We start from the raw sequence: 70733 nt of genomic DNA on the forward strand, positions 1-70733 counted from the left end.
ATACTAACCTAAATTACAAAATTCATAAACTATCATATTTTTTTTAACGGAAAACTTACAAATACTCGTACATATTCTTCTCAAATTAATTAATATGCGTGCACATTATTAAAATTTTTTTCTTTCTTTATAACATAAAACGTTAGTTATGTAATGTTATAATCAACTTTTCTCTATGAAATTTCTCTATACAATAATTATTTTCAATGAATTGAATATTTTTAATATTCTTCTATTCATTTTGAATATACGAAAATATTTAAAATTTCCAATGCAATTTGAAATATTACATATATACTCGTATACAAAATTTCATATTTACATATATTTTACAATTTTTCCTATTAGTCTGACAAAAAAATTTATATTTTTTCTATATAATTTAAAGTGAAAAGAGAAATATTATTACTTATACAACTTTTGATAAGTTGGAAAAAAATCTTTTCAATTAGAATGTACAAGTATAACAGGAAATAAAAATATATTCTTTTATACCTTGATACAAAATAGTATTGCCAACGATTATTATAAATATTGATTTCTAACTTTTGAAAAAATTCTGCATGTATAACAATATGGTCACTCGATATTAAAAGTTCCCAGTAGAAAATCGGAGTAGCGTCAAATTAATTACAAAACTAATTTCTGAACAACTGATATAGTAGATTAGATTACGCTTAGCTGTAAAAATTTGCTTTAAATTTTAAAGACTCGATATATCTGTATATAAGAACTCAACATGTCGATACCATTTAATATTACTCCCAAGAAGAAAAATAAGTGCTATTGTGAACAATGTGATATATTTTATATTTAAAAATTTTTTCTGGCAACGTTGGTTTTTGTCTCATTTTATTATTTATATGATTTCATTTTTAATATGATTAACATATTTTATAAAATTATTCTAAAAATCATATTTGAATTCGAGATATTCTGTTTAAAGTACTGAAAAATACACGCAAGAGTCAACGCTTTTCATCAATTTTCAGATGGTGACACTTCGAAGGTTTTTTATAAAGTTCGCTAGACACATTTGACATTTACATATGTATATACAATAAAAAAAATGCAATAAACATTTTTATTTATAATTTATATCACAATTTTATACATAGTAAAACATTCACAACATCATTGTATAAAAGTATTTAGCCCATATTTATTTTGAAATAGATATAATAAAATATATATTTTACATAGTGGTACCTATCTGAGACGCATACTAGTTGAGAAACATTGCGCTAGACTATCACTAGCATAGCACATAATTCTGAATATCTTTTATTATTATATGTATATACACGAGAATTTAATGTTGCATAATAAGAATTTAATGTTGTAACTCAAAGAATAAAAGTATTTTCATAATAGTGCAATAATTGAAGCAAGTAACAGGTAGATACGTTTAGAATTTTCTATTGAATAAATCAATAAAATAATAATTTAAAACTAGTTAGTAATTAGCTTGAGTATCCTATAGAAATGAGAGCTATAAAACAGATTATAGCTATTCATTTGTATATGCTTAGTTCAAATACATAATGTATTTGAATTATGAATACCATACAAAAAGAAGATATGGTCACTATATTTTTCCTCAAAAATTTACAAATAAGTATAACATATTATGTTACTTTTAATCTTCATTAAAAATTTAAAATAAAACAAAATTAAATTTTTCAACGAAAATCGCAATAATATATCATTCAAAATTATTTATAAAAGCCGACCTCATAAGCTTAATAACTTTTATAAGAAAATTGAACAAAATTTCTTGCAACTAAAAGATGCTCTAACACTAAATAAAAGTTAATATACTATGAATACATAATATATAAAAAAAACTATAAAACAATTACAATAACATTAATACTAATTGGTGAAGTAGATTGAAAACTCAACTTCTTTTAAGCATGTCTCGCAAATTTTTTGAAACATTTTCTACTAAATTTAAGTTTAATGATACGAATTACTGAAACATATAGGGCTATTATGCACTAGCATCATAGATAGCATTCTCCAGTTTCCCGTTTCCACGTCGTAGAGTATTTTAACTAGGTAGGTGACTAACCTGCCGTATTTTTTTTTCTTTATACTAAATATTTAAAGTTATTAATATTTATTGTTTATTTTTCTTAATTTTTTAATACAGAATATATTATGAAAGTTACTTGTATACTAATTTATTTTTATTTTATAAGTATTACATATAAAGTTATAATATTGAATATAATTTTTATAGTGACCTGTCCGGGGTTTGGGGTTCGAACCCGAAACCCTTTGGTTAAAGGGCTGGTGCTATAACCACTACACCAATGGTAAGGTCTGAAATATAAATAAGCCTAATTATTTCAGTATAATTATTCATGCATATAAAATCTCTTTAAATAATTGTTGAAAAATTTTTTAAGTTTATTTGTGTACTAAACTCTGGATTTAATCTCTTTATTAAGGATTCAATGCAATTCATATACCTCGGCTAAATTGAAACTTCAAATTATTCTGAATGGCACACCAAATTCATAATAGGTTACAAACATTGTGAGGACAATAGGAAAAATGTGATTTATGTCACTATAGCTTCAAAACTCTAAATTTTTAACTTTTTTTCTTCTTCAGCGAATTAAAGTTTTATTAGGAAAAATCAAAATCAAAAGTATACTAAAAAGTAGAAATTCAGGCAAAAAAAAAATTACGAATAAAATAGAAAAACGCGAAAAAAATTTTAATAAAATTGTTGAAAAAGTTTTTGACATGGAATCTAAAATAACGAAAATAAAATATGTAGAGAGATCCTCACATTGAAGTCCGAAATAACGAAAAAAATTAAGAGTAAATGAAAAAAAAAAAGAAAAACGGGCGAAAAAAATTCAACAGAAAACTTTTCCAATTTATTCTCTTTTATAGTACTGAAAAAAATGTAAACTTAACACTTTATTTTTTATTTCTATTCGAGAACCATTTTAGAATCAGTCAGTCTATACTCTATAACATTCTACTATATACAAGAATTTTGTTTTATTTTATCCGGCTAACAAAGACTATTTCCTCTTATTCTTCGAATTCTTTCTTTTTTTGTGTTTAAATTATTTCATATACATACGTACATTACGGAGTCCTTTTTTTTTAAACGAAAATATTAAGTTTACAATTAAAATACACTTATATAAAAGATCAAATAAAACATTTAATAAACGCGTGTCATACAAAGTATAAAAAGTCAAAAATTATGAAAATTACTTGTTAACAACAAAAAAAATCGGAAATAAGTAAAACTACCTAAATTATGCAAAGTAGAAATTAGTAGGATTTAAAGATAAATACACAACATAGTTTAATAACACGATTTTCCGCCCCTTAAAATACAAAATAAAATTGTGAAATTATGTACGTAGTACGTCTAGATCCATATTAGGTTTTCGAGACGTGGGATCCAGCAGGTTCAACTTCTGAAAATGTATTAAGAAATAACCGTGGAACTTATTGAGATCTGTATTTTGGCAAGCCATATGACTTTATATTTCTGTGAACTACAGAGTTTGTTCGCAACCCAATATGGCTTCTACGTAGATTTCTCTTCTAAAATTTTTGTTAAAAATTTTTTCTCTATTAATATTTCTTTTATCACTTTGTAAAAAAAATTCCACAACAAATATAACTCCTAAAAAAGTGCTCGAACAAAAGCTGTGGCAATCTTTGGTAGCTACTTAGTTCAATCAAAAGTGAAATAGAGGAAGATTACTATAATTTACTAACAATTATGTAAATAATTTATGTGTAAGTGTGTTATATATTTAAGTAAAGAATTTCACTTATTTGTAAATTTACGTTATTTTATAATTTATAGGAAACTTAAACATATTACACTCAATTCTCGCTTTACGGAACTGATATGTTCCGGAAATGTTGTCTGTAAATCGAAATTCCGTAAATCGAATCTTTTTACCTAAAAAAAAATATAGTAGGATTTTATTATTTTTGCAACATTATACAACAAGAACCAACAAGAAATTTTTAGATCCTTGGAAAAAAACAACTACGTACATAAATACTTTGCAATATTTTGCTCTGATCTCTGTTTCATTAAAAGCATTTGAAAACTTATACATACATAATCACAATGGTTTTTATATATCTACATAATATTTAACATATATGTATATTTAAACAGAAAAATAATAGAAATAAGTTTTTTTATAAAAATTGTAATTTTTGAACCATAAAGGTAGACTGGTTTAATTTTTGAATTTCGTAAAACCAAAATTCCGTATAACAAGCTTCCGTTTATTAAATGCTAATTGTTATTAATCTATCGAAATCACATACATATTCCTTAAATAATAATTTTCAAAGTATAATGTGTACATACTAGCAGAATGCCTGCAAGCATGTTAGAAAAAATTAATAAAAATTATTAGAGGATATTTTAAATCAAGGATCTCCCCCTAAAAGTATGCAAAATTAAAAATCTTAAAGTAATTTCAGCAAATCTTTACCCGCACGCTAAAAAATTAAAAAAACTAATAAAGAAAACAAAACATAGCTACACGCATACGTAACTATTTTGTATGATAATCCCAATGTGGCAATATTGAACAATTTTTCCCATATTTATAGGAATTTGAACGAAAATTTTTGAAAATGGAAAAGGGGATTTAACAAAACTAGGTATATGCGATTTTTTTATAAGTCATAATAATTTCACTGTTCCCATAACTATCTGACCAGACATCTAATTTTTGTAATCAAACAAATTACAAAACAAATTTTGGGAGAACTATTCTATTTGAAATTTGTTTCGGAATTTTTCTACCCTTATACTATTCTACTATGTAATTCAAATAATGTCTGTCAAATTTTGCTAAATTTTTTGAAGTTTCGAGAATATGAGAATATTTGTGGGAATTTTGAGATTGTTTTTTGGAAAAATCTAGATTAAATATGTATTGTATCTTGTGGAAAATTCCGAAATCTAAATATCGCAACACAATCCTTATAAATAAAATTATTAATATTGAATGTGGAATATTTATTGCACATTATCATTGTGTACATACTTTATAATGATAAACAAAATATAATTTTTGTAATTAAACAATAGAACTCATTTTTTTGGTGACGGTGTTTTAAATTAAAAAACTTAATAACCACTACCTAGCAGCCTTTAAAAAATAGTAATTGGTTCTGTAATTATCCCCTGACAAAATTGTCTTTTGTGTTGTGTTTTGTATTAGCATAAACTATGTACCTTATATACAGTGATATTAGTTAAGACTATCTTATTTGATTTAATGAAACACACAAACAATTTTATTTATATTTTACCTCATTTTATTTTAGGAAATATAAAATATCTAAATAAACAAATGTATATATAACTATCATATTATTATTTAATATTAAAAGAAATATTATACAATTAATATTATTAGTTTAGTTACAAGTTGTAGTAAACATGTGAGAAGTTTTAACAGAATCCAAAATTTCAGCAGCTCTTTCTGTACCAATTATGTTTGCTACTTGTACAATATCATATTTTGTATATAGTACGGTAATACTCATGGAAGATTCTAAACCATCTCTGGGATTTTGATACCCATCTTGCATTAAATTAATAATTTCCGAATACAAATTTGGCCAATAAGGAGGCTGATAAAAAATTAAATGACGTATGCCCTTGATTCGAGTTCTTCTGAAATAGTGTGCACGTTCAGAATACATCAAAAAATGTGCTGAACTATGAAAAAACATATCACGAGCTCTTGCTATTTTATTTTCCTTAGTGTATTCGCAAATTTGGGTAAAATTTATATTTTCAATTTTCATATAATTTCGTAAACGAACAAAATCAAAATAGCTGGGAACATATATCATACAATGAGCCATTGATGGTGCTTTAAACTGTGGTAAGATTTTGGTTGTAAAATATGAAAACCTGCTATTAAAAGAAGTTTGTATTGAAGACACATCAATCCTATAAAATATTTGGGGAACTTGAACAGCGACATTTCTAATACTTCCAATTTCTATAGGATTTACAATTATCACTTTTCCTCGATAATTTAAACATTTATGATTAAACAAAGCTCTAAATTCTGGTAATTCATGCGAAGTAAACAGTATTGTTTGCCTATAGAATTTTGACAAGCCATTCAAACACCAATGCCGTACTCTTGAGAAATCCGTATTTTTTACAGATTGCGGTTGCAAGTGTAAATGTTCTAAAACATGTATTACATGATCCCAATTTTGTGCCAAAAATATTTCTGTTTGATCAAAGATTAAAATCTCTATTGAATTAAGGAAATCAAATTCGCGTTCGAGATCACCTGGAGCTCCCACAATCATTCGAAGACCCAAAGGTGAAGCTAAAATAATATCTGAAGAGTAAAAATCTTGATATAACTTCATACACTTTTTAGTTAATGAAATTCCTAATCGAAAAGAATCATCTGAATTTCCTGCAAAAGTCATTTCATAATCTATAGGTTTTGGTTTAGTTTTAGGAAATTTTATCGTTTCGCCTGTAAATTCTTCTAAAAAGCGTTTGTAATTTCTAACACTACCATCTTTCTTAGCTGTTTCTAAAAAATAAATAAATTACATATTGTAAATTAAGCACTATAAATATTGTACGTGAATGTTTAACCTGCTTTATTGCCAAATAATATTTGTATTAAGACTTCTAAAGTTTTGAATGCAGAACTTTTAAACGGTAATATTATTAAAATTTTAGGTCTTATTAGACCCTGATCTCTATATGAATCTGGTAAAATGGTTTTCAACTTTTCAGAGGCTATCTTAGCGTTATGATGAATAATTCTAGATCTTGTCTTTAACATATGATTTAAAACATGGAGGCAATATACAAATCTAATTTCTTCAGCGTTATCAAAATTTCTTTGGGGAAAGTACAAATCTTGATAATTATTGAGAATAGAAAACAATTCACATTGAAATTCTGACAAAACTGGTTGATCTAATTTAGATTCAATGATGTTTGAAACTAACTGATTCTTTACATGGTAATCACATATATCCAAGGTAGAAAATTTAATTAACGTCGGAACTGTTCCTTCACTGGCAAAATCTTCTTCATCACACAATAGTTTTACTTTTTTAGATTTATTGTGTGACATTTTTTTACTTTGAAGTCTACCAGAATCTGAGATCTCTATTTTTAAATTTCCTAATATATTCCAAGTTCTATTATAAACTTTAACTTTGGGCGGTTTTTGTAATAAATTTTCAATATGATTTTGTGACAATTCTCTGTCTAAATGAATGCCAAAGGGATCTTGCTCATATTCATTAGAGTCGCCATCAAACGAAGATCCACTTTCTGAATCACTTTCATCGTCGCCCTTTGCTTCGTTTTCTCTTTTTTCTTCAGACCTACTTCTCACATATTGACCAATTTCTGTGATTTTGTCATAAGGAATATCACACTGCAAAATCTTATCTCCAGCTTCGTCTTCATCTACATTTTCATCTTCATCTCTATGTCCATATTCATGTATATTTTCACCTTCACTTACATCTTCATCTGTATTTTCATCGACATCTTTTTCATCTTCGTTTCCTTTTTCACTTCCATCTTCATTTTCTCCATTATATTCATCTTCCTCTTCATCTTGACTTTCCGACATGCTCTGCTGGTCCTCTATGATAGCACTCCCCGAAATTTCTTGATCACTGTCGGTTTCATCTTCCGACGAACTTTCAATTGCTTTTTCGCTAGCCTTTTCTGAAAATTTTAAAAATAAAATCCAAACTTTATGTTTGAAACAAATAGGTACTACTTACCTTTACTGTTTTGTGGAAGTACTGACAATAGTTTTTCATATGGATTTTCTTCTTCCTGCTGAAAATCATTATCGATTTCAGTAAGAAAATTGTTAGACATATTTCGTCTATATTTATCTTCCACAAGTTTTTGTCGTCTTTGTGTTTCTTCAGATTCTTTACTTCTTTGGATAAATTTAAATTTTTTCCTTTTCTCGTCAAAAGCATCTTTTTCTAGTTTTTTCTGCTTCTTACTTTTCTTACTTAAGGAACTTTTTCCTCTCCTTTTATAATTCTTTTTTTTTAAAAACTTCATATTTACAAATATTTAAACTGAATATTTTTTTATTTGAATAAATAATAAACTATGTATAAGTCCTAGCAGCTACCACATGTTATTTTTATCAACAAATAAATGAACAAAAACAAAAGTTAAGCTGAATTGTCATTATTTTTGTTTAAAAAAAAGATCTGTTCAATAGCTAGCAATGATTTTGCTGTTTATTGTTTGTTATGAAGTTTAGTTACTTTCAATTTTGAAAGATTATGTATATTTTCCGTGACTTCAATAATGCGCTTACGACTTAAACTTTACGAAATATCAAATGCCAAAAAGTTTAGTAAAAGCTCTTGACATTGTACACTTTTCCAAAATACGTTCTATACGTAGTGGATACGTAAAATAAAAGTAAATCGGGTATCGAAAAAATTCAGTACGCTTTTCTAATAAATGTCATATAAACGTTGCCAGAACTAACCAATTAAATAAACCAGCATATATTTTCAGCAATGGAGTGCTAGTTATTGAGTTTTTTTCTAAAATACAGTAAAAAGTGCCATGTTTTTAACGATGTGGTAACGTTTGTTAAAAATTAGCATTTGCACAGAATTTTCAAACAAACAAACGTCAAAATATGTATTAATATTGTAAAAATTGTATTCCAAAATGTATCAAAAGCTTTAGCACTTTTTTTTTTAAATATAAAGATATTGAAAGCTCTGAGACGGTACTACAACCGTATTAATATCGTACTTAAACTTTTTATGAGGCATTACTGAAGTTACGGTTTGTTTGTAAAATTATTTGACTCATGGATCTAAGAATACAAAAATTTTAAAAAGAGAACCAATAAAAAGAGACGTAATTTTTCGCAAAAAGAAAAAAATTCTCATTTTAAAATAAATAAACCAGATAAAAAGTTTAAAAAAAGTACACATAAAAAGTTTTGATATATTTCTTGGTTATACCAAAAACCGAAAATATTGATTTTGGATTGAAAAGTATGAAACTTAAAAAAACCATTTGCGAATCCATTTTGTTTATTTTATTTTCTTTTTAACTGTTCTTTGTTTTGAAAAAAAATTACTGGATGATGAAAATGTTGAATTTTTTTTTAAAATAAAACTTTTTGACATAAGTTTCGACAGCTGTAAGATTTTAAGTTTTTAAAATAATAAATATTTCTTTACAAAACTTAAAAAAAACTGTAAGCATTGAGAAAATGAAAACATGCAAAAATTTTATAAAGTTTTGAAACAGACCTTTTATATTTTTGAACATACAAAGTGTTGCTAAAAACGGTTTGCAAATATGGTTAAGAAATATTTTAAACAAATAAATTTACATAAATTTCTAACATAAAGTTAGAACTCTTATCATTTTTTATATTTGTTTCTCATTTTATATTCTCAATATCTAACTTTTTCAAGTTTTTTGTAGTTACAATGTTATAATGTTCAAATTTCGTCTTTTCAAAATTTTTCTTGTTTGTTTTTAATGAAGAAGCCAAATTAACTTAATGTTAAGAAATTAATCAAAATTTTAACTCGAACGGCAGCACTTGTTTTTCAAACTTGCCAGAAACGTCAAATTCAGCTTGACCACCAAATTTTTGGATTGTCAAAAAGGAATAAAATTTTTAACTACGAGAGGAAAAACCTTTATTGATAATAATTTTCTTTCGAAATTGTTGCAACTTAATATATTTTTTTTTAGCCAAAATAAATTTTTGTAGTTGATTGAAGGTAAATGTACAAATTATTGCAGTTTGCACAAGAAAATAAAAGTGTGTGAAAAGTTTTACTTTAAAGATTTTGTAACCCATCAATTTCCGTGTGATCTTAAGAAAATTGCTTGTGCAGCTATGATCCTATAATATATTGTGTAAGTAACTTAGAAATATTAAAAACGATTAATTATATCTCATTTCGAAATATTTAGACTTTATTTTTTCATTGAAAAATATCTATACCCACCTTTAATACACAAAATTTTACATGGTAAAGATGTAGGATAGAGATATAAATCACATACATATGTATGTAAATACGCATGCATATAACTATATGCCTAAAAAATTTATATGGTTATATTTGTTGTACAAATATGCATATATTTATATATGTATATATATTTGCATAAAATCTTCTTTAAAAAGTGGTTGCTTATCATATCTAAATAAACTGTGTCAACGCTTATTTTCAATCTGAGAATCTTTAAAGGAAGGTTTTTTAAGTTCTCAAGAACAATGTTTCTATGTTTTTATGTGGCTTAATTTTTCTTTAATTTCATCGAATAATTAATTGCATCAATAAAATGTCAAAATGCAAAATAAAACATTACATCATTACTTAATTATGAGCATATCCGTGATTTTGTAAACTCAGATTTGTTCAATATTAATCATGTAAGACTTTTAATTTGCGTTTTATTAATTCACTAAATAAAACCAAATGGTCAAATAAAATGAACTCTGATTTTAAGTATTAACAAACATCACCTTATTGGGTAAGATTTATTTTAGCCTTCTTTCAAAAAGTTAATGAAATTTTTGTAAGTTGATTCACAAGTAAAAATTATTAACTATTGACAAAAAAAATAAATTTGAAATTTTTTGGGTTAAATCTTAGAAAATGATTGTTTTTTTTTTTTAAACGAACTGAAAAATAATTACTCAGTTTTTAAACAGGTATTTAATATTTTCAGTAAGATTTCCCTATATTTATTTGTAAAGTGTTTAATGAGTTACATTTCCTTCAATTTTAAAGCATTGAAATTTTTTGTTTGTGTGAAAATTAGATTGCTCATCTAATAAAATAAAAGAAAATATAAAGTTAAATTTGTTGTTTTGTGCTTGAAATATAACCCATCTAAATGTAGCTGTGAAAAGGGCGTTTTGTGTCCAAAACTGCGGTTTTATAAAATAGGATTAATAAATTTGTAATTTTAATACAATATACTGCTAAAAATAATATTTAATGAAAAAATTATATTTTCACATTTGTTTAAAAACAGGTTAGCTGCTGATTATAATAAAAAAATCTGTAATCAGAGTAAAAATTTTGTATTTACCTCATTAATAATATTTACATATATAACTGCAAATATAAAAGAAACCAAAAATCAGAGTGACATAACCCTAAATTTAAATATTTCAAATTTATGAATTGATTTAATAAAAAATTATGAATAAAAAATATGGGTGGATTTCTGGATAAACCGAAAATAGATAAATATAATGAACATGGGGAAGGTAATGGGCTAACCTACGGTGTAGCTTCAATGCAAGGATGGCGTTGTGAAATGGAAGATGCTCATTATGCTAAAACAGGTTTAAGCGAAAGTTTAGATGAATGGAGTTTCTTTGCAGTTTTCGATGGTCACGCTGGATGCAAAGTTTCCGAGCATTGGTAAGTTTTAAAAAAAAAGCACCGATTAATAATAAATTTTCAATAATTGCGTATTTTGTACGATTTTTAGTGCGAAACATTTACTAGAATGTATAATAAATACAGAAGAATTTAAAACTGGAGAATATGTCAAAGGTATACGGACAGGATTTTTACATTTGGATGAAACAATGCGTATTCTACCAGAATTAACATCAGATACAGAGAAATGTGGTGGAACTACTGCTGTGTGCACATTTATATCGCGCGATCATCTCTACATTGCAAACTGTGGTGATTCTCGGGCTGTTCTTTGCCGAAATGGCGAGCCAGTTCTTGCAACACAAGATCATAAGCCAGTTTTACCAGAGGAAAAGGAACGAATCCATAACGCTGGAGGTAGCGTTATGATTCAACGTATAAATGGTAGTTTAGCTGTATCAAGGGCTTTGGGGGATTATGATTTCAAAAATGTCAAAGAAAAAGGGCAATGTGAGCAATTAGTTTCCCCTGAACCAGAAATATTTTGTCAAAGTCGACAAACTACGGATGAGTTTCTAGTTTTAGCCTGTGACGGCATATGGGACGTTATGAGTAATGAGGCTGTTTGCAGTTTTATACATTCGAGGCTAAGAATTACGCAAGATTTGGAAAATATTTCAAATCAAGTAATTGACACATGTTTGAATAAGGTAAAGAAAAAAAAAAATAAATTGCAAAAATCGACCCCAAAAGATTTTTTTTTTTTTAAATACAAAAATTTATATTTATACATTTATGTAAGTAACATACATACATATTTGGATTATTTAAGCAAAAAATATTTATATATACATAATGAAGGCATATACATACATATAAGGGCTACTTAAAGATTTTAGAATTTGAACAATTTTGGAAATCCGATAATTCAATCGGTAATTTTTATATTCTGTATTAAAATTACCCATTGAATCATATATGTATGTGTATATGTATGTAGGTAACATTTAATTATATTTACATTCAATATTCTCATTTCATGTGTATTTTAATTCCAATGCCTATTTTATGTGTATGTTTCATTATTTCCACATATTTATTTCCTAAGCCTAAATTTACTGTAGTATAAATTAGAATACTTTTATAAAGTTGCAAAAAAAAATACATAAAACAACTTGTTTTGTTTGTTTTGAAATAACACATTTCGATTTCTTTTTTTCAATATACTTACAGGGTAGCCGAGATAATATGAGTATAATTATCATAGCTTTTCCCGGAGCACCAAAACCTACTCCTGAAGCAATTGAGGAGGACAAACGACTGGAACAACATATTGAAAATATTATAAGAGGTTGCTTTAAACGTATATGTCTATAAAAACAAATTTATATTTTATTTACGATTAAGTTTAATATTGATGTAAGAATTAATAATTGATACGAAAATAACTATCCCTATTATCAAACTTAAAAAAAATGTTCACATCTTGGGGTTGCTTACAACTTTAAGAAAAACAAAGTCTCATTTAACCGAAATGTAATAAAATATTGAAATATTTTTATACATTATTGTTGTAAAACACATACATTAATGTGACCTGGCAGTTAAATTTGAATAAAAAATTGACAATTATTAAAATCGCATTGAAAAAAAATTAAGTATCGAAAAAATATTAATATATATGTACATATGTATATAGATAAACAGTTTTCAACAAATTTAAATTAAATTATTATTAAAAATATTTCGACATCAATTGTTGATAATCAATTCATTTTAGTTTTATGGTTGGAACTTTATGTATTTACCAAGCTATTGAGGCCAAAAATTATTAAGATTAGAAAGCAAATTTTGTGTTGCCTTAGATGATCCAAAATTGAATTAAAGATTACATGTTAATTCATTACGTTGAAGGAATTTCATTGTATAAAAGTAAACAATTATTTGAAATTGGTTCAAAATTTATCAATGATATTACTAGCTTAGGTGTCAATTTTACAATTTGTGAGAGTTTCATACATTTTTTAAAAAGTAATTCTAATTTGCCAAATATTTTTAATGGAAGACTTCTCTTAAAAGTAGAAAATAAATACATGTGCAATTTTTTAGAAATAATTATAAAAGTATGTATTACAACAAAAAAAATTTTGCATTAATTAAAGCTGATTGCTTTATCAGCTTGCGGTAGTTATTGCAATATTGCCAAATAAAATGAAAGAAATACATAATATTGAAAAGAAATATATTTATATAAAAAGTAATAATGAGAATATACTTACATATATGTATGTATATCAGTATGTATTAAAATTGATTCTAGCAAGACAAAAATATATATTTGTTTTTTGAGGGAAATATTTGCGTTTTTTTTGAAAAAACATATGAGATAAACAAAAACTATCTCAATCTTAATTTAATTAAAACACATCAGCTCTTAACAATTATTTTTGTTCCCAAAATTATTAGTTTAATTTTTTTTTATTGACTTCAGCTGAACTGTTGTGTGAGCTGACCCAAACATTCTCTTTATCTAAGAAAAATCTAAGAAAATTTGTATATGTTTTGTTTTTTAATTTCAACACATTGAAAGTAAATTTTCGAATTTTTTTAATAAAATAAAGCTGAAGCTGAAGTAATTTTCTTTGATTCACGCCTAGTATACGTTTTATATGTGTATTTCTCTTTGTAATATTTGAATTGTATAGCAAATCAAGTCAAAAAACCTTTCACGCTAATTTGCCTAGCTTGAAAAATGTCCAGTAAATAAAGAATTCTAAATTAAAAGCAAAATGCCCGGCAATAAAAAAAGCAAAATATTAGTTTTTATTTTTATAACATGTTTTTATAATTTTTTTTAAATATTAAAGATAATTTTATTAAAATTGGAAAAAAAATTTTACAAATTAATTTTAAATTTATTTTGAAAATTGAGAAAAGCGTATATGTATTTAAAAAAAACCTTATGCTCACACTTTGAGGAAATATAATGAATGTCTAATTTTTGACAAAATATTATTTTTATTTATTTTATAAAAAAATATATGATTGAAAATTGAACTAAATATATTTTTTAATTATAAACTTATTGAAAATTTTATTAATTAGCAAGGTATTTTAATAAGTACGATTCTTATTATTAATTATTTATAATAAAATAGATTGAATATTGCAAGAATTAAATTCGTCAACGGTGAGCATAAGGTACGTTCAAACAAAAATATTGAAATTAAGCCAATTTTTTTTAGAATTTCCATTGATATATGTATGTCCATATCTTTACTCACAAGAAAATATAAATCATGCACATTTAGGAATTTAAATTGAAGTGAAAATTAAATTAAATTGTTTAGTTTTATGTTTTTAAATGGAACTAACTTGTTGTTAGAGTTTTTTTAATAAATATGCAAAATTACTTTTTCCAACTCATATTCGTTTGATCTTTAATGTTTCTTTGTAACATTTTAGTATATTAATAGTATATTCGTGGTCTCAAAATATAATTTGGATGTAAACTAATAAAATAAAATTCGTTACTTTATCTAATTCTATGTTTATTTAGAATAATTTTATTGCAATTTTTATGCAAAATTTTACTGAATTTAAAAACAATTTCGCATTACAAAAAACAGAATAGAAAAGTTTTAGAATTTTCTTTCCCTGTTATTGCATGCAAAATTAAAATAGATAACTTTTTTGTTTTATATAATATTTTTTATTTGTAATTAAATTTTTTTTTTTAAGTTTGAACTACAAAAATTTTTAATATTTTGATTCATTTTCATATTCATATTGCAGAAGAATATAGATCAAGTGATATAAAAGAGTTTCACGATTTATTGGGAGCTTTGCAATTAAAAGATATTCCTGGCTTACCTCCTGGTGGTGGATTACAATCAAAGTAATAAAGTCACTTTTTTGTTTTTGATTTTCTTATACAAAATTTTATTTTTAGATATGGCATTATTGAAAAAACATTTAAGGAGCTTTGGCCGGATTTGGAAGAACAGGTTGAAGTACGAAACATTTTTTTTAATTGCACATTATAATAAAAACATTTGCTTACTTATGTAAAATATTCATTAATATACAAATGCGTATATTAGGATTTGATTAGAATTTTTGCCTAATAGGGGAAATTTATTTATCCTTTTTTTTCTTTTTATTATTAAAATATTAAACTTTTCTTTCTAATAAAAATATGATTTTATTTAATATTGATACCGAAAGTGACTATTGTATTTTTGTTGATTAATAATTATAAAAACAGGTTTGAATTCTTAATTTACGAATTCTTTTTGATTAAAAAAAAAAATTTAAATTTAAATTCACTAGGAATCAAGTATCATTTTTTCTTTTATAAAATTCGATAATAAACATATTGTTAATAATAGCGTTTTGTTATGTTTCCCACATAATTAAACTATTGACTATATCGTCTTATTACTATAGTCATGGATCCTTAAAATTTTAAAATAAATAAAAAAAAAACTATTTAAGGTAACTTAACAAAGTGAGAATTCTAAAATATAATATAGTTTTTAACTCTTTAAAATCACCCCTATGCCAACTTTGAAAAAATTTCTAAATTGCAAAATATTATTTTTCGAATTAGATAAATAGTATAACCAACTCGTCCTTACGCAGTTTTATTTAAGCTTTAAAATAATTTAACTCGAAAACTTTATATTTAAACCATAAATTTTTAAAGTTCTCTGAAATTGAACTTGATTTTTAGAATAGGTCTATGTTAAGCTGTTGAAAATGTGAATTAAAATCAAGTTCATGTTTATAATAAAGAAGTTCCGGCTAAACGAAATTAGTCTAATTCACTATTTAATAAATAAAATTAACAATTGCTAAAAACTTTTTTACATATATTCATATTACATTTTTTTGATGTTTTTTTTTTTTAAATATTTAATACAGAAGATTTTTTATTAAACATTTTTTCTTTTGCTTTTGTGATTTTAAAACAATACTAACAAAGCAAATGTTTAATGTTTTGTCCGTTTTCTCACCTCATTTTTTGTATTTTCTACTAAAATTAAATTATGTTTTCTTTTATTTTCAGTATTCAGAGCAATGATTTGTTGTGTCTGTGTAAATTTAAATAAAAAATTAACTAAAATAAACTTAAAAAAAATTGTTTGAAATTTAAAAATCAAGAAACAAAAACATACATATATAATAAAAAAAAATATTCAACCACAATATTATATTATATATTATATAAATGCATCTGTGACATCCAAATTGCAAGTAAAACACAAACTTTACAAAATTTTATGATCCAAATTGTAAACTGAAAAATTTTTACAATGTCAACTGACCCAAAATGTTTAATAAACGCCAAATAAAAGTAAGAATAAAACAAACTGCATCTAAAAATAAAATTTCAGTATACTTCACTTAAACTTTCAAAAGATTATAGTATGCATTGAAAATTTAAATCTAACAGCTGAACATTTTTATACATATGAAATTTAAATTTTTTTTTGTAAATTTTTCATAAATTTCAAATATAAAATTTTTTTTATAAAATAGTGATCCAAAACATAAAAGTAAACTTTGAATATTTTTTACAATGTATTGTTTACATAAATTTGTAATATAAATTTGTATTAGAGCGGTCTATAAACTGTAATAAAACTTTGTTTTGAGATGATTTGGATGTCAGCATATATGCATATGTATTAATATATGTATCAATATAGTATTAAAATGTTGTTTCTCAAATAAAACCAAGCAAAAAATCTAGTTGTTTAAAAACAAACAAAAAAACATGTTAAATTATTTAAAACACACACCAGAAATAATACAAAAATAAATAAATAAATAAATAAAAATTGTTTAATAATGTTGATTTTTGTTTACATTTTTTCAATAATTTCAATATAATAACAATAATATTGCAAAACAAAAAAGAATATGCGAATTACATAACAAAAAAAAAATCCAATCAGAAACTGTAAGCTACGCTGACTCCGGAAACGCAATAATACGGTATTACTACCCAATTGAGCAATTCACAAATTTCATCAAATAAGCCGAATTGTGTATTAATACCATATTACTGTATTTCGGAAGTCAAGCAGTCTTTTGTATATATATAAGTAGTCGTACAAAATATATATTACCTAACGTACATTTACATACTATATGTATATATATAAAAAATATATATATATATACATATATATTATATATATGATAATATATTATATGAATATATATATATATATATATATATATATATATGTTTTAAATTTGTGTTTATATGTATGTATGCATATAGATATATGTATAAAATATATAAAATAACCTATTTGATAATATATATTGGTTTTATGATTTTTTGTCTCCATTTTAAATTTATACATATATGTATATTACATATGTACATAGTATATATATATATATGTATATATAAAATAGAAAAAATATAAAAATATTAACTTAAAATTATATAAGATTAATTATTATTTTATCATATAAATTCAGTCATGACAGTTGTATTCTTGTGTTTGTAATTACGTGTGTAATGTATATTATATATAATGTATAATTTTACGTTATATATTATTATCTATATAACCAAGAAATAAAAACTAAAAAATAATACAAAATATATAATTATATAAAAATATAAATAAAATAGGTAAAAAAAAAAATAAAATAACAAAAAAAAAACATTTTTAATACTAAATTAAAATTAATAGAAAACAATTTAAAGATTAAAAAAAAAAGAGCTCGATGTAAACAATTTTAAACTAAAAAGAACAAAAGTATGAAGATAATAATATATTTAAAAAGAAAAAAATACAAAAATTAATAAAATATCTTTAATTAAAAAGAGTAGATGTTAAACATTTGCTAAATCATTATATAAAATAATTAATTTTGATGTATGTATGTATATGCATATATTCTATATATCTATATATAGTATTCATCCCTTATGAATGTGTATACATATATAAATATATATATTTGTATATATATATACATATACATAAATATACCTATATAATTATTTCGCGTCAACAAAAAATATTTTGAAAAAAAAAAAAAACCAATTAAAACAATAAATGAAAAAAAAATTAAAAAAAAAAATAATTAAAAAATTAGTGAAATATATAAAATAATCCAAATACCTTTAAAAATAATAATATTAGTTATTTTAATTTTTTTGGTTTAAAATTACTAAATTTTAGTAACTTTTTTCTGTAATTTCACTTATTTGATATCGTCGTTTTTTACAAAAATAGAAACTGAAAAATTTCAAAAATAATTTAAAATTAGAAATAAATAATTTTATCTGAGATCAAATGATATTTTTCTTAATTGTAATTATTGTTTACCTAAAAATTTAAAAAAATTTACAAAAACCCGGTAGTGAGATACTTTGTTTAATTAAAACAAAACCAGTTTAATTCATTTAATTGTTTTTAAAAGTTGTTTTGGGTAAAAAAGTATTACAAAGATACAAAACCAACAGTTTCAAGGTGTAATCAATAATCGCAAATGCCTGTTGACAACACTTGTATCTGACGGTTACCAAACGGCATCAACAATTTACAATTTTGTTTTCAGTCTGCAAACTGCCTGACGTATAAAACTTCTACGGACAGAAATGTAGTAAACTTTTTACCCGTAATTGACTTTGAATTTTGATCATCCGTAAACGTCAAAACAAAAAAAAATTTTTTTTAGATTTAAAATAATTTTATACTTACATATTAAAAATTAACAAAAAAAATATTTTTTATATTATTTTTAACGTAATGATAGTCACTCAATACATCAAATTTATTTACTGAATTAATACGTCAGACTGTCTGCATGTAAAAAAAAAATCTACAATTTTGACGCTTAATTGACTTTCTTTAAACGTTTAAGAACTTAAACTTTGACTGAAAGTAAAAACGCAGTAGAGTCGTAAACTCAGACAACTCAGATTTTGTAAAATTTGACGTTTAAGAATTTACCATTTCGTATACAACTTTTGCATGCAACCGATTCGCAACTACTTCAGCAAAAATTAATTTTTGATAATTTGAATTTAATATTTTACCTAAATTTTAATTTATTAAATAAAAATTAACTTATTCTTTTTAATATTTCCCTTTTTGTGCAAAAAACAAAACCAGCAGTTTAAATTTTTTGGTTACAAAAATGCTAAAAATTTTTATAAATAGTTTGTAATTTTATAAAAATTTAAAATTTTTTGAAGTTTTATAAATTGTGACAAGCAATTAACATTATTATTTACGCGACATTTGTTTTTTGTATTATCAATTACAATGTTACTAAATGTAACATAAATATATCTGTAGACAATATTAAATGTTACTGCTTTTATTACCTGCAATATCGACTAAGATATACATTATAAAGAAAAAATTTACAAAACCTATTTGTATTTAATTTGAAATTACAAATCAATAATTTGTTGAAAAAAGTAAATGTTTATTTTTGTAAGTAATTTGAAATATAAATTAATTGTAAGCCAAATTTCATATACCCAAAACACTTTTATAAACTTGATCTAATTTTATATAATATCTGTTTTTTAACTCTTTGTTTAATTTAAATTATTTAAAAATTTTATTGTAAAACTAGGTAATTACATACAAATTATAACTCATTGTATCTACATAATTTAAAATATTTTTTAATCCTGTCACATAACGAAAGAATGTTCCTACTTAATGCAATTTCAATATTTCGGATTCGCGCACAAGAAGTATAATAATATATTAGTTTAATTTTTCTAAAATGCATTAAGTAGGGTGATTTTTTTCTTAATTCGTTATATTGTATATGAATGTAATCCGTACGATGCGCAAAATTTTTAATCCAATATTTTTTAATTATTTTTTTTTGTTAGTTTTTATAATGTCTACATATTTTTCATGATTTTTGATTATATCCAAAGTAATTTATAAAGAGTTCTTGATATTTACTCTAGTTCATCCATATTCTCTAAGATGTATTACGTGATAAAAAATTTTCTAGTTTTCAGAATAAAATTAGTTCGAAAATTGAAATTCTGTACTAAAAATCTCCATATATATTTTTTTTATAATATTTCGTCACCTTAAATAATAAGTCAAAGAGTATATGGGTGTATTATTAAAAATTAAAAAATAACACACATGTATGTAAGAACGTAACATAACATTCATATAACAATATACGTAATAATTTGTAAAATACGACGGTAAAAAAGAATAAGAATTTTTTTGAACACAAAGATTTATTAAAGAAAATATTTTAAAATATCTAATGGCATTTACCAAAATGCAGATCTAACGTCGATTTGATTTATTCAGCAGCACAATTTCGATTATTGAATAACTCAAATTGACGTTAGATTTGCATTTTGGTAGACAACCTAACATTTTAAATTCCTCTACAATAAATTTTGTTTTCTTTTGTAAGTTTATGGAGTTAGTTACTTTCCACTTATTCTTGTTTATCCTTTATACTTTGTAATAAAAAAAACTCTATTTATTGTTTTTTTTTATTTTAATTTCATTTAAATATATTTTGCTTTTCCTTGTTTCAAATTTAAATTTAAATATAATAAAATAAAAGAAAAAAAAAACAAGAAGAATAAATTTGTAAACAAAAACCATATGTACTTTTGAAATTTTTTGTACTTCATGTTTAATTATATTAGTAAACTAACTTTTTATTTAAAAAAAAAAAAAACAAAAAGAAAAATGAAAAAAAAAGAAATATATAGAAAAAAAATTTTCAAAAACAATTCATTTGTTAAAATTTTTGTACATCATTTAAAATGAAATATCCTTTAGATGCTTTTGAACTTTGTGAAAATGGCACTATCATGTTTTATGGTATATGTACTATGTGTCTTCATTGATGTAAGGATGAATCTTTTAAATACCACATTATTAGGGGGATTTTCGGTGATTCAGATATGCAATTAAAGGTCTAATTTAAGTTTTAATTTTTTTTTTGAATAATTGCAGATCACTTGCAAAACTTAATATATAAATAACTTTTGCAGATTTGTATTATCTCAATATTCGTAGTTTTTCTATATAGATATGGAACCCTATTCTTAATTCCATTTCTAGATTTCTGCCAACTACACTACGTCGTAAGATTTTAACAATTATTCTGAATTTAATGCCCTATACGATATCTATCAAGCCGCAAAGGTGAAACTTTTCCTCAATTCCATTCGTAGGATTACGAACTCCTGCGAATTAGAATTAAGAATATGAAATTCGTAATTGTCTATGAACTTAGTGCTGCGATAGAAATGAGAATAGGAGTAATGTCCCTTTCTCTAACTTTTTAAAAATATTTTTAAAGCATATAGTAAAATATTTTTTCGAATATTCTTGTTTTTATGGGAGAGATTAATATGTAACTTCGGCATTTTATATATCTAGCTGGACTTACCAACTAATTTTACATGTATATCATACAAACCTTTGTGAATCGTTTTCATGTTCGAAAGAGCAACAAAATAAAAAAAATAAATATTAATTTACTCAATTTTATTTTATATTTCGATTGATTACAAAAATATGAAAATTTTTCAGTCTTGCTGAATTAGGAATTTTTAATTCTATTTTATGAGAAAAGAATTTAATCACAAAGTGTGTTTGTTTTTCTTTTATATTTATATTTATAAACTACAAATATAATACGTATTACTTTAATAACACAATAAAATTTTATCATCTCTGTATCCGTATTGATCCTTATGAATTTAAATCACTTTTATTTTTCTTTTTTTTAAATAAATTTCATATGAACAATTATTTGGGATTTATTTCTATGAAAAACTACTTATTAACTTATTTATATTTAAAAATAAAATAATGATATTGAAAAATATATATTTATATACATATACTTTATATGTACGCATGTTCATTTTGTAATTTTTAATGTATTTTGAATTTCTTAATAATATAATAATGTTTTCAAGTAGCAATATTTTTAAGAAAAGTTAAATATTTTTTTGTGATCACATTTTAATAATTTTAGGTTCATATCAAGATTTTTTAATTTTTGTGCTTTTAAATTTTTGCTTTTACTTTCTAAAACATTTTTTTGAACTTAATTCAAAGAAAAATACTTTATTTAAAAAATTTTTTAAAATTTGACTCCGAAAATACAACCTTTAACTCATGTTGATATAATTATAAAATTATCAAATTTTATATACAATATTTATGTACTTTTTTAAATTCTGGAATTTACTTTCCAGGTTTCAAGGTTTTTCGTTATTGAAAAATGTTGGAAAAAACAACTCTTTTTTTTTTTTTAAGGAAATAAATATGTTTTGAAAGAATTATGATAAAGTATTCACATTTTATGCAACAATTGAAGTTATGGTTTTTCTATGGTTGTTTTCTAAAAATATTTTAAAAGCACAAAAGAACTTATGTACCCATATTCATATTATATTTTGTCTTACCTACACAACTTTATCCTTAATACTAAAATTATTTTGCGAGTCAATGAATGTACTTAAACTTCAAAACATATCTTAATAACATAGTTTTGTTAACAAATATTTTAATAATCTTTAACGAGATCAAACTAGTCTAAGTCATGTCTAGGAATTTATATTACTGCAAGGTTATTGAATTTTATAATCAAAATGAAACACTTATTCGCCAAGTTTTATATTCGATTGTGACCTAAACACCTTCTTAACGAATGCATATATTCAAATTTTATTTTTATTTATTACCTCTTTTAATTTAAAAGCAATTTTAAGGAAAAATTAATAAGTATGTATTTAAAAGTACAAAACAATAATTCTGAAATTTTTGAAATTTCAATAAAAACCATAAAATTATCATAAATCGTTACTCTTCAATTTTCCATGACTTCGACTTGCAAAATTTTAAAGATTATTTTTCAATAATATACATAAAATTAAACTTAATCTTTATATAAAAGATCACCGTTGTCTTATTTTTTATACAAAATTAAGTTCATCATCAATAATTACAAGTTATTTATGATAATTACATGTCAGATGATTGTATTTTTTGAAATCCTAAAAAAGCCTCCACCATGGACGGAAGGATTTGGTGGGATATGGCGTTGTTTCCATTTTGTGCTAGATTTGTTGTAATAAAATAATTGTTTGATGATACGGCAGTTATTGGTGGTAATGTTGAAGATTGCGGTAAAATCGGTATCAACAGTGGTTTACAATCCCCAGTCGACGAAGGAGAGGATAACGGGGAATTTTCAGAAGAATATAACGCTTCAAAAAGGCGATTATCTAAAAAAAAAATGATTCATATAGTTATATATCAACATTACAATTGATAGATTTTTACCTGGATCCAGAAAATTTGCCCTCTTTTGCAAGGAGATTTGACTTAATTGTCTGTTGTTATTAAAATAACCAGCTTCCTCCAATTCCAGAGCTTGCTCCATTATTAAATCCTCAGCACTTGTCAATGACAAACTATGTAAATCGTTAATATTAACTTTAATATCATCTTTAACTTCCTCCTTAAAAATTTTCGAAATTTTCTTTTTTTCTGAGAATAATATAGGAACGTTATTTTCAGAGGGTTCTCTTTTAATTTGAATTGCGTTTAACAATTCTTTAGTAGGCTGATCAATCTTTTGAGTTTGTTCTATAGGTTGTTTACTTTTTTTTTGCTTTGAGCAATATGATGGAATTTTTTGTAATACTTCGCCGGTCTTGTGATCTACATTATGACGGCGTCTCGTGTGTTTTAACCAATTAGGAAAATTTGTAAAATCTCTCGAACAATACTTGCATTTGTATGGACGTTCACCTAAAAATAATATTATTAAATAAAATTGTTTGTATTTGCTTGTGTTAGATTTTACCAGTATGGATGTTAGAATGTTGTTTTAGCTTCGAATTTGAAAGAAAACTTTTATTACATACACTGCACACGAATGGTCGTTTATCCAAATGCACTAGGCTATGAACTTTAAGACACCTTTCAGTTTTGTACATTTTGCCACACTTTTCACATTTGTATGGACGTAAATCACTGTGATATTTTTGGTGGCGAATCATATGAGATCGTTCTGGAAAACTAAAAAAAAAATTTCATTTGCAATTTTCTTATAATAACTACATACTTTAAATATCTTACGTTTTCTGACATTCTGGACATTCAAAAGATTTTTCGGCATTATGTAATTTTAAATGGTTAGTTAAGTTAACTTTTTGTACAAACTTTTGGCCACAAATATCACAGTTATATCGTTTACTATTTGTATTATGTATTTTTCTGTGCATCCACATACTTCCTAATTTTAATCTATAAAAGTTTGAACAACAGTTTCATAAAATATACCTATAAACATACAAATTTTCTTTAGATACTCACGATTTTCCACAGTCTGGACAATCCATTAAAATGTTTCGACGCTCTCCTTGTGACTTAGGAGAACTATTTATGTTACTTTTGGTACTTATTTCATTATTGGTCATTTGCATGTGGAAAGATATATTTTCATTATTTTTATTAATGTCTATGTTAGGCTCTGTCTTAATCTTTGTATTGGACAAATTTGTATGCACTGATTCTTTTTTAATAGAAATTTTTTCCATAATTTCATGGGAGCTATCTTTTTTGGTATCTGTTATTTGTACTGGTTCCAACTCATTACTAGATTCGCAACAATTTGCTAAAGTCACTGGTATAGATTCACTAGTTGTAGCTTTAAAATAATCAGCAGTTTCTTCCATATCACTTAACCATAAAGGAATTCCAGCAGTTCCACTATCTGGTATTGCTGCACATACTGACAAATCAATGTCCAAAGATTCATCCTTTATATCAAAATTAGTACGTAGAAGACTATTTATAATATCCGATTTATTATCACGTTCTATATTTTTCATATTGCTAAATCTCTTCAAATATTTAAGTAAATTTTAATAAATGTAGTTTTTGCAACACCAATTTGTTTTTGTTTATGCGCGCTCTTATGAAAGGTTATATTCGGATCTATTTAATTGACGTTATATTTATCACAAACTATTAATGTATCACAAAATTTATACACTGTATCATAAAATTGCTTTAGATTATTAAATTTTCAAGCATGAATTATTAAACACAAAAATTTAGTATATTTTAGACAAAAACATTTTGCTTTAAAAAGCGACGCTTTTATTTTTTTTAAAAATGGCTTCCTCGTTTTTGTTGTTATTATACTGTCGACCGCTTGGGTGTGTTCAAACAAACAAATCTGTCAAAAAATTGGAAGCGTTCCTCAAAATATTTGTAATCGCATGTCAGCAACAGCAATAGATTTATTTACACCTTATGTTATCAATGATTTGAACGCAGAAACTTTTAGAATGTACTTCGCTAGGGTGGATGAAAAATTGCGTTGATAATATTAACAAGAGAAAACCGACCAAGCAAAAAGAGTTCTATATCAAATTTAAGTCCCTCGAAAAACTAAATCTAAGAAATCTAATATAGTTAATACAGTTGGTACAATCAAATAACAAAGAGTTAAAATTGATACACTGCAGCATCATACTGACTTTTTTTCTATCACGATTCGTAACTCTTCTAAAATTCACGATTCCCACTAATCACAACAGCTGAACCAATAATTTCAACAGAGAACAGCAACATGCACATGCTGAAAACTACCAGGAACGGAGCAAAAAACTGAAGCCAGCCGCCTATCCAACGGACAGCACCGCCAAAACGGCCGAAAGGAACCCTTTTGACAAATTCGAAACCTCTACCGATCGAACAGTCGGACCAAGAGAAATAAGCGAGAACAAGGCCATGTGATCAATACCAGTTGAGATCGACGAAACATCAACCACAACACACTCACTTACAAGGAGGAACATAACTCGAATGAAACCTACAAATATTACATAATATATATATTACACTTATGTATTTGTGCTTATGTATCATATTATGTATTCGTGGAATAAGCTATTAAGTTTTGGATATTAATTTAAAGAAACAAGCAGACTCTTGCTGTTGCTCGACTGTTCATATTCAAGATCAAAACGAAAACACTTGTTATAATGTAATTTTTTAAACCTAAATGTCAAAATAAACTAGATAATAAATACACATATAGATATTAATTATTTAGTACATATGTGTACATGAAACATGTAGAAGAATTAGAAAGTTAAGTGTTTTTTGTTCATAATGATAATTTTTCAATAATAATTAAAGAATTTTAGTAAATATGGGAGAAATAATCAATTTAAATGTTGGGGGCCAAAGGTAGGAGGATGTGACAGTTTTGATGTATTTAATTGTATAAAATACGAATTTCAGATTTTCTACATCTCGTCAAACCTTGACATGGATCCCTGACACTTTTTTTACTGGATTACTATATGGGAAAATATCTTCCCTACGAGATGAAACGGGTGCAATTTTTATTGATAGAGACCCAAACTTATTTTCAGGTAGTTAAATTCAATAAAAATTTTTTATAATATACCTATTTTGAAATATAAAATATTATGCTTTTTAAATACAATCACATCCAAATTTGGAGTTGTGCATAAAAATGCATATTTTATAGCTTAGTTTTAACTCATTTCAGTTATATTAAACTATTTACGTACTAAAGAAATAGACATAAGTAAATGTGATCTGAGGGCTTTGCGGCATGAAGCTGAATATTACAGTATTGCACCTTTAATCAAAAGGTTTCAAAATACTGAACATAAATTTGAATATATCATTTTTTATTCTTCATAATTTTAGGTTAATGCTATGTGAAGATCTTGATTATTCTTCATGCGGTGATGTTTTATTTTATGGATATCTTCCAACTCCAAATTCTCCACCTAATGAGCTAAGTAACCAAAATGCAACTCCAACAAATGAAAATTCAAACCCATCGACGTCTTTTTCTTCAAATCAAATTCAACAAAATTCAAATTATAGCATGGTGAGGCCTGGATCTATGATTAGAGTACCAGAATATTCAAGTTCAAACCAGAATATGTCAGGAAGTGGTCACTCACGCAATTCTTCCTGGGACTTAAGATCAACTTCAAGCACAAACAATCGAGAAATACGCCCTCCTTGGACAACCAATGGAAATTCTCATTCACGAACAGCTTCTTTAGATTTACGTCATTCAAGACAATCCTCTGCCGATTTAAATAAATTTGTGAAAAATGATGTTGGCTTAGTATTTAGTTCAAGTGTTTCTTCTAACTGGAGCGAGCCATATCGAGTACAAATTATTAAGGCTCATCACAATTGGATTACTGTCTCTTACAACCATTTTGTAACTTGTTATAAGTTAAAAGATTCTGGTTGGCAACTAGTTTTTACTTCGCCGTATATTGAAGTAAGCATTGAAAGAATAGCGATTAATGCAAAAGTAAATCTTTCAACTTACGTAGAACAAACTCGTTCAGCTTTAGTTGCAATTTCCTATGGTAGTCAAATTAGATTATGGGCTATACAAGAAGCAGGAAACAAAACTGAAATAGGAACTTTTAATTTAAATGTTCGTGTTGAATATTTATTTTTCATTGGAAGTCAATTGGTGGCCTTATCTTCTTTAGGAAAAATTGGGGTTTGGCATGCAATGACACAGCATTGGCAAATACAGGATGTTGTCCCAATATTGTCATTTGATAATGCAGGCTCATTTCTTCTTTTAGGCTGTAACAATGGCTCAATTTATTACATTGGTACTTAAATGTACATAGCAAATTTTCAAAACAAATATCATTTCCATTTATTTTTAGATATGCAAAAATTTCCTCTACGAATGAAGGATAATGATTTGCTTGTTACAGAATTATACAAAGATCCTGCAAATGATCATATCACAGCTATTTCTGTCTACTTAACTCCAAAAACTTTAAGTAAGTATTTTCATTATAATAATAATTAAAAATCTTAATTGTAGTAAAATTACTAAAAAAAAGTGAATATGAGGTGCAAATAATTTGCCTATCCAAATTTTTATTTAAAAAAAAATACTAGCATTATCAGATTTCATGAAATTAATAATTTTACTATTAATTAAAAAAGGCTCAAAAATTTTTTATAAAATCTAGTTTATTTAAGTAAATGTATATAAAAAGTAATACTCATAGGGTTTTTTACATTTTTAAACTGCTAGCACCTGACAGAGGACGCGAAGGTAAAATAAATTTATGTGGTTTGAATTTTTCAAATATGTACTTTACATTCACAGACTATTAAAATTAGTTCGCACAGTTTTCTTTCCCAATAATGACAAATTTGTTGCATTTATTTAAAGATTATGAAAGAAATGTAAAATTTATAACAATATTCTGTAAATGTAAAGTATGTGTTCTTTAATAATTTATAAAATTCTACATTCACCATATTTTTTTTTTGTTTAAGTTTTTTTCTTTCATTTGTTAAAAATGTTAATGCTTTAATATACATACATATATTATATACATATAAAAAAAATTTATTATATTTTGTAAAATAGCTTTGGACATATCGGCATTGAAGCTTTTTGACGAAATGTTTGATGCTTGATTTAAGCAACAGAGAGTTCAAAAATGTTTTGTATAGTAAATTAATCATTTTTCTAGAATCTCCAATTTTTTCTACATTCTAAAACAAAAGAAACTTTCTGTAACACGAAAAAGACACTTTATTTACTACATACCTACGCAATTTCTTAAGGCTCATTTACCTTAAAATTGCTTATTAAATAAAATGAAATTTGCTATTAATACTCCTGCTAAGGTGTGTATTCTTAATAAATTTTTATTTGCAAGACTTAAAAGACTTACAGTTATCCAAAATTTCTAAAAAAAATGCAAAACATTTTTATCGAAGTTCATCAAACTGATTTTATTTACATATGTATATGTAATCTTAAAATTTATAAAATTAGTTTCTGAGGAAACTGTTTTTGTTCGTAATATTTACATATTTTGCTAATCTTTTATTTAAATACAATATGCATACTTTTTAAGCAAATTCTGTGTTAGATCCAGAAAGATTTTCAAGTAAATTCTCTTTTAATAGATTTTTGTTACAGTTAATTTTTACTTTAAAATAAAAATTTAGCGAATTTTTTTGCAATATATTTATGTAAGTATATAAATTACATATTGTTTTGGTTAATTTCATAAATTGTTAAGGACTTGGTGGAAACTGGATTGAAATTGCTTACGGAACAAAATCTGGATCCGTCCGAGTAATAGTCCAACATCCAGAAACTGTGGGACATGGGCCTCAATTGTTCCAAACGTTTACTGTACATCAGAGCCCAGTAACAAAAGTATATAAAATAGCAAGTTGTTTTATAAATATTTTAAAATTGTTTATTTTTTTTTTTAAGGTAACTTTATCTGAAAACTATTTAATATCAGTATGTAGTGAATATAATCACGTCAGAACATGGAAAGTCAAACGATTTCGTGGTATGATTTCCACCCAACCTGGATCAACACCAGAAGCTTCATTTAAAATAGTGTCACTTGAAGCTACTGATATGCAATACAGCTATTCAGCTGGAAATGATTTTGGTCCATTTGGGGAACAAGATGATGAGCAAGTTTTTGTTCAAAAGGTTGTTCCAGAAACTGATAAATTATATGTACGTTTAGCTTCTAATGGTGATCGTGTTTGTATTATTAAGTCAGTTGACAATACTACTATAACATCGTTTTGTGTAGTTTGTTGCGAGCTTTCTTCCCGTATGGGTAGCCGCTTTATTTTAACTGGACATAGTAATGGTGCTATCCAAATGTGGGATCTAACGACAGCATTAGATTTAGTTAGAGGTGAATCAATTCAGCAAAATGCTGGAGGTCCAAACGCAAATGAATTATTGCGACTTTTAGATCAATGTGATATTAGCAGTAGTCATTGTTCAACTCCGTGTATGTCGCCACACATATTTCAAACTTTTATTAGTCAATCTCAACCTAATAACACTGGATTTTCTTTATTTAATAATGGTTCATCGTTTCCCAGAATTAAAGCCAGTAATGTTGCCTTACTAAATCAAAGCCAACAACAGCAAAATAATGAATGAAAAAAACTTAACAAAATTTTTCTTTTTAGTTTAGAGTGTTAAATTATCCAATATCCTATACAGTATACATAACGTGTATTTTATAAGAATCAATTGAAATTAATTAAATGTACATAGGTATTATATAAATTATATTTAAGCAAAGTTAATAATTTTAAATAAAATCAATCTAATGAATCTATAAAAAAATGCGCTAATAGTTTTGTTCTATTTTCTCAAAGTTTATTCTTATTTTTGCTACTTTAAATCGCTTCATGAGCTAATTTTTGTCCCAAGTCTAGAATATCGATTCTCTTCACAAGTATTGATTTATTGAATATTTAATCTAGAATAGGATTAATATTTAGTATAGAATAGTTTTTATGCTTTCTGGTCATGTATATTTCATATTTTCAAAAGTGCAAGAGGTAAATTTTGAAAACCCTTTGAATTCGACAGGTTTAAAAAACCTAACGAGAAAGAAGAAAATAAAAATTATTACATTATTTATTACACTACTTTTTCAAATACAATTTTAATTAAAATATTCAAATCAATGTATTAAACTCTTCTGTAATTCGCGTTTGTTAACGAATTCCAAAAACAAACACAAAATGCTTGAGTTTTCTATCAGAACATATCTACGTTTGCTGACAAATTATTCACTTTTCAAAATCAAGAGTTATTCACTTTTCAAGATCACAAAATTTTCTAAAAAGGCATTGAAATATAGATATGTCACGTTATACGCTTTTGTCCATGTTTGCTATTGTCATATGTTATGTTAGTGAAACGCACGTTTAAAAACATTTAAAACTGGGTAAATGAACTTATTCAGTTCTGATTAATACTAAGTGCTATTGGAAAAAGTGTATATCTTATATGATATAAAAAATATTTCAAAATTTTAATACTATGTAATATTTAGTAGCAACACTTTAAAATGCTAATTTTTTAAACCAACTTCGCTAATTTTTCACTAATCTTTTAGTAAAACAAAAATAACGCAAAAAAAAATTTCAATGGTATTTTATTCGAAATGGCAAAAATTATGATATCATGTTATGACAGAAAAGCCTAGAAAAAGATATTAAAATGCAAATAAATGCAGAATGTGTTATCATGGATCAACTTATTTTTCTTTAATTCTAGAATGAAAAGCACAAATATATAAAAAACAATAAATTTTTATTTAAACCCTTTAAAGAAATTTTTTTCAATATTTCAGAAATTTAAATACAAAAACAAAAATGCAAAATTTCAATCCGAAACAAAATAACTTAGAAGTAAATTAAAAATTTATAAAATATTCAAAAAGTGAGATTTTTATATACATACATACATACATACTTTGTAATTTATATTATTCATAAATATATCAATTTGTATAAGAATTATAAAGGAATGATAATATTCAAATCAATATGGTGAGTTGTGTAACACAGTTTAAATTTCAACGTACTCATGTGTATGTAAACAGTACCAGTGCTATGAGGCAGCAAAGGGATAATAACGACACCTAGTTTAAGCCATTTTAACATGTTGTACATTTAACCAAAGTTTATCTAAAAACATACTGTATAATATAGTTCTATTTATCATTTTTGTTCGGTCAATTAACTAGTAAATATTATGCCACTATATTTTTAATAATATAAAAATTGTCAAACGACAAATAAAATTTATAACTCTCCGTGGACGCCACCTTTTTTTATAACTTTAAGTTTTTCATTTTTGGGTGGTTTTGCGTCCACTGGTATATTTTCAAGTATAGGAGCTGGATCTTCCCGAGCATTTGGATTATTTGTTGTTGGCTTTGCTGTAGTTGGAGAAGCAGATTTGGCACCAGTATCTGAACTTTTCGGATTTGACGGTGTAGATGTTACAGGCTTAGGTGTGGTAGTCACTTTCGGAGTTTTAGTTGAAGGGTTCTTTGTAGTCGTAGTCGTAGGCTTCGCGGTGGTTGTGGTTGTAGAAGGCACTGCTTTTTGGGCTTCGGGAGCTTGTTGTTTCCTTTCAACAACTATTGGTTCCATATCTATCGCTCCTTCGTACCTAACATTACGAATTTTAACTTGGGCAGCACGTGGCAATTTGACCCTTGCTAAAAACTTATTAAATGGTGATCCCAGAAGTAAACTGTCATCTAATTCTAATACATGACTGACAAAACCTACTGATCTGTCAAAGCCATGTAAAGAACCTAGAATATTTCCGTTCCAATCTAAGCGAAGAATTGTAGAACGACTGGGATAAAGAAATGTTACAGATTCAAAATTTCCAATAAGATGCAAAGTTTTTTGAGCCAAAGGTATAGGAATCAAATTGTTAAAGAAGCGAAAAGGTAGTTGGATTAACGCTAAAAACCGAACTACAAACAATCGAACTATTGGATATGGTGACAACAATTGCATTATTTGTGGATGTTCAGAATCAGCAGCAGCCACAAGGGGTACCCATAAACCATCTGAGTCAGGTGTTAAGTTGTCTGGTAAACCAGGTAATCCGTCTAAAAACACTTCATATTGACCTTTTTTTGATCCCTTCAAATGATACTTTAATAAACGTGATGAAACAGTTTCAGCAACAACTACAAAATCTTCATTCGGACTTAGGGCAACGCCATTTGCAAAATGCAACTCATCAATAAGTAAACTGCTTACATTTTTGCTACGATCATAGTGGAAAAGTCTAAAAATACATTAATACTGATTAGGAAATTGAAATAACTTGAAATGAATAAGTTAACCTTCCTGATGGATTTGAAAATGAAGCCAATATACCATCTGATAACGCGAAATCAGATGACGAATCTGTCCAATAAATATCTCCATTTTTTGCAACAGCTACACTGTTAAATACTTTTCCCATACGTTTTTTTCCATCGGTACCATCAAACTCTTGATTAGGTGATACAAGTAATTTTTTCTTTCCATTCGACAAATCAATTTCCCAAATACCATAATATGCATCAGCTGCAATTAAATTGTTTCCTAAAGTATCAAAAGCCAGTCCTAAAGGTCGACCACATTTACTTTCTTCATATACTCCTTCTTAAATGAAAAAGGTTTCAGTAATTTAATTGAAAATAAAACTTTACACCACATTAAAATAAAACGTTTTACCACATGGTGGCCCAAATTTAGCTACATGCCTAATTCGGTCTGCAGTTATTTTGACTATTTCTCCACCTTGAATTCCCGTATATACTTCATCTTTTCTCGCTAAAAGAGCTTCTGGGCCATGAACTCGACCCTCTAAAATAAAATCAAGATAATTTTTTATATATTGTTTCTCTTTCGATTTATTAGGGCGTATTGATTTATTTTTGTAAGTTACGTATAAATTAAGAAATCAAAAATCTAAACATATAAAATGACATGCTGGTTATTTTTCAACAACAATATTGAAACAAGATATTAACAAAATACATATTGTTTCAGTATTGTATTAATTCAGTAAGGCTTACCCAACAATCTTTCTCCGTTGTCCAATAAATTATTTAAGGCTAAAGGTCCCTTTAATTCTCGTTGAGGCTTAAGCCTTAAAAAAAAATCATTAAAATTGGATATTAATCATTTAAAGTTAAACAAAACGAAAAATATAAAAATATATATGTATGTATGTATGTATGTACATAAATTATTCAAAAATAATTGAGTGATAGGTAGTTAGTTCAGTAGATACTAAAAAATTTTTAGACGTACTCAATTGAAGTAAATGGAAAGTAAGTGTTAGGTGGTAACCCAGGAATTAAAACTATAAGTAGAAAAAAAACAGCAAAGTTCACGAGTCGAACAAAAAGATTGTATAACAATCCCATTTTTAATTAAAATTTTTCTAAATCGCAATTAATAAAGTTTCTATATATTAAAAACTTTTTGTTAACTTAAAAAAATAGTTTCAGATAATTTAATATTCAACTTCGTCTTGCCAAATACAACGAAAAAAAGCCGGGAGAAAGTTAAGAGACACGAAGCAAGACTTGCATAATTTGAAAGAAGTTACTGATTAAAAAATCTATTAGGTCTGTTCATTACACATTTTTTGAAATAATATGCAATTTTAATAATTTGTAAAAGGTTCTATTCATCAGCTAAATTATGAAGTTTACAGTCACTTTACGCTCAAATTTTTTTTTTACACAAGGTACATAGGTGCGGTTTACATATACGACAAAATTTCAGATTTAATCTGAGGCAGTCATATATGTAGATTGTAGACTCTTCTTGACATAACATTTTGTATGACGGCAAATAATAGAAACTTCTCATCAGGCTTACTTTAAAGTAAGATTTTTTAAAATGAGATAGCAACAATTAATTTTTTGTGAAAGTTTGAAATATTTTTATTTTGTTTATTTTATTTTCGAAGCAAAATTATTAAATTTTGATGTTAAGTCTGGACGCCATCAGATAATTTCAGTCTGATATGTAAACAGTTATCAGGCTTTATCGTCTATTTAATCTTAGAATTTAAATATTTACAATACCTTACAAAAGACAGAATCCGAAAATTAAAACGAAATGATGCATTTTTCTTTTTGAAATTATTTTTAATTTCGCTATACATTATCCGAATTTTATAATGATTGTACATCAATTTCACCAAAAAAATAATTCCTGTAAAAAGGTTTTACAGGATGAAAAGTAAAAAGGTTTTACTTTTCATTCGAAACATTTATACTTAGTAACGAAATTTACTGTTTAGCTAAAAAGTTAAGGTTTCCACAAAATCATCAAATAAAAGTTGTACGATTTTGTCAAAATCGATTTAATTTCCGATACAATGTTTCATTTTTTTTCAAACATATTGTGTCATTTTATATTTGAAAACTTAAATATTTTGATGCATTGTATTATTTAATTCCATTGCTTACTTTAATGAGAAAATTTTTTACTTCAATTTACAAATAAAAAATATTAAATTAAATTTGAAAATTTTTACTTGCAAGTAAAATAACACATATGCATCGATAAATTTTTGGGTACAGAATTTGACAAATATTTTCGTGTAACAGCAACTAAGATACAACATCAAATAAATTCTAAACACAAGAAATCATCAAATTGTCTGATGCGTTGTATATGCAATTTGGAAGATACTTATACTTTATTGTGAGGCAACCTTCATTGTTGTATGCCATATTCTAAATTGTTTCATTGTGGATACAACAAAATGAGATTCTACTGTACAAAAATATGATTGATGTGAAAATACATGAAATGTCAAAAACAATAAAATAATTTTTTAGTTCCAGCACTGCACACTAAAACTGGTTAGGTTCTTGCGTATTATGTATCATTAAGTACTTAGCAGATACTGTTGGTTTGGGAAAACAGAAACTCACAGCTTTGACTTTGCTTATAGAACTTTATAAAAAGTGCTTATAGAACTTCTGCATTCTAAAATGATGTAAAATCTAAAAATTAGAGCAACTTGTTATCTCAGAATATTCCATTTACTGCTAATAAATTTTTATTTTCGGTTTTTTTGAATGTAGTAACTTAAAAGTTCTACACAGGGCATATATTTTTCAATTGAAGCTTTGCAAAGCTTCAAAAAGTAAAATTTAAATTTTATTGTTTGAATATCTAGTGTTCTAAATTCACTTAATAACACTTAAAAAGAACGCACCTAAAAAAAATTTGACATTGTATCTTCAATAACCCTTAAGTACTGTATTGTAACACCATATCCAATTTTGTAACGCTGGGAGCAGTAATTTTTAAAGCCTATTACGTACTGTACAAATATATTAATCATATTGATTCTATACATAAGGTATTAAAAAATTATATACTATTTACGTTAGATCTGAATGAAATTGGTTTCTGTAGTTCATTAGCCTTTTTATGAAATAAAAAATAGAAATAAAAAAGAAAATAATTTCAGTAATTACGTATTCATAATATTCTTCGAATAAAATTATTTCAGTAATTACGGGTTAATATAAATTTTGTTTAGTGAAGTATGTACATATGTACATTTCAAAAGTTTAATTAAATGTACATAGTTACAACGTAAATCTATATCTACAATGGGGCCTCATTATTATTTTTATCATTCACATTGTTGTGAACTTAACATTCATTTTTAGTGTCATCTTTAAAAAATGAACTGTCAAATATTTATCAACCTCTTATTTTTTCTTTGGTGAAAGTCAATTTTTGACAATGATGATATGGGTGAATGGAATTTGGAGAAATAGGTATATAAATATTTAATTAGATGTACATAAGTATGTACTTAAATTGTAAATATGTATGTATTTGTAATTTTGTAAAATCGACTGAAAAATATAAATAAACTACAAAATCGATTGTTGTTCTCATTAAACATCAATTTTTATTTAATCAATATAATTTCATAAAATGTACTTCAATCAGTCCAAAAAATAAGCATTCTTACAATTTAGGTGCACTGGGCGTTCTACATATAAATTTATAATTCGTATAAATGTTAATTGTACACAATAATTTTAATCGTACATATATAATGTGTATAATAAATAAACAAAGAAAAATATATGAAGAAGATTCATTATAATAATTACATATTTGTCACTTTTTCTGCAAATCTGCATAAAAAAATAGTGTATGGTTTTATAAAATACAGTTTAAATTAAAAATATATTATAAACAAAGTAGAGAAGTTTATAACTTGTTTATAAGTTGATACTAAATTTATGCACTACATTTTTTTTTCAAATTAGCAGAAAAATTTTCAAATACAACTCTCTAGACATCTTTTTTGTTTATTTATGGTTATACCAAAATTAATATAATTATTATTCAATATTATGTACATATATGATAATTTGATTATATATATATATATATACTTACGTAAAATATATACTTATACACTATGTATTTGGATATATATACATTTTTATAAATATGCACGTTTGATGCACGTAAATACAAACATGTTTAATAAATGCTTTTAAATATATTTTAATATTATGTATGCGAAGTGAACTTACTTTTTAAATACATGTTAGATCTTAATATCAAAAATTAAGAAAAAAAAAACTATTAAAAAAAAACAAATGTACAATTGTTTAGCGTATTTAATATTTATATTTTATGCACAATGTTAAATAATAAATTTATGAGCTAATTTGTAATAAATACATAAATGCAATACAATTTACTTTATAAAATATACATATTATATACGTATGCGCATTTATACACACATACATACATTATGTTGTGCTTATTATATTTTAACATAATTATGTAAGTATGTTGTATAACCGGCATATCATATATATAATAAATATTATATAATATGATTTATATTTCGTCGGTTCTGAGATATTTTTGATTATATAAAAATAAAATAAAAAAGCATATTTTTACAAATATATGTATGAATATCGTATATGAATCTACAATACATAATAATTATTATGATGTTGAAATAAGATATTATCTATATGTATGTACATATATGTATTTTATATTATATAATTTTCGATTTACATAATATTTATTGCTAAAACTGTCAATTTCTCTTAGAATTCATTCAACTTAATTTAATTACTACACGTTTCATTTTCTGTTTGTTTGTATGCTTATTAATTATTTGGCGAACGCTACTTTTGGACTTTAAATATGTTTTTTTTTTCTTAAATTTTTCAAATATGTTTTTTGTATGTACTATAATACTTTTGCGCTAACATTTTAAAAAAAAAAATTAATAAAAGAATTTGAGTCAACAAAATTAAATTTTTTTTTTTTACCTAAAACAAAGTATCGGTGTCTACCAAAATGCAGATCTAACGTCAACTTGACTTATTCAGTAATACTGTTTTAATAATTACTGATTAAGTTAATTTGACATTAGATCTGCATTTTGGTAAGTGCATAAATCAAAACTTATAGAAGGTTTAATAGGAAAAAAATAATATTAGAATTAAGCGCTTATTATTTACTTGAATTAATTAATATTTAATAAAATAAAAAAGTGGGGATAATTTCGTCATTGCCACATTTTATTATTATTTTAAATAATTAATAGAAAATTTCTTTTAATATTTATAAAAATTTTTCATAAAATTGGCACGATATTGAGAACTTATTTAAAAAAAAAAAACTTTTTTTTTTTGTAGTATAATGCAATAAATAAAAGAATGTAGTAAATGTATAACAAAAACTCTAATGAAAAGAATTAAAAAAAATAAAATTTTTATTAAGCTTTAGTTCAACAATGCTATTAAGTTTGGTGGACTGTATAGTATTAGACCACAGGTTAACATAATTACTTTATCCTTAACCGTTAATCTTTTATATACATAATATGATTTCTTCGATGAACTTTACTTTATCTTTTTTGTTAAAATTTTAGTGAAAAAATTGGAAATATTAAATATTTTCGCCTAAATTTTTAATGTATGAATAATTAATATGTTTTTTACAATTATATATTATGAATGTAAAAAAAAATTACCAAATAAGAAGCACTCACTTAAAATCTAATCTAAATATCACATCGCACTCTCATACACCAAACTTATACTTAATTTTAAAAAAAAATTATTAAATAAGTTTTTAATATTATTAATTTTTGCAATTTATTACTTCTTTTTAATTTATTCTAAGTTTAGTTTTAACTATAAAATATAAAAAAAAAATCATTGTATACTTTAAATAAATTGAATCTGCGTTTTATTTCATTGCGTTACTATTGCACAACAAAAAGCAATATTTTTATTGTGCACTAATTAATTTCAAAATTTGTTTAATTCCTCAATATTTTTATAACAATATTTTATTCTGTATATGTATTTAGAGGTAAAATAATTTTAGTTATTCTCACCAAATTAGAAAACTCACGTATAATTCTATTTTTCAGAGAGAAAAAGAAGCAATGTTCAAGAAAAATTGTTTTTTAATAAAAAAAAAAAATTGTATTAATTGTTTTTTTTCCAAAACCATAATGTGCATATTTTTCAAAACTTCCAATTACCGACCACATTCTCTTAGTTAGATACATTACTTGAGGTCGTTTGCGTTTTGTTTGATCAAAATTCCAAATTAATCACCCGTATTCTGTTAGTCGCATTACTTGACGTTGAATGGTTTATTATTCAAAAATCTTGTAATTTTCCGAATAAAATCAATTCTGAAAATTGAAATTCTATATATAAAAATAAAATTCTTTTCAATAATAAGCTATCACCTTAAGGTTTGCCACAAACAGAATATAGGTGAATAACTAAATTCTTTTTGCTTGATCAAAACTTACTACATACGATAAACTGGAATTACTGATCTCTAATTAAAATGAAAATAATTAAAAAATGTAATTTTAACTATATATAATATAAAAATTGAGAATATGTATGTATGTAATAACTACATTAACGCAAAATAAATTTCCTTTCAAAAAAATTATATGAAATTGTACAGATAAATTGGAAATAAACGTAATTGAATAATAAATCTAAATCGAATGAAATTTGGATTTTTTTAATATACAATAAAAATAAAATTATAAAAAGACGACAAAAAATAAAAATCAAATAAAAAAATAATTTAAAAGCCCAATTTTTGCTTTCTAATTAGGTAAAGACTTATGAAAATGTTATCCCTTTGTAAAATTTGTTATTAATATTTTAATTTTGTTTAGTGTTTTTTTAAAGAATAAATTATTTTGTATTAAAAAAAATACATGTATATTTAATTAAATTCAGGTATTTATAAATAGTGTATTTATGAAATATTTTTTACATACTTTTTATATTTATAACTCTAAACAAAATATTTATAGTAAGCTTATTTCAACTTTTTTTTTGCAAAATTAAATTGTTTAGGTAATTTCGAAAATATTTATCAATGAAAATTGAACTAATTTTTTATTCCATAATAGAATTTTATTTTTCAAGGCTTGAAAAAAAAAGTGAACAGTCTATCCACCATTTTAAAATTTTAAAAAACAAAATTTATTTGAATAAGAGTAAAAATTATAACCCATCAAGGGTTTGTTATTTATTATAAATAACATAAATACTACGATCCAGTCAACCGCTTTTAAAATTACAATGTTTAATAAAATAACAATTTATAATTAACAAATAAAAACATCAAAACATATTTTAACTCTGTCAAAAATTGATAATTAATATAATGAAATTATGTAAAATTTATATTTAATTCACATTGAAACGGTTGAGATATTTACGAGTAAATTATTTAAGAAGAATTATTTTATTTTCGACTTCAGAGAGGCTAAACATTGCAAACGCAGAATTATACTTATAAAAAAAATTGATTATAAAATTATAGATCTAACTTAGTGTTTATTTTAAATTACATTTTTTTTATATATTTATTTATTTTTTTTTGTTTTTTTTTTTTTTTTTGTAGTGCTAATAGACAGAAACAATTCGAGAAATGTAATTTTATTTAGTTTTTTTTTTTGTATAGTAAAAAATTTTTCCTAAAAACTTAAAAATATAGTTTATTCTTTTTTTAATATTTACTTAAAGTTAATTTTTCAAATACATTTTATACTTTATTTTTGTGAATATTATATATTTTTATTTGTTTATATTTCCATATACGCATGAGAATTTTTGAATAATTTTATGAAAAATAAAAGTTACAATCTAATTGTTTTTTATGTAATATATTGTATTTTTGATTAGTAATTTAATTTTTTGAATTATTTTTTTCGATTAATAGTAATGATAAAAGTAATTCTTTCAACATTCAGAAAAATATATTTTACTTAGTAAGAAAAATTTTCAAAAAACAAAAATTTTTTTATTAGTTAAGTTCCAAAAAGGAAAAGAAAGATATGAATACTTATTGATATATATATACAATATATATATATATATATATAATATAAATATACATTGTGATTTAAGTTAGTCAAATTGTGGAAAATTAGAATCATTAAAATTGTGGTTTGTTCTTTTTTTAGCACACTTGATAATGAACAAATTACAGATGTTAGATTAGCAATTTATTTAAAAAAACTATTGTGTTTTGATCAAATATTTTAAAAATTAAGAATGTAAAACAGTCGTAAGCTTAAATATATTTTTCTGAAATTAATCCTTCAATTATTTGTCGTTCCTTAAAAGTAAACTGTTAATTCAAATATTTTCAAGACAATTGGTCAATTTTACATTTGAGTTCTATAATTTTGTAATTTTTTAATATATTGTTAAGAATTAAAAATTTTTCAATATAATGTTACCATTGTTATTATATACATACATACATACATACGTACATATATTTATATGTATGTGCATGTGTGTATAAGTTTGGTTTTCCTAAGTTTTTGATAAATAGCTTCTGAATAAGAAAAAGGTTTATTTTAAATTTATGTTAATTTCCTTGTTTTTTTTAAATAAATCAATATAATTCTTACTGTATACAAATTTGGAAATCAAATAATTTTGAAAACATTTTAAACATATTTTAAGAGTAAGTTATCTATTTAATGTTTTTAGTTTAGTTAAAAAGCTGCCACACAATGAGAATAAACTAAGTCAAATTTATGTTTTAATTTCTCTATGTAGCTTTAAAATTATTTACTTTAAATCAAAAATTGGTAGAATTTTTCAAATATTTATGTGTACTTGAAATTCCTTCGTAAATTTTGAACTGGATAAAGTTAAAACAATTTAACTTACTTTAATCTCATTAAGATTACAGCTTTTATATTTAAATTTCTATACTATATTTTACATAATTATATTATTGAATGAGAAATACTAAACTTTTATAATTATTTTATTTTTCAATAAATAATAATTTAAAAGGGTTTTATTATTTTTATGTTTAAAAAATATTAATATCTATTAACACAGAATTATAAAAATAACAAGACCCTAGTTTACCATCAGTGTATGAGATTCCATTGGTGCTGCCGAATCATATAAAGTGTCTGTATCTTGAGTAGGTTCCCCCTGTAACTGGCATTGATTTGTTAAGGTGCCAGCACCACAATCGCAGAAAAACCTGAAATATTTTTTTGTTATATTTTTACTATTTTTTCAAAAAATGATTAATAGTATAAATAACCTGTCATGCCGAATAAATTCAACGTCATGGCCAGCGTGACAATTCTTAATACAATTAACACAAATGGCATTACGATCTGTTGTATTGCACGTTTGACATCTATAGAAATCATGCATTGGAAATGATGTATAACTGCTGATTTTATACAAGCACTGTCCTCCAGAGACAGCCTTTTCTACTTCATCCTGATTATTAAAAATTTTATTACCCCTAACTATTGGTTGGACACCACTTGCTAGACACAGACCTCCAAATTTATTACTAAAAATTTGATTATGTTCTAAAGTTGCTGTAGCATTGTTAGTTATTTCTACACCTGCAGCTAAGCCGTCAAATATTCTATTTCTTCTTAAAATTGGATGAGACTGAGTTGATATCAAAACTCCAGCTTGGGTATTTCGAAAAATGTCATTATCTTCAAGAATTCCTTTTCCTCCATTGAAAATACATATTCCTCCATCACGACCATCATAAATTTTATTGCGTTTCAATGTTGGATTTGAATCGGTTTTGATCCAGACACCTGCCATGGCATTATCAAATATCTCATTTTGTTCAAGAAGACCTAATCCACCGTTGTAAACCAAAACTCCTCCATTTTGTCCTCCCCAGATTTTATTACCTCTTATAACTGGGTTGCTTCCGGTACGAATTTGTACTCCAGAGTACAAATGATTAAATATATCGTTATCTTCTAGTTTTCCGTGCCCATTGTCATAAAAATAAACCCCAACCTAAAGATAATTTTACATAAATTTACAATTCCTTTCTGTAATTTCAAAAAAATATTTTACTTGTTTCCCAGAATGTATTCTATTTCTGCGTAACACTGGAGTACTTCCTGTTGTAATCCAAACACCTGCAAGTGTGTTAGAATAAACTTCATTTTCTTCAATTAGACCTTGCCCTTTTTCATGAACATATATTCCACCATGTTGACCATGGTGAATCTTATTATGCCTCACTATAGGATCACTTGTTGTGCGAATTTGAATTCCAGCCAAAGCATTTCCATATATATTATTGTGTTCAATCAATCCCCTTCCTTCCCCAAAAATGTATACGCCCCCTTGATGACCATTATATATTTCATTTTTTCGAATAGTTGGATTGCTATTTGAAGTTATCCAAACTCCTAAAAAATATGATAATATGTGATTACACACATTTATATAATAAAGAATTTATATTATAACGAAAAGAAAGAAATATTATAAAGGATTTATACGAGTATAATATAATATTTAATAAGGATTTAAATAATTTGATTATTACCTGCAAAATTATTAGAATGTATTCGGTTTTCAATGAATTGCCCTAAACCGTTTTCGTGTACGTATATTCCACCAGTTTGACCATGATGAATTTCACATTTTACTACAGTCGGATTAGCACCTGCTTTTACTTCAAACCCTGCAATTCTATTATTATGAATGTCGTTTTTCTCAAAGTAACCCTAAAATTATAGTAAGTTTATAAATAAATTTTAAATGACACTAAAGAAATACCATTCCATTTTCGAAGGTAAAAATACCAACGTCTCGACCATGGTGTATGTGATTTTCTCTCATTATTGGGCTTGCGAAATTCTTTACCCATATTCCGGCCAAAGCATTTCGGCTGATTTCGTTATGTTCGTATGTTCCTTGAGCATAGTCTGTCACGTATAAACCAACATTTTCACAATCACTAATATCGCAATTTTTGATAACAGGATTAGCACCAACGCCACCAACACATACAGCAGCGCCTACGACTGATGTACTACGAATAATGCAATTATCAACTGTAGGACTACAATTCTCGCTGATTTCTAAGCAATAATGTTTATGATGTGAAACTGTTGAAGTCACATCTGGTGAAAATTTCAATGTCATATATCCAACATAAGCTTGTTTAGCTCCTTCTACAAACATTACAGTCGATCCTGACTCGCGTTCCAAGACGACAGATTCGGCAACATTACCTGATGCTGCACCAATCAACGCTACATCAGAATCTATGAACAAAAACTCTCCTCTATAATGGCCTGCGTGTAAAAATATTAAGTTTCCATTTGTTTCAGAATTAGATAGATCATCAAATCCATTGGCTGAATTTGATTGGTTTATGCCAGACAAGTTACTAGGAGCACGTTCTCCAGCTACTGGACCAGCAACTATAACAAAAATTAAATGAAATATTAACAGTAAAACACAAACTTTCATCCTATAAACATTTACCGGCAGCTGCAGCAGCAGCAGCGCCTCCACCACCACCTCCATTAGCCGCACCTACCAACAATGCAGCAGCTGCACCCCCTGCCGCAGCAACTCCCATTATTGCTGCTGCATTTAGTGCTACACTATTGTTAGAAGTACTACTTAAATTTCTTTCTTCTGGGTAGTCCAGCGCAGCTTGTATAGTATTAAAATGCAGTATATTTCTACCTTTAAATTTTTTATCTTGGTAACCTTGCCTAACATGAATTCCTCTGTAGAGTTGACGAAAACTTTCTTTCCATGGATTTGCATATTCAGATTCGTCTGGTTTTATAAATAAAAATTCACAAATTTTTGGATTAAACAATGGCATATCATATTCATAAACAGACTGATATAGTCTTTTCCACAATTCAGTGTCATTAGCAATTGTGTTAAATCGTTTACAAACTAAAGATAATCTACATAAATCTTGCTCTAACAAGTAGGAAAATATAGTTAGTAAAACCTCATCGGGCATTTCATATTGCAAATAATGTGCAGCTGTAGGACTACAAATATCTAATGATGTTGCTGAGGCGGCAGTTGAGGCTCCTGTTATCATTGTGCTGCTTGATGTATACATGCGTCGGGGACGCTTTCTAGCTGGAAGCATATAACAACTATCATCACACTGAATACTATAATGCGCATTGCCAGACGTCGAAGCTGATGTTAAATTTATCCCATTAGGATTTAAGCAAGCACTGTTTCCTGTTGCATTGGCACCATTGGATGAACTACTAGAATTACTACTATTGCCGTTTGAATTGCACCAAAAAGAATCATGATTGATTTTGCGTCGCAGATCATATGGCGATTGATGACTACATCCGGTTAACGATGAAGTTGACGAAGTGGCGGTTGCCGCAGTGGTAGATGGTGCTGTGTTACAAGATTGTGGTGACGAAGAACCTCCAGAATGTGATGATGCTACGTTAGAATTTGCTGAAGCTAAAGAGCAGGTGGGATTTACACTATTATTAGCACTACTAGAGTTATCAGTGCTATTATTACATGTTATACTTGAAATAGAATTAACAGTACACGCACTTCCAGAAGTGGACGATGATAAACTTAAATTAGTGCTTTCATTATTTTGGTTATTTAATGAGATAGACTGGCATGTATTAATATTACTACTGCCAATAATGGCATTTGATGACACCGTTGTTGATAAGGATGAAATTGTTCTATAGTTTGATTGTAATTGAGGCGGGGTAATAAGATTTTCATTTGATTTATTGTTTCCCGTTGGCGAAGTTGACATCAAGTTTGAAAGTATTGGATTCTGTATTTCGGAATTTATATTTGTGTTGTTACTTGAAGTAGATGCTGTACATGCTACATCTGATAAATTTGACGCTGCGCTAGATAGTGATAAATTATTTATGTCAGAAGTGTTACTACTAGATGTTGATGGATTATTGTTAGGAAGATTTTGCTGCAAGTTTGGCTCTAACATATTAGCTAAAGGAAAACAAGAAAGAAGTGTTGTAAATCATATGATACCTTCAAAAAAAATTGTATAAAACTTTTCAAAAAACTTGGTAAAATCTATCATTACTGACACTTTTATGGCTAATATTTATAAAATATATACTTTGGTTTAAAGCCATTTCAAAATGTTTAAATAAACAAAAAAGTGATTTCATTACAAGTGTACATATTTGTTTGAATATTTGCGATTGTTTATTCTATAACAACTTTGTTTATAAAGTAAAATTTTAAAGTCTTTAATGATTTATTTTTCTAAAATAATTTTGTAATTTTTAGTAAGTTAGGACTTGAAAGTGTTTTTGTTAACAGATACTTATTTTACTAATTATTTCAAGTCTCAAATGCGTTTCTTTTCTGTTATTAGATTACAGAATAAAATATACAAGGAAGTTTAAAAATACGAGTACCAAGTTTTGAATAAATTGTTTGCAATCTACTTGCACGATTTTCTAAAAATTTAAATTATATACTAACCAGAAGCTCTTGATGGCAAAGCTATACGGTTCCCACCCTTTCTTCTTGATCGACGAACATAAGATCTTGAAGATGTAAACGAAGCACTCGGCATCTTTTAAATCTATTTTCCAAAAATATTTTTCGAAATATAATATTATAAATTTTTCATTAGGAATATTACCTCTATATTTTTGAAGTACTTTACTAAACTTATATTTTACTTTATTAATAATGACTTAATTAATCTTATAATAATTAAGACTTTTCTTTTAAACGAATCAATTTAATTAAACAAAGAAAAAAATGCCAAAAAACTGGTTTTATTCCATCCAGGACCACCATTTTTTCTTGTACGAAGATTTGTCATACAAACACATCAACATTTTTCCGAAAATATTCTTCATTCAAATTACCACTTAAGCAACTAAACAAAATCCTGAATTTATATATCCAAAATATTTGTTTGTGTTAACTTAAACAAACATACACATTGATAAATTTAGAAGCTACTTATTTTTTTTATTGAAACAAAAATTTTTAATCAGACATTTTTATTCTATACTACGTATAAAACTTCTAAAAAATACTTTTATCCTTTTCAACTATATTTAATAACCGTTAATTAAACTTAATTAATTATTTTTTTTAATTATAAATGATTATTTTTTTATTTCTTTTTCGACCAAAAATTATCTTGAGGAACCTGTCTCCACACACACAAAAATATTTTACTATTAAATGCTAAATGCCAAAAGTACCAGACATCATTTACAGTGATAGATGTACATGAGTAGGAATTAAGTAGGAAGTAATTTGACAGTTGTAATTTACTCAGATAGAATGTTGCCGCTTCGTAATTTTAAGTGGAGACTCCGCATTCCCTTCTTTTATCACCTCTTATTAATTTTTTTAAGCAAAAACTTTTTAGAAATTATGATTTTGGCGGAAGCTCATTTCAAAACAATCTTTGATGAAGCTTTTTTATACTTGGGTTTCTCATTTTCATTTTTTCTTATTCCACTCTTGAATCTCCATATTAGATCTCAAATTCGTAGATTAAACTAATAGTTTTAAATCATACAAAATCTGGTTTTTTCCAGGACGTTTTTGTTTTTAAGCTCAGAGGTTGAATCTGATCAGATTCAAAGCTATCTGTTTTTAAAAACAAACACTATAGAGCTTATTCGGTTATTTGTCGTTGCATAATTTTTCAAAGACTGATGTGCTAAAATAGTATATGAGCTTTGCGAAATTTAAAATTCGTAAAAGGAACACAAATTTTCAGCTTTCAATACTTTGAGGTATAAAAAAGGACTCGTATCTATTTTTTCACAAATCTGAATCTACTCTGAACTAAAAACGAAAACGGCAGAAGATAAAATCTAATTATCATTTACATTACATTTAATTTGTGCTTGTATGTCAAACTATTGTCAGCCAATATTTTAATTGGTTATATATGAAAAAAAAAACAGTAAAACTACAAACTGAATCTGATAAACCTTCGAATGAAGTTAACAAAAACTGCTGCATACCAAACTTGCAAATTTATATATGAAATTTCCGTGTATATTGGGAAATTTTGTAACTGCACATATATATAATTACGAACTTAGCTTCCTCGTAGACTTTTGAATGATTACAAATTCCATTCACTATAGTTATGTATGAGAATTATGAATCATCGATGGAAGCATTATATTCCGGAGCGTAAAAATCAGTATTTTATTTCAACCGTTAAATGTTTATATTTATTTTTTTGTTTCCATTTGAGTATGTAATCTTACAACGAACGTAATTTACTTTATTACGAATTTTTGGAGCAGAATTTTAGTAATATGAAATTCGTAATTTTTTGAATTTTAGGGCTACGAACGGAATTCATGATAAGACTGATATTGAGTGGAAATTCGCCTTTACAAAATAGTATAGAAAAATCAGTGCTGCCGTCACATAAAAAAACGCTAGATGATTTTGTGTAAAATAGTTCATATTCGTCCAAAATTTGAAATAGAAAACTCAAGTAGAATCCACCAAATATATCTGTTTTTCGATTAAGGTTTAACTTAAATTCATATTTTCTTATTCTAATTACATTGATTTTAAGTTAAATAAAGTTGGGTCGAACTAATGGTTTGTAATATAGCAGTTTTCTCTTCAACAAGTGAAAATACAAGCCGTACAAAATTACTTTCATTTATATACGACACTATTTCAAAGATTGCATACATTTGGGATGAACGATTTATGCAGTCTTTGAAAGCACAAAAAAATTTAAAAAGGTGTTAACAAATGCTTGATTTTAAGAAGTAATGTTGTGAGTCAAGAAAAATAATTATATTTTTTAATGTTATGGAATTTACCGTTAGCTTTCTGCATTTATAGAAATTTGAAAAAGTTTGCAGTTTAGGAAATATAAGTTGCCGAAAATTCTAAATTTACAAATTTCGACGGTTGATAACTTGAGAAGAGGTAACTATGGAAAAAAATTTTCTTCTAACGAAATGAACTATTTGTTAGTGTCTAAGAGCTGTTAAAATTTCATACTTTTACAACCTTTAACGAAAATTTTGGTTTTTTAAAGTGTGGTATGCCACGTAAGAAGCCAGCCACTATTTTTCTGAGTTTGCAAAATTTGAAAAATGCTTATGTTTCTAGCATAGATCTTTCATAATTTCAGCTTTCTATGTTCAGCCTAGTTTTGTAAACAGACACACGAATAGACAAACGGACAGAGTTAAAGTAATAAGCACTTTTTTAAAAATTTTTTTTGGAAAAGTGCTAAAGACAAGTGTGTATTAATAAGAATTTTAAAATATAGAATTTCCTTCAATTTGAAAAAGGTATTTTTTTCATTGCCAATATGTATGTATGTACTTAGGTGATTATAACATTACGAAAATTTTATTTTTCTAAAAAAATTGAAGGCCTTTTCATAAAAGCAATATTGCAAATACATATTAAGGTGATGAATGTGCAATACATTTTCAACTACATACATATTATTCAAAACATCAAAGCATTTCATAAGATTCCAATACGTTAGTAATAATTTCGAAAATGTTTAATCATGTTTATGAATAAACATGAATAGCAGCATTTGTTTATGAACACAAATGTAGCCCAGTTTTCATTTTATGTACATATCAATAAAAAAAAATTATTATGTTGCAAAAGTAAAAATTATGATACCCTAGTTCTTTATAAACATTATAAACACTGTTAAATTGCCCGTCATAGTTAGGTATCGCTAAAACCTTAAAAGCTGAACGGTACTACTTAGCTCTACAATTTTAATTGAAAAATGGATTTTTGAAAACTCCATGTAATTTCGATTAAAATTAGACAAATGAAGAATACGTAAATAGTATTTATAATATTATTATGCACCTATGTATGTATCTATTTCATTTTATTATGTTAAAATCATTCCCCAAATCCTTATGCACGTGTGGGTTTTAATAGATTTTCAAAGCCTTAATGTTTTGTTTAATACGTGTATAAATTTTTCTGTTTAATTAATGTTATCTAATCATAGATTTCTTTATTTTATCGCTTAATTTTCTTCGATTACAGTTTTCCTCTAAACTTTTAATAATTTTATAGTAAACTCTTTCCATGTTATTGAACTCATTTTTCTCTAACATATGTAACATTTTGTATACTCTTTCTCCGATACTTTTACATTCGATCTCCAAATTGTCCATTTCACCTTCTCGAATATTAATACCACGACCGAAACATCTCCACATTTTACCGATTTCTAGGGATATTTCTTTATATATCCAAGCCTTTCGTTCTTCAAAGAGCGTAGGTATTATTTTCACATTTACGTTTTGAGATTTTTGTGGTTGAATTGATTGTGACGTTACGTTTGAACCTGTTTGATAGAAGCTTATCTCAGTACTTTTAGTTTGAGTTCTTGCTAAATATAATTTCCGTGCTTCCTCATCTTTTTCACGTTGTATAGCATAAACGTTTACCAGATTTTCTGTAGGCGGTTTATATCTATCGATAGCTTGTTTCACTTTTAATGTTGTCAATGGTCGCATCTTTTCTAATTCATTTTTATCAATTAAATCTCTTTTTTCCAATATGCTTAAAAGAGATTCTTCTGTTCTTATTAAATCGGCTTGTCTTCTTGATATGTCATCAGCGCAAAAAATTAACAAATCCGCTATATCCTAAAATTGAAATCAATTATACAAATAGGTAATAAAAATTACTAAATAAAGAACATTTTTAATGTTAACTAAAAATTAGTATGGAAACTATTTCAAAGCTTAATAAAAGAAAACGCTATCTTTCTAAAGTTTAGCTAAAAAGGATTGAATAATAAAGAGCTAAATATTTTTAATGTGTTTTCGTATACACAATAAGTTTTTGATATTCATAGTTAAACCTTTAATGTGAACATTTTTTAAGAATGGTTCACATTAAAATAAAAAGCAAAATTTCTCACTTAAATTTAATGAAACAAAATAAAATAATTTCAATAACAACAAAGGTGGATTTTCATTCAATATCTGAATCTCCGTGAAAAATTTCTAACCAATCAAAAATTTTCATTTTAACAACACATAATGTGCATACATATATCGCTTGATAATTCCGTTTATCCACTTTTATAGTTAAAAAAAATATAAATTTGAAAGTTGAAGGGAAACTGAAATCCGTAATGTATATGCATGGATGCAGATTGTAGGTTGCAGATTTCAAGGGAACCGAGTGGGGTAGGAGAACTCCCGATGCATGAATGTACATTTTATATATACTTATATATGTGTATACAGATGCATATGAATATATGTATATGACTACAATTATAAATATATATGTATATGACTACAGTCGTACTTCGACTCAAATTGAAATACATACATAAGTACATAGTTCAAATTTGAAAAACGTTCTTCCCCATTAAGGAAATTTTGTTCATAATTATATTGTATACATTGCATCTATAATATGTACCCACATTATATATGTGCATATTACGTTCAAATTTTTACTAATTTTCGTTAAATATTTTTATATACACAAGTTCTCACGAAATTTTTGTTTGTTTCTTACCATAATAAAAGAATTAAAATTCCATAAAACTGTTTCACTTACTAAACTTGGCATTTTGAAAGTACTTTGATGAAAAATTGTGCTTATATTATATTCAATAACAGCTGTATAACTCAAAATTTATAACAATTTATAACATTTACAAATCCACTATGTATTTTATAAATGACAATATGATAAAATTATTTTTCCTACAAATTTTTACTCAATTACTTATACAGCTGATTTTAATATTTTGACATTTAAAAATGAGATGGCAAATTTGAGCTTAAGGAATCGAATATTGAAAGAGGTATTAAAATATGTGTAACACAATCAAATGAAATATACTTTATTCATAAATTGAATTCACTAATATTCAAAAATAAAAATATTTATAATAGACGTAGATTTTGAGATTTTATTAATATACATACATATTTTATTTTGTTTTAATAAATTTTGTAAGAGATTTTTAAAAGAGCTGATTACATTTCTGTTATTTCTGTTTCAATTTTTTATTTTACCCATCAATCATGCACATGATTATATCAAAGATTTGAGTATTTTGTGTGTCAAAAATTGTTAATGTAAATTATGTAATGTGCAAATTATATTGTCAAATACTGTTGTATCAAATACTGTAGTATCTTGTACGACAGCTCAAATATTAATATATATTTAATATTATTCTATCCTTAGATAGATGGTAGTCCAATACATTATTGTTATACATTATTATTGTAAATAAATATTGAAATATGTATTTATTTTTTTAAGAAATTATGAGATTTAAAATTCAAAAAATTTTTCAAAAAATAAATACAAGTTGGTCACCTAAAAATTGAATATACTTATCCTTTTCTAAAAATATAGATTTGTTTTTATTCTTATATTCTTATCTATGTTTTGCGACGAAAGATGTCACTCGACTTATTAAATTGGTTTTTTATAAGTGGTCGCTACATTTACTTCGATGATGTAATAAGATCTTGAGCTTGACATTTAAAAAGTCAAAATATAAAAAAAAGAATAATAAGGAAAGACTAGTTAAATATTTTTTTTGAACAATTTCAAATACGGAGTTGAGTCATAATTTTGCATTTTATAAATAACTTTTCAATTTGAAAATTAGTTAAGTTTTGGATATTATACATAGGTATAATTATTATAAATTGAAAAATGGGTTTATTTGGTAAATCAACTCAAAAAGATCCAAAAGAACAGGTGAATATTAAAATTATAAATACCCAAGTATGAAAACAAATTCATGGTAGATAATTCGGAACCGCAGGTCAATGAATGGTGTTCAAAAATACGAAAGGAGGGCTATCAGTTGGATAGGCAAATTCGTGGTATTCAAAGGGAAGAAGAAAAAGTTAAAAGATCATTGAAACAAGCAGCTGCAAAGGGTGATAAAGAATCTTGTGTGATTTTAGCCAAAGAAGTTATAAGGGCAAGAAAAGCAATAAATCGGATACATACAAGTAAAGCACATCTAAACTCAATTCAACTTCAAATGAAAAACCAATTAGGTAATTTCTTGCTAGATTTCTAAACGAATAGTAATTTTAGTAAGTTCACAATCTTCATAATTATGTATATATGTGTACATGTATTTAGGTATAGCTAGTTATCTAAGTCCAGATAAATTTCATTCCTAACACTCATTAGATGGATGGATACTTTTAAGCAATAGGCTAAATAAAGGACATATACATAAATTTAAAAGTAAAGTTATTATTGTTTACAATCTTTTAAAATAAGCAGATAATACTCTGAATCTTTTTTTTATTGTGTGAACCAAAAAAAACATTGCATTTTCTATAAAGCATAAAATCAGGTCAAATAAGAGGTTCCTGAATTGCAAAAATTGGTTTTCTTTAAAATAGCAGGCGGTTTCAAAACTGGATGAATAGGGAACTTTTTTTATCACCCTATGATTAACATTCAATAGGTAGATTCATTCCTAGCAAAATTCAATGACTCAAACTGCTTAATAGTTATCTACTCTACGATATCATGCACCAGCTCTATACTCCTCCCAGTAGCGAAGTAGAATAAACATGATTAAAATGAATTATATACTTATTTTTTTATTATTCTTTTATTAGTTTCAATAATAATTATAGCGCCAATCAATTTTTAAAATCATTCAATTGCCAAACTTAAACTTTAACTATAGGGTCGTAATTTGATGTACACGATGTATCTACATAATTTAAACCAATTTCGTTAAATGCAGGTATTCATTTTATGAAATGCATTTATAATTGAAAAAATAAACTTCTTTTATTATCTTCAATTAATTTTGTTATAATCGTGGTTTATTCAACTTAAATTCATTAATTTCAACATAACAACAAATTTTAAACAATTTGTTTAAACAAAAACTAAAAGTTTAAATAAGAAAAATTTATCTCAGTTCTGCAAATATAATCAAATTTACATAATTTAATTTTTAGCTACCTTACGCGTTTCTGGTTCGTTGCAAAAGTCTACAGAAGTGATGCAAGCAATGCAAAATTTGATACGTTATCCAGAATTAGCTGGTATAATGCAAGATATGTCCAAAGAAATGATGAAAGCAGGTATAATTGAAGAAATGTTAGATGAAACAATGGATTCAATTGAAGATTCTGAGGAAATGGAAGAACAAGCTCAAGCTGAAGTTGATAAAGTATTGTGGGAAATAACTGATGGAAAATTAGGGGAAGCACCTGAAGTTCCTCAAGGTGCTGTAGCTGGCACGGCTCCAAAAGAAACTGTAGCTGCCGAAGAATCAGATGAAGAAGATTTGAAGGAGATGCAAAGCAGATTGGCATCTTTAAAATCTTAAATGTAGTTTTTTTTCTAATTTGTAAGAATTGTACCTACACTATTTATAAAATCATATAAGTAATTAAATACTGAAGTATGAATAAGAAGTACTTGTGATTGAGTATAATTTGCAACATTTTTTTTTTAAATATATAAATAATTAAATTGAATTGATTAATATAGAAGTTTAAATGCATTTCACATAATAAAATAATGTTGGCTTTAAAACTTATCTTGCGGTTGATTGCATTGATGTGATTACGATCTTTGTATTGGAAACTTATAATTTGAGCTCCTGAATTGTTTTGTATTAATTTTTTTTAATGTTAGAAAAAGGTCCAAAAAATATAATACATATATTTTTTATAAATTTTGTTTTTAGTTGTTTATAATTTTTTTTTTACTTAATGTTTAATAAATTATGCTACGAAATTAAATTAAAACTTATATTGTGCACTTATATACAATATTTATATAAAAATTATTGTGTTACATTTATAATAAAAAAATTTATACAATGAACTTTGAAAAATTAAAACGGAGTTGTTAAATCTGCTAATATTAATTAATAATTTTTTTTATACTACCCTCTGTGTGGGATTCGCTCAAACTTTTTAGTTGTCTTTCTGCTTTGCTAATTAACTGTTTAATACGAAATAGATTTGTCAACAGGTATTTTATTTTCGAAAGCGTTGAATATTGACCGGGAAAATGCTGGTGATCATGCAAATGTTAAGAGCAATGCTTCGTTAAAGTCTGTATTCCTTTTTTACTTATTACTGAAAACTCGCTTCTGTAAAACAGCAAACGTTACTTCGACATTAAATTTTTGTATAAAATATTTATTATAAAATTAAAAATTTATAATACATATCATTTATTTATATTAGTACATATTTTTCAACTACAAAAATATTAATATAGGAAAAGAAGTACGCCATTTTCGATTTCAATTTACCTTTTACGTAATGTTTGCTCTAATATATTGAATATTTTGGAAAACAAAGTTTTAAATATTTTAAACTCACTATATTGACTTCATTTGAATCGTTTTGCAGAAAACCACCTTAAATTTTGCACTGAAATTGTTCAATCTATAAGTTTGCGTAAGCTAAAAATCGTAAGAAATATGTGCATAATCTAACAAATGCACATTATAAAATTTAAATGTAGGTAAATTTAATTACCATTTCACCCATTTGAAATATATAATATATCTTTATTATTTGACCTGTTATTCCTTCCGTCCCGTAAATGTGAAATAGTCTGTTGTCGTACTACATATTAATACCCTTGTTTATTGACCTATTAATTTCCATTTCATGTGGTTATGTATCAAAAAAAAAGTTAAGTCGGAAATAAAGCACTAATTATTTGACAAGTATAAGTACACATTTTTATTGTGTAAAATAATGTGTTTATATATTACAATATTTTCCATCGTACCCAGGGGCTGAAGAGGAATGCCACTCGGTAGTTTTAAATAATTTGAAATATTTTAAGTTAATATGCACTGAAGATATACTTTCCAAAGAATGTGCTTTTTTTAAATATCTTTTATAAACTTTTGCAAAGCTAAGAAATACGGAAGTTATTTATTACGAGTATCATAGCATATTTTAGGTGGAAGGATTTGTTTTAAAAAAAATATTTTACAAGAAATTCAACCTTTCGTAAATTGAAATTTTTCAATCCCCTGATTTAGCTTTAAAATTTCGTTAAGTTTTTGTAATAAATTGTTTTGGTTGTAACTTGTAAGAAATTTATAAATGATTAATAGAAAAAAAGAAAAAATGGTGGAAAAAGGGTGAAAAAAGAGAGCCCCTGAAACCAGTACAACCCAGTACATTAAAGGACGACCGTACATCAAAGGAGCCTATTACTTCAAAGATCATAAATTATGGAACAAAAGAACTACGACATGACAAGCTAAAATCATATATTTTTATGGCTATAAACATATTTTAATAATTTATATGCCATATAGTATAATGTATGTATATGTTTTGTTACCATCCCACCATTTTTGTCCGGTTTAATTTCAAAACAGAAAAACGTGTAGGTTCAAGATCACAATCTTTTTAAAATTGAAAATAACATTTTTTTTAGTAAAAACAGTCTTAAAAAAAATTTTCCTGCCATTGCTATTTGTTTACATATATTTTCGAGATTAAAAAATTGCAAATGTTCAAGGAGAAAGGAAATATGCCATCCACCATGTTTTGTCAGAATATTTATCTAGAATTTACTGCATTCCATACAATAAGAAGCATTATGTGATGGCACCAAATTTCATAAATGCAGTTCCCCGTGATAGAGAAATGTTATAAATCATTTCTTAGGTATATTTCCTAGGTATTTTAACTATGGTTTACTGATTTCCTCAATATTCAAAAGAAATATTTGAATAATATTTTCGTAATCTTTTTAACACGCTGATCCGATTAGATTTCGTTTTTTTAATAGATTTTGTCTACTTTTACTTTTCTTTACTTTGCCATCTTGTTGTTTTGGTAACTTTTTTTAACTTGGTAACTCCTAAAGCAATATAAATTTATTTTGAATTGAGTATGCGAGTGATTTCCATACTTAGCGTTTCATTTTCCGATGGATAATTGAAACAAGATCTTCAGTTAGCCATAAATATCTCACAAATTAGCTATTATCAGACATTTTATTATTAAATTAAAAAAAAAATTATTATTATTTTATAGGTATGTATGTACATATATGTGTGTGTATGTTTTCATGTAATTTTAAAACAATTTCTGTAATTAATTTTCTAATAATTTTTTGTGACTTATCGCTTCTCAAATAAAAAATGAAGTAACAAAAATTTAAATTACTTCATAAATGGTGTAATAATTTTAGAAATCGTAAATTATTTGAGGTAAAAAAAAAGCAATTTTGTTTTTAATTCGCTTTTTTGAGTTTTTCAACTGTTGTAACCAATTTCCTCTTTATTATAATATATACACTATAAATATGCATAAAGATATATATTTATATATATAAATTAAATGATGTGTATACTTCTTGTATGTGTATATAATATTCATATATATATATATTATACATATATATATATATATACATTTGGAAATACTTTCATAAATAAACTCATTTCATTACATTAGAAAATTTTGTTGTGGAACTAAATAACACACTGAAAATGTCCTTTTTATTTTCTTTATTCTTATACTTTTAAAAACGAATAATATTTATTTCTTACCCTTAGAGCTAAAAACCTTGAAGAAAAATTTTACAGTATTTCATTTTCTTTTCTTATTTATGTCATAGGATTCCTAAAATATAGTGAAATATTTTAGAAAAATAAAAATGTATATATATTAAATAAAATATAATATGGTATTCAATGGTTGAAGGGAAAGGAAAGGGAATAAGTGAAAAAAAAGAGAATAAGTAAAATGCGTTTTTTTCTCATTTTTTTAAGAATAATTCAAGCAGAAAATTGAAAATTACTGTTCAATCAATAGACGAGAAACGTGAAAATGTTTTCAGTTTATTTCTTATTTTTATTTTAATATTTTTTTTCCTATTATCATTTTCATTTATTATATTTTTCAATTTCTTATTTTCATTTATTATTTTCACAAAAAAAAAAATTATATTCTGTGTATCTAACTTATTTTTATGTTTACATTTTATTATAGGGATAATCTTAGTTATTATTATTATATAATTCGTTATATGTGAGAGATTCTAGCAACATTAGCCTAAATTGTAATATAAATACACTATATCATCAAATCTAAGCCACCATAATAATATTAATTTGCTATTAAATGATAATTTATTAAAAAATTATTCGTCTGTTTGATTCTTTTGTATTTATAAACATATGTTTGATTTCTAGTTGTTGTAGAAATAGAAACTACAGTTCAGATTGTATTTGTTCAGACTGTATGTACATATGGATCCCTATTACGTAGGTATGTACAACATTAAATTTCTAGATTACATCATGAACATTAAATTTCTAGAGAATGAGAGTTACTATGAGTTGTTGAGCAATTGTAAATCAATTTAAAAAATTAATTCGACTTTATAAATTTTCATTTAAGGCGTACTACATTTTTAAATTCTACAATTTTTTTATAATTTTAACATTTAAATAAAGACAATATATGTATGTATGTAAATAAATAAATTGAGCCGTTTAGAAAAATATAATAAATATGTACATACATACTACATACATACATATCTCAATTTATCAATTACATAGGAGTTCTCGTTTGTTTGGTTGAATTGTAAGATTTATAAAATTTGCAGTTGTCTAAAAGTACGCTGAATCAGGATGGTTTTTTGTAACCACTGTTAAGCTTTGGCCAATTCTGTGTTAATCAATAAAAAAAATTATACACATGCCTAAAGTTTGTTTGAATGTGTTGGATTACTTTTGGTAACATTTAAATATAACTTTGACTTCATATATTTATAGAAATGTAATTTTTAATTTTTAGCAAAAAATTTCGAACCGAACTTTAAAAAAATGTCTAGCTTTAGTCAGAAATTCAAATGCTATATTTTATATACATATACATATATGTATATATGTATTTTTCATTGAAACATTTCTTTTATTGAATTTACAATATTTGAAAAAGTGGTACATACGAATATGTATTATTTCTCTGTCGAATTTTTAAAGTTGACAAATAAAAATATTTAAGATTGCTCAGAAAATTGAAACAAGAAAATTGTAACTAAATAGAATATATTGTCTTTTATTTCTTCTCCTAAATTTATTATGTGAAGTGTTTGAAAGTTTTTCTTTTTTTCAAAGAAAAAAAACCTCTTTAGAAGTCCCTTAAATTATTTTATTATATACATCCTTATAAATAGAAATATTGTATACGTAAAGGTAATATATGTATGTACATACATATATTCATGCGTTTATAGATATTTATGTGTAATATAAGGTACAGAATGTCGCAAAGATTCCCTCAGAAAATCTCAAAAAAAATATTTTTTATCTAAATGGTTTGTGTAATAATCATTGCTTTGTCAATGTCATGTAATATGTGGTGGAAAAATATTGAAATAACAGTTTTTGTTTTGAATAATGAATTAAAAATAATTACGATTGCAAAGTGCGAAAAAATTTGTGTACAAAATTATTTGCATCGGCGGATATTAGCAATATGCTACTATCCTAAAGTGACAATTATAAATTATGAAAAATTACATAGATTTACATAAAGAATTATCTGACTAGAGTTCTATATACATAGAAAATGATTAAGGTAAAATATAAATATAATCTAATTTGGTTTTTTGTTAGAAACAGTTTCAAAATACAACTTTAAATAAATCGAACTGAGTTCATTTAATAATTCTATTTTATCTCTAGTTTAATACAAACAAAACAATCGTTTAAATCAATTTATAAAACTGAAACATCCTGTATGTTTAATAAATAATTTATTTTTTAAAGTTTAAGTAATAACCGACTTCTTTTTTATGCGTTAGCTACTTTTTAGCACTTTTTCGAAAAAATTTTTAAAAAACATGCTTAATAGCATGTCCATCTTTTCATTCTGTCCATCCGTTGACATGTTTTCAAAACTTCGACAGCCCTGGAAATAAAAAGCTGAAATTTTATATGTACATAAACCTTTAATAGAAACTTATTTAGGTATAGAAGAAAATTTTTACCTATCTCCCCCTTTTAAAAGTTATACCAACCTGAAACATTAAAAAGGCCATTTTTCAACTATTTATTGCAGTGAAACTATAAAAATTTTTTGAATTTTGAAAACGCAGAAATATAGTGGCTGCGTTCTTGTACTACGGCATACCATACTTGAACTTTAAAAAAACAAAATGGCCGCTAAAATTTACCGTTATCTAAAGTTCGTTTTGTCTATATTTTTGATACCGCTTTTCTACTAGATCATACGTTGGAGGAGTCTGAAATTTTAGCAGCTCTTAGACATTCATATTTTATAATAATTAATTTTGTTAAAAAAAATTTGTTTCCATCTTCATCCCTTCTAAAGCTATCGCATCTCGAAATTTGTAAAATTTAAATTTTTGGCACCTTATATTTCCGAAACTGCAGGCTTTTTCAAATTTCTATAAATGCAGAAAGTTAACGGAAGTTCTATGCTATTAAAAAATATAATTATTTTTCTTAACTCACGCAACTAACCCTTAAAATCGAGCATTATTTTGACGGCTCTTTAAATTTGTTTTTGCTTTTTTTCAAAGACTGCATGAATTGATTACCCTAAATGTATGCAATTTTTGAAATAGTTTCGTATATAAATGAAGGTAATTCTAATAGCGTAGTAGGTACACATAGATTGCTTTTAAAAGCAGTATTTTCCTTTGTTGAAGGGAAAAGTGCTAAATTACAAACCATTGGTTTGACCCAACTTGTAAAAGTATAAACTAAATGCTAGCTTGAACACTAGTGTATTTGTACTGACTATCAAAGGCATAAACAATTATACTTAGAGTTTAATAGATGAATTTATAAATGTAATTTATTTTTTCTACACATTTAGTTGAATTTAATTACCAGATGAATTGCTTAGGCTATGCATTTACTAACACTGCACGAAAGAGCAGAACAAATGGTCAACAATTTATTGAGGAATGAATCAGTTCAAATTCCCATTTATATTAATGTTGGTAAATTTTAGTATGTATCTGTTTATTTGTAATATATAGGAAAAACGTATTTAAACAAAAACATGAATAAAATAATTCCATAATTAGACTTATTTAGCAATTAGTTCATTGCTAGTTTTGTTTTGTAAATTTTATAAAAAGCAAGTGTTTTTTAATATTAAGGTCATGCTTTGCGCCGGTATAATTTTGGAATTCCACATCGTAACTTCTGTAATTTTTATAACCTCAATCATTAGCAATAAATGTATATAGCAGCGCGATTCAATGTCGTTATGTTCTAACGACAATGCGGTAAATCTAACCGTGCACTGTATATTGGGTTATTAAGTTTCTTGCTTGAAACTTAGAATAAACAATCTTACAATATAAAAGTTTTTCATTATAAATTTTTTAAATTACAATGTACTTATACATACAAACATATGTAAGTTTATACATTCATGTAGATATATTTAATTTTAAATAAGTAAGTGGCCTATTAAGTTAATTAGATGAATAATGATATATATTGTATGATGTATCCATCTCGCTTGTCACTTGTTAAATACTTTTCGACAACTGGAATATACCTGAAACACATTTTCCCGCTATTCCACGACACGTGTCACTGTAATCGCCATTTAGAATATCAAATTCAAGTCGTGACGACAATTGTCGCTCTACTTCGACAACTAGAATAAGGCTCATTGAGTTATATCCTTCCCCTTAATGAAATAGAGTTTTTTTTTCAATTTTTCAAGAGACTCTGTAACTAATCAACTAGAAATCATATTATTTATAAATTATAACTAATATTAGAATAATTGTAGAATAAAATAAAAATTAACCCAATAATTAAATGCAGTTTCTGCCTTTGCACATTCCTATTAACAAAAACTTTTATGTGCCCGAAAAAATATATTGGGTTTTTTTGTCGCACTTAATATTGTTCTTAATTATTTGTTTAATTGCAGTCCGAAATTTTATTTGTAATGTTCTACTTTAAGACATTGTAAATAGAATTAGATTTTCCTAATCGTTTTCCGCAAATTAAAATTTAAAAATGCGTATTTAATATGCAAGACTAAATTTTCCTTCTTTACGATTATTTTTCCATAGTTCTACAATAAAAGTTTTCCTGACAGTTTCCTATATTTAAACTTATTATTTTTTTCATTTTTCCTCATTCTATTCTCATTTTTGCTCATTCTTTTGTTATTATTGTGATAATTTTGTCACTTTTGGAAGCGTGGAATGAAAAAGTCATTCTTTGATAAAATAAAAGAGTAAATGTCCTGGAAAAATGTTGATTATATATAAGAATTTTGTAAAAATATTTTATAGATATATAATGCGATAAGTAGTCTATCTACATGTACATGCATATATATAGCTTATAATCATCATAATTTGTATATGGTTTATGTTATTTGTTTCAAAAATATGATATATGTATGTATTTTAGCTTATAAATGAATCGAATAAAAATATGGTTGAAATATTTTTGTCAAAGTTTTTCAAAAATAGAAAAAAAGAGAAGAAATAAATGTTTTCCGATATAATGTTTGGGTTTCGTTAAAATCTCTTGCTTAATCTTATAATCATTATGTAAAAAATTTTGTTAATGTAATTCACTTTCCATTTTAATATTGGTATTATGGCATAGCGCTTAAAAATTTCATGATTCATTTTCATTTGGATATAGCGTTGCAATTCGACTTAAAAAATATACGATGCGGCTGCAGGTACATATACATTTCCGTATTATAAAATCAATACTTACACTTACCGTTATTTTTTTCCAAATCAAAAATATCCATATCAAAAATAAAGGTGGTTATACATAATAATCTAAGTATGTATGCACGTACTATATTGTAGGTATAATATTCTATAATTTTCTGAATCATATCTAAAAAGAAATTCAAAAAGATTGAATGCTTCAGATTAAGGATAATTGATAATTTGATGTCAAAGTAATTCTTAAAAAGAAAACAAAAAAACTTTCGTTGATTTTATTAATAACACAAAAATTAAGATAAGAAAACCTTATAAAAATCATATGCAAAAAAGAAAGGGAAATTCAATTTTTTTTTCTATTATTTTAGCATTCTGGCTTTTGTTGAACATTCACCAAAGTTCTTCCTCAATGACAATATAAAAAAAATATAATAATAAAATCAAGAAAAAAATAAAATAAAATTGGCGTTATAGTTTCTTTTATGATTATTTCCTTAAAAGGAATTTAATGTATTCATGTATCTATGAATATATTATGTACACAATATGTACATTTATTATATAACAGATGTTGTCAAATTAGGATATAAAATGACGACGTCAGATTACAATGATTTTGATACTGTGGTATTCCTTTAAGTGTTATATTTAATGATTCAGTTCTGAGTTTTATATATAGTTATAATTAGTTTTTGGTTTAATTACAGGAATTTACTGCTTTTTGACTTTAGTTACTTTTAATTGGTCTCATTATAATTGACATTAATTGGTGTACCTTTAATGATCTAACTTTTATCTAGATATTTCCGTTCTTCTTAATGTATCAAAATTTTATATTAAATGAGATGAAAATAAGTTTTATATATTTTCTTTTATATTGATAGCACGCATAAGTTGTTTCTTGGCGAATTTTTTATAGTTTCATATAACATAAAGCATATATGAAATACATACATATATTAAAAAAAATATATATATATGTATAAAATTACGTAATATTCGATTTACATATTAAAACACGACGGTTGTATTCTTTTTGTAGCTATCACGTGTAAATTTTGTTTTAAAATAAATTTTAATAAAAGTGGATCAAACCAATGGTATAGTAACACTTTTCCCTTCAACAAGTTAAAATACTGTTTCTACAAAACAATCTACTACATTATTAAAATTACTTTCGTTCATATAGGAAAATATGTCGACTTGTTGCATACATTAAAATTGAGCAAAAAAAAAATTTAAGTTCGTTATTAACCCTATTAAAATTTGATATGATCGAGGTACTGGTTCGAGTGGCTGCCGTACAAATTACAAATTTATTTGGTTACATCTAAAAAATTATAGAAGCTAAAATCATATAGATAAATATATATATCTAATACATTATAGTATTGAAATTTCATACAAGCGTGTGCAAACTAACATTGCTGAAATTTTGTAAAAAAAAAATTTGATAAAATGGCAGCTATATTCATTAAAAGTTGTTGAAATCTCTCGAGCACTTATGATAGTTCCCATACAACTCCAAAAGTTTTTTGGTATTATCTCAAAAATTATTGGAGCTATAATATAGAAATTTCATGAAAACAAGTGTATTAATAGGGCTGTCATGTATGATAAAAATCGTTGAAACTTCTTGACCCCTTGTGGTCATACAACTTCAATATTAGTTTGACCATTTCGTAAATTAATATGGTAATAGGGAAACTTACAGTCATAATCTGTCCCATAGACAACTATAGAATATTTACTCGCAACAAATACGTATAGGATTTATTTAGTTAACAAATTCGTACGGGTATCACAGAATAAATGAAATTTTACAATAATGAAAAATTAAACAACTCACAAAAATTTTTTTGCCATTATAAATGTAAAATTGAGTATTATAAAATAATATATTAAATTTTTAATATAAGTACACACACATGTATGTAGACAAAAATATTATATATACTTTTATATATTTGGATTTGAAGTCGCTTAAGTTTAAACATAAATTTTTTCTTTCTAATTTAAATAGAACCCATTTAAGTTTAATTGCGCGTAAAATTGAAAAAAGTAACCTTCAAGAAAATATTTTTCAATGAAAATAGACACACGTAACGTATACATCATAAATAACATTATAAAACTAACTAGATGCACATGTACGCAAATAAATTATGAATCTAACAAGATAGAAAATTGATAGCTTTTATCTTATAAGTTTTTCACACTCTTGAGCTAATTTTATTAATAAAATTTTTAAAACTGTAGAATTTACAGTTATTTTAGTGAAGTAATTGTATTCCCACTATGTTTTTAAGTAACATATAAAATTATGATGTTACTAGTCACACTAAATACTTGTATGAAGCAATCCTTATACTGTTTGCATTAAATTTAAATAAAATTTTTTTAAAAGTTTTAAACTCGCAACTAACGGTATTTAAATATAAAAATACAATACCAAAATATAGAATTCAATTCTAAAAATGGGTAATAGTTCATTTCTTACAAGAAAATTTTCCAATGTACAAAATTTCCCAAATTTACATTTTTTAATCACTATCCTTTTATAATTTAGAGGAATTATACATTCATATATATATATATATATATATATATATATATATATAAGATTAGTGGATACTTATGGACATAAATCTTTCATATCATGCAAAACGTGATATATCAATTTCCTTGTTTACTCTTATTATTTGTTATTAGTAGTTAGCCAGTATGATATATTATGTGGGTTTATGTATGTTATTATATATTATAAAAGCTCTTCCGTAATGAGAGATAGATATTGTATTTAAAAGAGAATTATATCGTAGATTACTCTTGTAGTTTTATGGATTGAGCTGCAGAATCGTAGAACTTTAAATAAGTGTTCGACATTTGCCACCTACGTTATCGGCTTGCAGCTTTGACCTTGAGAATTGCATTTGTAAGTAAATTTGACTTTAAATGCAGTTGTTAAGAGTCATCGATAGATAAAGACTTAACATCTAAGATTTGAGTGATCATAACTTCCTAAAACTAGTCAAACTAAATAACTAGTTGTTATGCACAATAGTGTTGTTGCGTCCAGACTTCGTGAAGGAAGTCTTATATGCAAATATATGTACTGCAGTTAATTTAATTGGATGGTTAATGCAGTCAATTTAATTGGATGGTTAATGCAGTTAATTTAGTTGGATTAATCTACTAACAATTAAAAGAAAAGTTGTTAATAAAAAAATTTTATTGATTTTGAAATGACTTAAGTGAACCGTCGGCAAACTTTTGTGGGTTATGAGCAAATATGTACTATGTTAGCATGAGTATGGGCTACTCGAGTTTCTTACATTTAGTATGGTAGGCTCGTCACCTACCTAGTAAACTCAATGATGTAAGAAACTGGTGTTCATGGCTATCTACAATATAGTGCACCAGCCCTATGCCCCTCACAGGAGGTAAGTAGGAATAAAACAAAAATGTTATTATGATTGAGTTAATGTCATATATATCTGAGATTTTTTTCCTTATTTCCTTATTTTTATTATAAAATTAATTAACCAGGCCGTCAAGCTCAAAGAGCAAATCAAAACTAAATTCCAAATTTATGGAGTTTAAATGGAAGGAGTGTCGGAATTTATTTGTGTGAAGGAAATTAATCAATATTTTTTGCTTTTCTGATTGAATCTAAATATTTTTTGAAATTTAAAATTTAAATTTCAAAAAAACCGGTTGGTAAAAAAAGCAAAAAAATAATTATTATAATTTAGATGGCCTTTAAAAATATACTAAATAAAATTAGATTCATAAAGAATACTCAAAAATTTCACAAAAAAAATAAATAGTTTTTTTTTTTATTGGTATGAAAAGAAAACTTCCTTTTATTCGGACTAAAATACTTTTTTTATTTTTTGCTAATATATTTCGTGCGCTACATACGCACTTTATCAAAGCTGATTTTCTTCTCTTCAGATTTTCAGAACAGTAAAAATGTTTTCATACTGCAATAAAAAAAAAAGAATTGTATTTCGGAAAAATTATCAACCATTGAAAAAAATTTTTTGAATAAAAAAATATTTCAATCGGCATGCTTCGAAAACGCAAAACATTAAAAATTGTTCTTGCATTTTTTTCCGATTCAAAATTTCGGAAAATACATAATTTCAGCTTGGAGGCTTGATAGATACATATGACATTAATTGAGCTCTTAAAATTTTTTTAAAAAAAATTTTGGAAATTTTAATAATCGCAATCGAATATTTTTTTTCTTACAAGTAGAATGATGGATAGCATTTCCAAGTTGAATGGGCTGCATTCTGTTCTTGGGGCGCACTTTGTCGACGGTTGACTTAAGCTTTAATTGTTACGTATATTTACTAAGTTAAAAATACCGAAAATGTTAAAATTGTTTGTTTTTCGGAAAAATCTCGAGATAAAGTTAAAAAAATTTACTCTGGTGTATACTAGGGGTACCACTAGTGCTCGGACATCCTGTATGAATTTTAAATAAAAGACAGTTGGTTTTTCTTTTTTAAATTTAATTTTATTATTTATTATTCTCTTTTTTTCTTTTTCTTTTTTTTTTTGCTCTAAATATATATTCAACAGTATTCACTTTTAAAATGTATAATCTATGTATATAGCGCATAATAATATATTTAATATATGTTTTTATATATATATATATATATATATACTTATTAATTTAACCTTATAAGTATGTATACAATTTATATAATAGGTAGTATATAATGTTTTTTTTTTATAATAACCATAATATGATTTTGTTTTGTTTATACTTTATATATAATTCTTGTTAATTTTTCAATTAATAATTTTTTTTCAATACATATTATACAATTACATAATAAATATTATGCAATTATAATATTTTTTAAGTGTAAGTAAGTATATGTATATTTATTAATGCTGTATATTTTTTATGAATAGTATGCATACTTATATATGCATAAAATGTACTTAATATTTACTAAATGCATATACATTCAGATAATTTTTAGTTTTATATATTTATATATGTACTTATTTAATGTAATTAAGGTATATTATGTAATGATTTCCCACACTTGGTTTAAATAATTAATTAAATTTTTAAATTTTTTATTTTCCCTTTTTTTAATTACATATATATATATGTATATGTATATTGTATATATATATATATATCGATATTATTAATTAACGAATTTTAATATTCGTTTAAATATGATATTAATATTACAAATACATACAGAATATTTTATAATAGTAATTTTTTAAAAATTAAGAATGTTAAAGAATAATTCCAAGATTTTTGTATTAATAGTGCTTTTTATTTAGGTAATTCCTTCGAGTTTTTTCTATATTGCCTAAAAGTATTTAAAATATCTTTTTGGAAACACTTATACATATTATTTCATATGAAACATTAATGCTGTTTATGCGAAATATGGAAAGCAGTAAAGTACAAATTACAATTTAACATGAAAGGTCTATTACGGTAGTAGGACATCAAGCAATAAGACATCAAAAATTTTTATATTTTTCAAGGGGCTTGTCTTCTGAAGAACAAATTTTTAAGTTAATTCAGTTCTTTAATATATGAATTTTATAATAAAAATAAGTGAAATAAGGAAAAAAATTTAAAATTTTGGGAAACTCAATTCCAAATTTCAGATTAATTAAAAAAAAAAAAAAAAACAAAAATATTAAAAAAAATATATAAGTTAGAAACTTTGTGTTCTTAATAAAAAATCTTTGAATACGAGAACTAGAAAAAAAGTAAAAAAAAGTGAATTTTTTCTTTCTAAGAAGTCTAACTTTTAAAGAACAAAATTTTTATCATTAATTGAAATGAATTTGGGAATTTCTCTAACTAGGTATTTAAAAATTCGTTTTGTTAATAAAATGCATTCGATAAACATTAATCTTGCATTATTTGCCGAATATGGTTATGTAAAAGTAATTTACATAATATAATTTATGTAAATTATGTAAATTAACTATATTATCTAACATAAATTGGAATTATTCCTTATGTAGTAATTTTGTTTTTATTAAATATTTATCATTATATTGCGCATCATATTAATTTATAAAGCGCAAGGGATATAAAATATATATGTACATATTATATATACATATATATAATATGCATATATATATATATATATATATATATATATATAATATACAGATTTTAATTAGATATTTAATTTATATTAAGTGTGTAATTTATTATAATATACAACCACATGTAACTTATATACATATATATATATATATATATATTACACATTTTTATATATAATATATATTATTGTATATTATAATATCTATACATATATATATATTTTTATTATATTCTTAAAACGTCTACATTTAATATTTAACAATAAATTTGTATAATATATTTATAATGTATTTATTTTATTTTTTGTAATTTGTTTTTATTTAATTATTTACCTTTCTATAAAATATATTTCAATAAATTTTATATATAATTTTTCGTTATATTTGTTTTACTAATAGCAATATTATTTATATCAAGATTTATTCAAGTTTTATCAAAATATTTTAAAATAAAATTAATTTTAGTCTTGCTTTCTTAAATGGCTACAAAACTAAGTGTGTTGTAGCTTAAGTAATTAAATATGAATAAAAATTTTTAATAAAGATTGGCGAAAATAAAAAATAAAAAGGATACGAATTATAAAATTTTTTAATTCGAATACAAATAAAATTTTCTATTATTTAACTATTGAGGAAGATAATTTGTGTTTTGAGAATAATTAAGTTCTATTTGTTATTAGTAAATCTGGTTTGTATAAGATAATTATTTTCATACGAAATATATTATATGAATTGTATTATCAGTTATATACTACTATTTAATTTAACGTTGATTGTTTTTTCTTTTTCAAATTTTTTTTATTTAAATATGTAATTATTATGCAATATTTTATTATAGTTTCTTTCTTCTTGTTTTGTCTATTAATCAGTCGTTAGTTTCTACATTATCGTAATAATTTTTATATTTTTTTAAATTTATTTTGTTTTTATTAAAAATTTTTTTTACTTTTATTTATTACAAAAATTTATTGAGTTATTTCTTTTTTTTTTAAAATTCTTTATCTTGAATTAATTAAATAAAAATTATTAATATGTGTATATATTTATTTAAATTTTATATATTGATTCTCAACATAATATTAATATTTTTAATAACGTACCACAGCACGTTTTATATAATACATAAATAATTGAAAATAATATTATTTATTCGTATGTTCTTTTCATATTTTCCAATAATGTCTAATATGTGCAGCCTATTATATGCTGTAGTAATTATTTAAATAATATATACACCGCAAATACTACAATATTATTCAATACAAAATCAAAATATTCGCATACATTGGTAGATTGATATTATTTGATTCTTTTAAAAGTTGTTAAGACAAGCAGTTTTACTGAATAACAGGCTCATACTATAATAATGAAATAAATAAAATGTTACAAATATACATTCAGAATTTTTTAATGAAGTATAGTTGTTTAATTTAATTCTCTTTCATCTTAGGGATAGTTTGATTTATTAGGTTCAGATAATAAAAAAGAACAGGAATAAATAAATAGTTAAAATGATCACAAAATCTTTATGTATAAAATTTTAATTCTTTTTTTAAATTATTTTTAATATTATGAATTCAACTAATTGTTTTATGAAATATTCAAATGAGATAAGTTATACTTTATTGTCTTGATTAAAGAATAA

At 25.1% G+C, this 70733-nt stretch overlaps 8 protein-coding genes across 11 annotated transcripts; 3 read left to right on the plus strand and 5 right to left on the minus strand.

Moving 5' to 3' along the window:
- Positions 1-5327: 5327 nt before the first annotated feature.
- On the minus strand, positions 5328-8181 carry LOC129609878 (U3 small nucleolar RNA-associated protein 25 homolog). The gene is made up of 3 exons (XM_055522064.1): positions 7810-8181; positions 6653-7750; positions 5328-6587 (listed from the first exon to the last, which is right to left on the minus strand). Exons 1-3 carry the CDS (start codon positions 8102-8104, stop codon positions 5437-5439), a joined length of 2544 nt encoding a protein of 847 aa, XP_055378039.1. The 5' UTR covers positions 8105-8181; the 3' UTR covers positions 5328-5436.
- A 1506-nt stretch (positions 8182-9687) lies between these two features.
- LOC129608268 (protein phosphatase 1B) lies at positions 9688-17044 on the plus strand. 2 transcript variants are annotated; one of them, XM_055519674.1, is made up of 7 exons: positions 9689-9952; positions 11084-11478; positions 11549-12149; positions 12673-12790; positions 15235-15337; positions 15392-15452; positions 16511-17044. In XM_055519674.1, exons 2-7 carry the CDS (start codon positions 11267-11269, stop codon positions 16523-16525), a joined length of 1110 nt encoding a protein of 369 aa, XP_055375649.1. In that variant the 5' UTR covers positions 9689-9952; positions 11084-11266; the 3' UTR covers positions 16526-17044. The 2 variants fall into 2 exon arrangements, with proteins under 2 accessions (XP_055375640.1, XP_055375649.1); XM_055519665.1 differs by lacking the exon at positions 16511-17044 and having other exon boundaries at positions 9688-9952; positions 15392-15665.
- Positions 17045-22597: 5553 nt separating this feature from the next.
- LOC129611010 (zinc finger protein 62-like) lies at positions 22598-25646 on the minus strand. Its single transcript, XM_055523916.1, has 5 exons — positions 24822-25646; positions 24585-24752; positions 24310-24524; positions 23784-24254; positions 22598-23725 (listed from the first exon to the last, which is right to left on the minus strand). The coding sequence occupies exons 1-5, from the start codon at positions 25337-25339 to the stop codon at positions 23463-23465; spliced, it is 1635 nt and encodes a 544-aa protein (XP_055379891.1). The 5' UTR covers positions 25340-25646; the 3' UTR covers positions 22598-23462.
- A 911-nt stretch (positions 25647-26557) lies between these two features.
- LOC129609758 (BTB/POZ domain-containing protein KCTD3) lies at positions 26558-30667 on the plus strand. 2 transcript variants are annotated; one of them, XM_055521879.1, is made up of 8 exons: positions 26558-26708; positions 26763-26896; positions 27037-27142; positions 27201-28144; positions 28202-28321; positions 28582-28602; positions 29588-29727; positions 29788-30667. In XM_055521879.1, exons 1-8 carry the CDS (start codon positions 26671-26673, stop codon positions 30484-30486), a joined length of 2202 nt encoding a protein of 733 aa, XP_055377854.1. In that variant the 5' UTR covers positions 26558-26670; the 3' UTR covers positions 30487-30667. The 2 variants fall into 2 exon arrangements, with proteins under 2 accessions (XP_055377854.1, XP_055377861.1); XM_055521886.1 differs by lacking the exon at positions 28582-28602.
- Positions 30668-31634: 967 nt separating this feature from the next.
- On the minus strand, positions 31635-34454 carry LOC129609195 (adipocyte plasma membrane-associated protein Hemomucin). The gene is made up of 5 exons (XM_055521122.1): positions 34173-34454; positions 33935-34008; positions 33591-33722; positions 33215-33518; positions 31635-33156 (listed from the first exon to the last, which is right to left on the minus strand). The coding sequence occupies exons 1-5, from the start codon at positions 34286-34288 to the stop codon at positions 32148-32150; spliced, it is 1635 nt and encodes a 544-aa protein (XP_055377097.1). The 5' UTR covers positions 34289-34454; the 3' UTR covers positions 31635-32147.
- Positions 34455-41369: 6915 nt separating this feature from the next.
- LOC129607860 (F-box only protein 11) lies at positions 41370-47412 on the minus strand. The gene is made up of 8 exons (XM_055519088.1): positions 46896-47412; positions 46733-46835; positions 44741-46228; positions 44027-44676; positions 43794-43974; positions 43313-43653; positions 42519-43252; positions 41370-42455 (listed from the first exon to the last, which is right to left on the minus strand). The coding sequence occupies exons 2-8, from the start codon at positions 46824-46826 to the stop codon at positions 42326-42328; spliced, it is 3618 nt and encodes a 1205-aa protein (XP_055375063.1). The 5' UTR covers positions 46827-46835; positions 46896-47412; the 3' UTR covers positions 41370-42325.
- A 2578-nt stretch (positions 47413-49990) lies between these two features.
- LOC129611974 (fas-associated death domain protein-like) lies at positions 49991-51973 on the minus strand. Of its 2 annotated transcripts, none has more exons than XM_055525417.1 (2): positions 51830-51973; positions 49991-50898 (listed from the first exon to the last, which is right to left on the minus strand). In XM_055525417.1, the coding sequence occupies exons 1-2, from the start codon at positions 51839-51841 to the stop codon at positions 50239-50241; spliced, it is 672 nt and encodes a 223-aa protein (XP_055381392.1). In that variant the 5' UTR covers positions 51842-51973; the 3' UTR covers positions 49991-50238. The 2 variants fall into 2 exon arrangements, with proteins under 2 accessions (XP_055381392.1, XP_055381383.1); XM_055525408.1 differs by having other exon boundaries at positions 51788-51924.
- An 823-nt stretch (positions 51974-52796) lies between these two features.
- On the plus strand, positions 52797-55103 carry LOC129611246 (charged multivesicular body protein 3). The gene is made up of 3 exons (XM_055524301.1): positions 52797-52993; positions 53061-53301; positions 54232-55103. The coding sequence occupies exons 1-3, from the start codon at positions 52949-52951 to the stop codon at positions 54603-54605; spliced, it is 660 nt and encodes a 219-aa protein (XP_055380276.1). The 5' UTR covers positions 52797-52948; the 3' UTR covers positions 54606-55103.
- The last annotated feature ends 15630 nt before the right edge of the window (positions 55104-70733 follow it).

Source organism: Condylostylus longicornis, unplaced genomic scaffold (assembly GCF_029603195.1).
Source record: "Condylostylus longicornis isolate FDR11 unplaced genomic scaffold, ASM2960319v2 ptg000004l, whole genome shotgun sequence".
Lineage (NCBI taxonomy): Eukaryota > Metazoa > Arthropoda > Insecta > Diptera > Dolichopodidae > Condylostylus > Condylostylus longicornis.

Bases quoted from the DNA above. Each gene is read 5' to 3' on its own strand.
- LOC129609878 (XM_055522064.1), bottom strand. From the start codon at position 8,104: ATGAAGTTTTTAAAAAAAAAGAATTATAAAAGGAGAGGAAAAAGTTCC. The intron at 7,751-7,809 runs GTAAGTAGTACC...TAAAATTTTCAG, and splicing joins ACTTCCACAAAACAGTAAAG to AAAAGGCTAGCGAAAAAGCA. The intron at 6,588-6,652 runs GTTAAACATTCA...TTTATTTTTTAG, and splicing joins ATTATTTGGCAATAAAGCAG to AAACAGCTAAGAAAGATGGT.
- LOC129608268 (XM_055519665.1), top strand. From the start codon at position 11,267: ATGGGTGGATTTCTGGATAAACCGAAAATAGATAAATATAATGAACAT. The intron at 11,479-11,548 runs GTAAGTTTTAAA...TACGATTTTTAG, and splicing joins TGCAAAGTTTCCGAGCATTG to TGCGAAACATTTACTAGAAT. The intron at 15,338-15,391 runs GTAATAAAGTCA...TTTTATTTTTAG, and splicing joins GGTGGTGGATTACAATCAAA to ATATGGCATTATTGAAAAAA.
- LOC129611010 (XM_055523916.1), bottom strand. From the start codon at position 25,339: ATGAAAAATATAGAACGTGATAATAAATCGGATATTATAAATAGTCTT. The intron at 24,753-24,821 runs GTGAGTATCTAA...AAACTTTTATAG, and splicing joins TGTCCAGACTGTGGAAAATC to ATTAAAATTAGGAAGTATGT. The intron at 23,726-23,783 runs GTAAAAATCTAT...TTTTTTTTTTAG, and splicing joins GGCAAATTTTCTGGATCCAG to ATAATCGCCTTTTTGAAGCG.
- LOC129609758 (XM_055521879.1), top strand. From the start codon at position 26,671: ATGGGAGAAATAATCAATTTAAATGTTGGGGGCCAAAG. The intron at 28,145-28,201 runs GTACTTAAATGT...ATTTATTTTTAG, and splicing joins TGGCTCAATTTATTACATTG to ATATGCAAAAATTTCCTCTA. The intron at 28,603-29,587 runs GTAAAATAAATT...TAAATTGTTAAG, and splicing joins ACCTGACAGAGGACGCGAAG to GACTTGGTGGAAACTGGATT.
- LOC129609195 (XM_055521122.1), bottom strand. From the start codon at position 34,288: ATGGGATTGTTATACAATCTTTTTGTTCGACTCGTGAACTTTGCTGTT. The intron at 34,009-34,172 runs GTACGTCTAAAA...TTTTTTTTTAAG, and splicing joins TTTCCATTTACTTCAATTGA to GCTTAAGCCTCAACGAGAAT. The intron at 33,723-33,934 runs GTAAGCCTTACT...ATTTTATTTTAG, and splicing joins CAACGGAGAAAGATTGTTGG to AGGGTCGAGTTCATGGCCCA.
- LOC129607860 (XM_055519088.1), bottom strand. From the start codon at position 46,826: ATGCCGAGTGCTTCGTTTACATCTTCAAGATCTTATGTTCGTCGATCA. The intron at 46,229-46,732 runs GTTAGTATATAA...GTTTTCCTTTAG, and splicing joins TTTGCCATCAAGAGCTTCTG to CTAATATGTTAGAGCCAAAC. The intron at 43,975-44,026 runs GTATTTCTTTAG...CTATAATTTTAG, and splicing joins TTACCTTCGAAAATGGAATG to GGTTACTTTGAGAAAAACGA.
- LOC129611974 (XM_055525408.1), bottom strand. From the start codon at position 51,841: ATGCCAAGTTTAGTAAGTGAAACAGTTTTATGGAATTTTAATTCTTTT. The intron at 50,899-51,787 runs GTAAGAAACAAA...TTTCAATTTTAG, and splicing joins ATTTTAATTCTTTTATTATG to GATATAGCGGATTTGTTAAT.
- LOC129611246 (XM_055524301.1), top strand. From the start codon at position 52,949: ATGGGTTTATTTGGTAAATCAACTCAAAAAGATCCAAAAGAACAG. The intron at 52,994-53,060 runs GTGAATATTAAA...TCGGAACCGCAG, and splicing joins AAAAAGATCCAAAAGAACAG to GTCAATGAATGGTGTTCAAA. The intron at 53,302-54,231 runs GTAATTTCTTGC...TTTAATTTTTAG, and splicing joins TCAAATGAAAAACCAATTAG to CTACCTTACGCGTTTCTGGT.